At 41.1% G+C, this 72089-nt stretch overlaps 6 non-coding genes across 6 annotated transcripts; 2 read left to right on the top strand and 4 right to left on the bottom strand.

Moving 5' to 3' along the window:
* Window positions 1–3918: 3918 nt before the first annotated feature.
* On the bottom strand, window positions 3919–3990 carry Trnad-guc (transfer RNA aspartic acid (anticodon GUC)). The gene has a single exon. It is a non-coding gene; the product is annotated as a tRNA-Asp (tRNA).
* A 6990-nt stretch (window positions 3991–10980) lies between these two features.
* Trnad-guc (transfer RNA aspartic acid (anticodon GUC)) lies at window positions 10981–11052 on the top strand. Its single transcript has one exon. It is a non-coding gene; the product is annotated as a tRNA-Asp (tRNA).
* Window positions 11053–24280: 13228 nt separating this feature from the next.
* On the bottom strand, window positions 24281–24354 carry Trnai-aau (transfer RNA isoleucine (anticodon AAU)). Its single transcript has one exon. It is a non-coding gene; the product is annotated as a tRNA-Ile (tRNA).
* A 21668-nt stretch (window positions 24355–46022) lies between these two features.
* Trnaf-gaa (transfer RNA phenylalanine (anticodon GAA)) lies at window positions 46023–46095 on the top strand. The gene has a single exon. It is a non-coding gene; the product is annotated as a tRNA-Phe (tRNA).
* A 1351-nt stretch (window positions 46096–47446) lies between these two features.
* On the bottom strand, window positions 47447–47518 carry Trnad-guc (transfer RNA aspartic acid (anticodon GUC)). The gene has a single exon. It is a non-coding gene; the product is annotated as a tRNA-Asp (tRNA).
* Window positions 47519–50779: 3261 nt separating this feature from the next.
* On the bottom strand, window positions 50780–50853 carry Trnai-aau (transfer RNA isoleucine (anticodon AAU)). Its single transcript has one exon. It is a non-coding gene; the product is annotated as a tRNA-Ile (tRNA).
* Window positions 50854–72089: the final 21236 nt, after the last annotated feature.

Below are 72089 nucleotides of genomic sequence, written 5' to 3' on the forward strand. Positions count from 1 at the left end.
ACGTGTGGTGATCGAAAGGTGGAAGCAGCACTACGAGGAACATCTGAATGGCGCGGAGAGTACAGGCAGTGAAAGTCAAGGCAACGGAGGAGATGACTACGTCGGTTCAGCGGACGATGGAAGCCAACCAGCCCCCACCTTGAGGGAAGTTAAGGATGCCATTTAACAGCTAAAGACCAATGAAGCAGCTGGTAGGGATGGTATCGGAGCTGAGCTCATCAAAAATGCCGTGAATACCAGGTCCCAACGCACCATCTGTTCGTTGATTTCAAGGCGGCATACGACAGTATAGACCGCGTAGAAATATGGAAAATTATGGACGAGAACAGCTTCCCTGGGAAGCTTACCAGACTGATCAAAGCAACGGTGGATGGTGTGCAAAACTGTGTGAAGATTTCGGGCGAACACTCCAGTTCGTTCGAATCGCGCCGGGGACTAAGAGAAGGTGATGGACTTTCGTGCCTGTTGTTCAACATTGCGCTAGAAGGTGTCATGCGAAGAGCCGGGTGTTACAGCCGGGGTACGATTTTCAACAGATCCAGTCAAATTATTTGCTTCGCAGATGACATGGACATTGTCGGCCGAACATTTGCAAAGGTGGCAGAACTGTACACCCGCCTGAAACGTGAAGCAACAAAAGTTGGACTGGTGGTGAATGCGTCAATGACAAAGTACATGCTTGTGGGCGGAACCGAGCGTGACAGGGCCCGCCTGGGAAGCAGTGTTACGATAGACGGGGATACCTTCGAGGTGGTCGAGGAATTCGTCTACCTCGGATCCTTGCTAACGACTGATAACAATGTCAGTCGTGAAATATGAAGGCGCATCATCTGTGGAAGTCGGGCCTACTACGGGCTCCAGAAGAAACTGCGGTCGAAAAAGATTCGCCACCGCACCAAATGTGTCATGTGCAAGACGCTTATAAGACCGGTTGTCCTCTACGGACATGAAACATGGACAATGCTCGAGGAGGACTTGCAAGCACTCGGAGTATTCGAGAGACGGGTGCCTAGGACCATCTTTGGCGGTGTGCAAGAAGACGGTGTGTGGCGGCGAAGAATGAACCATGAGCTCGCCCAACTCTACGGCGAACCCAGTATCCAGGAGGTAGCTAAAGCCGGAAGGGTACGATGGGCAGGACATGTTGCAAGAATGCTGGACAGCAACCCTGCAAAGATGGTGTTCGCTTCCGATCCGGCAGGTACGAGACGGCGTGGAGCGCAGCGAGCGAGTTGGCAGACCAGGTGCAAAACGACTTGGCGAGCGTGGGGCGTATCCGAGGAAGGAGAGATGCGGCCTCGAACCGTACATTGTGGCGTCAAATTGTTGATTCCGTGTTATCTGTTTAGATGTTAACTAAATAAATGAATGAATTGTTACCTTAGATGGATTAAAGCAGGGTGATGCACTTTCAAATCTTCTGTTCAATATAGCGCTCGAGGGAGCGATTAGGAGAGTTGGTGTGCAAAGAAGCGGTACCATTATCACAAGATCGCATATGCTCCTGGGATTTGCGGACGATATCGATGTTATCGGGATTGATCGCCGTGCCGTGGAAGAGGCTTTTGTGCCTTTTAAGAGGGAGACAGCGAGGATTGGATCAATACCAGCATAACGAAGGACATGGTCGCTGACAATCAACGTGGATTCATTAGTGGTGGTGGTAGCGAAATGGTGCTGGATGGTGAAAAATTTGAAGTGGTAGAAGAATTTGTGTATCTTGGAACATTAGTGACGTGCGATAATGATGTTACCCGCGAGGTGAAAAGGCGTATTGCAGCTGCAAATATGGCTTATTACGGACTTCGTAACCAGCTTAAGTCCCGTAGTCTGCAAACGAAAACAAAACTCGCGCTGCATACTACTCTGATTCTTCCGGTGGCTTTATACGACCATGAGACATGGACGCTAAAGGAGGCTGATCGAAAAGCTTTCGGAGTGTTTGAGCGTAAGGTGCTGCGGACAATACTTGGCGGTAAACAGGAGAATGGTATCTGGCGGCGTCGCATGAATCACGAATTGTACCAGGTGTATAAAGGGGTGGATATTATTAAGCTTATACAACACGGCAGATTACGGTGGGCTGGTCACGTTGTTCGTATGCCGGAAGAACGTCAAGCGAAGATAATATTTAGTAGAGAACTCGGAAGAGGCCGCAGGATTCGTGGAAGGCCGCGTACACGATGGCTTTTTTGCAGTTGAAGAGGACCTGAGGGCGCTCAATGTTCAGGGCGACTGGAAGCAATTGGCCCAGGATCGACCCGGAGTTCCTCCGGAAGTTCCTCCAGGAATTCCTCCGGAAGTTCCTCCAGAAATTCTTCCGGAAGTTCCTCCAGAAGTTCCTCTAGGAATTCCTCCGGAAGTTCCTCCAGGAATTCCTCCGGAAGTTCCTCCGGGAATTCCTCCGGAAGTTCCTCCAGGAATTCCTCCGGAAGTTCCTCCAGGAATTCCTCCGGAAGTTCCTCCATGAATTCCTCCGGAAGTTCCTCCGAGAATTCCTCCGGAAGTTCCTCCGGGAATTCCTCCGGAAGTTCCTCCATGAATTCCTCCGGAAGTTCCTCCAGGAATTCCTCCGGAAGTTCCTCCAGGAATTCCTCCGGAAGTTCCTCCAGGAATTTCTCCGGAAGTTCCTTCAGGAATTCCTCCGGAAGTTTCTTCAGGAATTCCTCCGGAAGTTCCTTCAGGAATTCCTCCGGAAGTTCCTTCAGGAATTCCTCCGGAAGTTCCTTCAGGAATTCCTCCGGAAGTTCCTTCAGGAATTCCTCCGGATGCTCCTCCAGGAATTCCTCCGGAAGTTCCTCCAGGAATTCCTCCGGAAGTTCCTCCAGGAATTCCTCCGGAAGTTCCTCCAGGAATTCCTCCGGAAGTTCCTCCAGGAATTCCTCCGGAAGTTCCTCCAGGAATTCCTCCGGAAGTTCCTCCAGGAATTCCTCCAGAAGTTCCTCCAGGAATTCCTCCGGAAGTTCCTCCAGGAATTCCTCCGTAAGTTCCTCCAGGAATTCCTCCGGAAGTTCCTCCAGGAATTCCTCCGGAAGTTCCTCCAGGAATTCCTCCGGAAGTTCTTCCAGGAATTCCTCCGGGAGTTCCTCCAGGAATTCCTCCGGAAGTCCTCCAGGAATTCCTCCGGAAGTCCTCCTAGGAATCCTCCATCCTCCAGGAAGTTTGCTCATGAAATCCTCGAGAAGTCCTCTAACTTCTTGAATAATTTGCCTTAGAATTTCTCTTGAAATTCTCTCTGACTCCACTTTAGCATCTTATGTGACATAATTTACGAGCTTGTGTTGACTGGGAAAATACTTCGCAAACTCTACAGAAATTACCAGGACTTTTTACCAGGACATTCGGCCGAACAAACCACTAGGCCGAAACCCTTCTGGCCGAAAGTCATTTGGCCGAACGAATCATACGACCGAATAGGTCATTTGGCGGAATATGATATTTGACGTCTCACTTCTCACACTACCCAATCATCATTTCTCACTTCTCGCAGCTAAGGTGAGACGTCTCACTTCTCACCCCTCACTGTGAAAAGTGAGTACACGTTTCACTTCTTATTTCGCTTCGCACTACTCACTTACCACAGTGAAAAGTGAGAAATGAGAAATGATTTGTGAGAAGTAAGTAGTGAGACGTCTCACTACTCACTACTCGTCCGGTTTAGTCCTCACGTCGCAATTTTGGATATACAAATCTCAATAAATAGACACAACTGATAACTACTGCAAAAACAGAACATTGGTTATCACGATAATAAAGAATAAAAAAAGAATATTGGATCCGATTCGAATTGATTTTTTTTTAATTAAAATGTGTGCTTCTGAAGTTGTGCGGTTAGTTGGCACTGGATTCGGTTGGGGTTCACCTAAAAAACTATCATAAATCATTATTTTGGATGCTATAAACTGCTAAAAAATGGAACTCCCCGACGGGGAATTGAACCCCGGTCTCCCGCGTGACAGGCGGGGATACTGACCACTATACTATCGAGGATTGATAAATGGCTCAATATAAATTCTGAATTTGTTTTTCGGTATCTTCGGTTCATATTTGTCCGATTTTCTGCTATGATGCAAAAACCACTGATAAATCCACCTAGCGGTATTAGCGCCATTCTTGTGCGATAAAAAAGGTAAATTTCATATAAGAAAAGTCCGAAACAGCACTATTAAGTGGACAGGCCCATCGTTCACATTCAGTTAAAATCATCTCATTGAGCACCGTCTAGCGCAACTAATTTGCTAGCAAATCGGATGAGAGAGTTATGATTATTAGGTACTACACGTTCAAAAATAGTATTTCGGCCATAGCTTCCGATCTCATAGTCCGATCAGACTATCTCAATAGGAAATACAGTCGACTCTCTACATCTCGATGTTCTATATCTCGACACCACTTCCTATGTCGATGGTTTTCTCTGTCCCTTCAAACCACATACATTTATGGTTTCTGCTTCTCTATAACCTTCCTACCTCGAAGTGTTTTCTGGTCAAATTTTGTTCAGGATTCACTCGCACTATATCGATATATGCTAAATTTAAGGTTACTAGATCATCTTGAACACATCAAAAACAAGAAATGTCATCTATTTTGTTGTCATTTTCCATAGCAACGAGCCTTCTTCGATCTAGTGCCCATGTTAAGTTTTCTACCGTGCCTAGATCTCTCCCTATTTCAATGTTCCATTCAATATCAAAATATGCAGAGTCGACTGTAAAAGAACAGAATACAACTTGTTGCGAGTGACTGAAAAATTGGCGAGACTTTTCAACAGCGTAGTAAAAAATATGTTTGGTCATAACTTTCCATTCCATAGTCTGATTAGGGCGAAAGTCATTAGGCCGAACAGGTCATTCGGCCGATAAGTCATTTGGCCGAACAAGTCTTTTGGCCGAACAGGTCTTTTGGCTGAACAGATCTTTTGGGCAAATTGGTCATTTGGCCGAACATGTCGAATAGGTCGTTCGACCGAATACATACCATTTGGCCAAATAGGTTATTTGACGTCTCACTCCTCTCTTCTCAATCATCAATTCTCAATTCTCACTGCGAAGAGAGAAGTCTCTCTTCTTTTTTCGCTTTTCCTACTTTACACAATGAGAAGGGATAAGTGAAAAATTAGGAGTGAGAAGTGAGAAATGAGAAATGAGACGTCTCACTTCTCACTTTCCAGTAATGATTTATCACTACTCATTGTGAAAAGCGAGTAATGCGAAGTGAGACGTCACTGTCACTACTCACTTCGCACTTCGAGATGTAGAGAGTCGACTGTACTTCCTATTGAAATAGTCTGATCGGACTATGAGATCGGAAGTTATGGCCGGATTACTAATTTTGAGCTTGTAGCAGGGATGCCAGTGAATATTTTCAAATGTCTTCACAGTCGTTTAAATATGTCTTCAAATGTCTTCAATATAAAAATTTTGATTATTAGCGAGAAATTTTAAAATCCAATAGGTTTGTAAATTCAATCATGTCCTTGTTTTAAAGATGTGGAATAATGTTTATTTTTTTAAACATTCAAATTGATAGAATTCAAAAGAATATTCTATAAAATTTTCACGAGATAGTGTATAACGAGTTTTCCCTGGATTTTGTACTGAGTCTGGTTAAAATTCCACCGGATTTTTTAACTGAACTTCCAGGTGGAATTCTTCCAAATTTATTTTTAAAGAATACCCTGTAAGGTTTCAAAATTTACCGTGAAATACTTGAAAAACATCCAGACGAAATTTCCCGAAGAATTCCTGTTGGAACAAGAAGATTTACTGAAGAAACTTCTGGAGAAATTTTTGAAGGAACTTCCGGAGGAATTGCTGGAGGATTTTCAAAAGGAATTCTTGGAGAATCTTAAGAAGGAATTCCTTTAGGAACTTCGGGATGAATTCCGGAGGGAGTTTTTGGAGAAATTTCTGAACGATATTCCTGAGGAATTACTGAAGGAATATCCGATGGAATTCCTGAAGAAATTTCTAGAGAAACATCCGGAGGAATTCTTGGAAGTAGTTATGGATGAATTCTTGGAGGAGCTTCTTGAGAAATAGCTGCAGAAACTTCCGAAAGAAACCCTGGAGGGAAGACCAGAGAAATTCCATAGTATACTTCTGGAGAATCTTTCGGCATCACTCTTGGAGAATCTTCCAGACGAATTCCTGGAGAAACTTCCAAAGGAATTTCTGGGGAAACTTCCGGAGGGATCAGTGGAGGAGCTTAGGCGGGAATTTTTGAAAATTCTGGAAGAACTTTCGGAAGAATTTCTGGAAGAACTTCCGGAGGAATTCCTGAAAGAACTGCTAGAGGAATTCGTGGAGGAACTACCGGAGTAGTTAAGGAGGATCTTCCGGAGGAATTCTTGGATGTTCTTTCGCTGGAATCGGACGACCTTACGGAGGAGCTCCTAGAAGAAATTCCAAAGGTATTCCTGGAGGATTTTTCGGAGAAATTCCTGAATCTTCCGGACAAATTCGTGTAGAAAATTTGGGAGGAATTTCAGAAACAACACTAGAATGATTTTTTTGGAGAAATTTATAAAGGAATTCTCAGAGAAAATACTGGAAGAATGTCCAAAGATATTTCTTGAAGAATTACCAAAGGAATTAAAGGAAGAATTTAGCGAAGGTGTTTAATAAGTTTTCTCCGGATTTCTTTTACGAACATTTTCCTGTAGTAATTTACCATGGAAGATCTGAGAAATATCTATTTAACACCAAAACAATTTCAATTTCTTGTCGACATTCGCAATAATTTTCTATGAGAATTAATTGAGGCAAATTTCTTGTGGAAATTAAAAGGGATTTTTTGTGGGAGCTCAGTAAAACTTGTGGAAATTAAGAAGAATTTCCCGTTTAATATTTGGAGTATTTCCTTTATTTCTTTTTAACGGAAATTATTTCAAATTTGCACGATAATTTTAACTGAATCTTCAATTTCAATTCTCTTAACTTTAGAAAAGAAATTCTTTCACCTTGGATTTCTTTCACCAGCGCACAGCTCAAAGCTAAGTGTGTATAAGGTCTTAAATGCGTTGCAGTTATCAACCGGCTAGTGTGAATGTATTTTATGTTTGAGATTCTAAGCTCGAGACAAAGACTATTATAACTATTGTAATATTCATATACCTAGTTTACATAGAGGTCGCAGATTTTATAAGCTTATAAGTAAGTAATGAAATTGTATTTTCTATTCGCTGGCTTATTGATTGTCTTCAAGTGTCTTCCAATAAGTAGATAAGTCTTCAAATATTTTGAAAAGTCTTCAAAATGTCTTCAAGAAATAAATGTCTTCACAGAGATTCAAATGTCTTCAAATTGACGACATGTCTTCAAATCTGGCATCTCTGGCTTAATACAGGCCGGACTCGATTATCCGGGGCTCGATTAACCGGAGAAAATGGCACGATTATCCGGAGTAATTTTTTTACCCATCTTACAAAAATGGAAATATTATCTTTGTTTATCCGTAACGTATCCAATATGTGCAAGTCATGATAGTGACTTTCTCGCTTTGCTAAGGGAACATCCATAAATTACGTAACGCTCAAAGGGGTGGGAATTTTCCGAAGTATGATAATTCATACAAAAATTTGCAATGATTCATACAAAAAGTGTGACATAGGGGGAGGGGGTTGGAAATGGCCAATTTTTGCGTTACGTAATTAATAGATCTTCCCTAAGAGACAAATTACGAACGCTTAAGGGGAAATTTGGAAGTCAGACCAAGCGTTACGATCCGTACAAAAAAACTTTCCATAAGTTACGAGAGGGAGGGTGGGGTATCAAAATTATCAAATTCAACGTCACGGATTTTGTGGAAGAACCTTAAGGGAACGGAAATCAAGAAATTCATAATAGGCCATTTTATGAATTTCAATTCAAAGCACCGATATTTTTTAAGCATTCGTATTCAAATTCTGAGTACAGCATTAACATTGTGATTCATGCCACCAAATGGTCCTTCGGAATATCCGGAATGGATTCATTCACAAATAACGTATCGCTAAATACGTTACGCTCCCTCGTAACGCTTTTTATATGGAAGGTTTTTTAAGTTTTATTAAGGTTTGTATGAATCGTAACGCACGGACTGACCTCTCCCTTTCCCTCCAGCAGCGTTACGTAATTTGTAAACAGCCTCAATATTTAAATGAAAAAATAATTATTTCACCAACGGTGGTCCATTTATGGATTAAAACACCAGTTCTACAACAAATAGCGCTGAAAAATCCTTGTGTTTAGGGAATATTCGTAAATTACGTATCACTTAGAGGGGGGAGGGGTTTCCTGAAGTGTGACAATCCATACAAATTATTAGATACTTAGATATATACAAAAAGTGTGACATAGTGGGGAGAGTGGATTAAATATGGCCATTTTTGTATTACGTAATTATAATGGATTTTACCTAATGATGAAATGAATATTTTCATTTTCAAAAAATCACTCGGTGGCCAAGGTGACCCATACACAATGTCATGCTCAGAATGTCGGGCAATAACCCGGTGAAAATGGTTCCTGATAGGGATCCGCAGGGGACAAAAAGGCGAGGTGCGCAGAGAGCAAGATGAATCGATTCGAGGTCCCTCCATGGACTACAAAGTTGGCGACGTGCAACTACAGACAGAGCTGAATGTAGATTAATTTTATGTATTGCAGAGGCATTAGTTTGAATGAATGAAACGAATGAAATAAATTCCGATGTTAGAATGTCAAATGGTGCTATGTGATGGAATTCTTTATTTTTTGTTTTATTTCAAGGTTGTTCCGGAATTTTCGGGAGGCCACGACATGTATAAGTCACAACATCAAGTGCATCCGAAAAATTTGGGAGCTTAACGATAAAATTTAGAAGTTTTCTTTTTTTGGAATCATCCACACGGTGGTTAGAAGTGTGCGCCGTCGCTGCCGACAGTTTATGGCAATCCAGTTGAAACTCTTGAGGATTTCTCGTGAAAAAAGCTATTTTTCTTGAAAATTCCATACAATTTTTCGTTGAAAAATCGAAAAAGCTTTTCGTAAAACTAAGAAATTTCATTGAAAATTCTGAAGAATTTCCTTCGATATCTTGAAAATACTACCGTTGAAATTCTAAGTAAATTTCCTTAAAAATTTGGAAGATCTTTTTGTAGAATTTAAAAGAAAGGAAGACAGGATCACCGTCTTTGACCAGAGGTCGCACAGATTGAATACCTAGCATAAGATAACGGATAGGACATTCACACAGTACTCAGTGAACCAGCGGAACGTTTTCCGCTCACGAAATGTTTTCTCCTTACTAGGGCGGGAAGCAAACTCACACTCTATGGCTTGCAAATACGCTAAGACGACTGACGCCATTAACCACACGGCCACGAAGCCCACCAGGTGAAAATTCCAGAAATTTCCCGGGCAAATTATAAAGAATTTCCTGTGGGAATCCCAAACAATTACTTGCGGAAGTTTCCAAGGATTTCCTGTTGAAATCCACAGAATTTCACGTTGAAATCAAATGTTTTGACGGAGAAGGGCCGTTTGTTGTTTGGCCGAATGTATCATTAATCTGAAACTCGGCTGGCATTTGGCCGAAATAGACATATGGCCGATAATGTCTTTTGGCTGAACAGGTCATTTGGCTGAAAAGTTGTCTAATCGAATAGGTCATTTAGCCAAAAAGGCCTAGATGGTCGTTTGGCATAAAAGGGCCTTTTAGTCGAAATGAACATATGGCCGAAAGTGTTGTTTGCCCGATCTGCTGAAAAAATCGTTTGACCGAAAATGTTGCTTGGTCCGGTTTGGTCAAAAATGTCATCTGGCTGAAAGCGACGTACGGGTGAAGATCATGCGGCCGAACTTATAATTTGGTCGAAAAAGACGTTTACTCCGACAGCTCATTTGTTCAAAAATGGAGTTTGGCCGAACAGGTCGACGTTTTCGCCATATAATCCGATCAGCCGAATAAAATTTTCGGCCCTTCCTGCTAAACTACCGTTTCGGTCAAATGGAATTTTCGATGACAAGGCCTATTCGACCAAACGACATGTTAGAGCATATGGCTTTTTCAGCCAAATGACTAATTTGGTCGTACCGTCAAACCGTTTTCCACATAATAACCGTATCGAAAAAATGGAATTCGGCTTGATAGCTTTCGGCTTAACGTATTATTCGCCCAAGTGGTATTCGGTCAAATGACTTTCCACCGAATGATTTCCAACCAAACGACCCTTCGTCTTTTGAAAAATTTCTCGTAGAAATTCCGAAGAATTACTAATGAACAACATAAAAAAAATTCACTTGGAAAACAATAGAAATTCCGAAAAAAAAATCCAGTTGAAATTCAGTTGGAAACAGTTTTTTATGAAACTTTAAAAAAATCACAAGGAAATTCTGTTTAGTTGAAACTCCGGAAAATTCTCGACGAAAAAAATCAAAGCGTGCATGCTCGGTGGCATAGGCAAACTTCTAAACAATTTCCCGTGAAAATTTCAAAGAAATTCCGGTGAAAACTTTAGAGCATTTCCTGTTGAAAATTCGAAAAACTTTGAGCAGTTCATTAGATTTTCCCGACGAAATAACAAGATTCTCCCGTTAATGTCTTAAAAATATCCTGGAAAAGAAAACTTTACGTTACGAACGAAATAAATAAATGTCCAAGCCTTCCCCATCATAAATTATGACAAACGTAGCCGCCGCCGATTTTCGGATCGGCGCTGACCTCTAATCTGGCAATTATTCTCATCCAGTTTGCTAGCAAATAAGTTTCGTTTGACGGTGCTTGTTGAGATGATTTCAACTAAATGTGAATGATGGGCCTGTCCACCTAATAGTGCTGTTTTGGACTATTCTTATATGCAATTTCCTTTTTTATAGCACAAGAAAGGCGCTAACTCCGCTAGGTGGATTCGTCAGTGTTTTTTTTTTGCCATTTGGTGCGATTTAGTAGAACCTTGGACAAATATGAACCGTAGATGAGAAAAAACTAAACCAAAGTTCATAATAAATCATTTATCAATCCTCGATAGTATAGTGGTCAGTATCCCCGCCTGTCACGCGGGAGACCGGGGTTCAATTCCCCGTCGGGGAGTTCAAATTTTTCAACATTTAGCATCCAAGATAATAATTTATGAAAATGATAAGTGCAGAGATTTTTTAAGGTGAGTGAAACCCGACCAGAATCCAACAAAGAAAATCAGATCACATCGGAAACTATGTTTTGTCTTTGTTGCGTTGTAGCATGCGTGAAAAAGTGATTTTCAGCTGTGTCTATTTATTGAGATTTTAACATCCAAAATTGCGAGGTGAGGACTGAACAATGGCAATTTCAAGGACCTACCTACAATAATAACGTATTAAATATATGCTATAGCAAAATATTTTCCATATTTGTATAAAAATGGATCGGTATGCATTTTATCACTTTGTCCTTCATTATTATCTATTGCTCTGCGACTAAGTTATTGTTGGAATGTAAGCTGAGTATTTATGAAAGCAATATCAATTAAGTTAGAGCAGATATTATATGAGGTACACATAATGAAAAAAGTTGCTGTAGCTAGAAGTCGTTTTGATAGTTTCGAGGGCGATATAAATGCTATCCAGATTATGGTTTGTATTTCCGTGAATCGCAACAAGGAACCTCTGTTGTTTGAATTGTTTGCTTGTTCCGGGTAATAACCTAGGATTTCCAAGTAATAATTTCGTAGAACTTTAAATCCTGTGATGAATTCATTTAAACACACTCTTGATTCCCTGTATATTTATATAGGGACTTCCATCAAGCCATATCTCTATTTATTTATCATCAGACTAAGGCCTGAGTGGCCTGTGCTGCACATAAAAGACTTCTCCATTCAGCTCGGTTCATGGCTGCACTTCGCCAACCACGCAGTCTGCGGAGGGTCCGCAAGTCGTCCTCCACCTGATCGATCCACCTTGCCCGCTGTGCACCTCGCCTTCTTGTTCCCGTCGGATCGTTGTCGAGAACCATTTTCACCGGATTACTGTCCGACATTCTGGCTACGTGCCCGGCCCACCGCAGTCTTCCGATTTTCGCGGTGTGAACGATGGATGGTTCTCCCAACAGCTGATGCAACTCGTGGTTCATTCGCCTCCTCCACGTACCGTCCGCCATCTGCAACCCACCATAGATGGTACGCAACACTTTCTTTTCGAAAACTCCCAGTGCGCGTTGGTCCTCCACGAGCATCGTCCAGGTCTCGTGTCCGTAGAGTACTACCGGTCTTATAAGCGTTTTGTAGATAGTCAGTTTGGTACGGTGGCGAACTCTATTCGATCGGAGCGTCTTGCGGAGTCCAAAGTACGTACGATTTCCAGCCACTATGCGTCTCCGAATTTCTCTGCTGGTATCGTTATCGGCGGTCACCAGTGAGCCCAAGTACACGAATTCTTCAACCACCTCGATTTCGTCACCACCGATACAAACTCGTGGTGGGTGGCTCACATTGACCTCTCTTGAGCCTCTTCCTAGCATGTACTTCGTCTTCGACGTGTTGATGACTAGTCCAATCCGTTTAGCTTCGCTTTTCAGTCTGATGTAGGCTTCCTCCATCCTCTCAAAGTTACGTGCCATGATATCAATGTCGTCGGCGAAACCAAATAACTGGACGGACTTCGTGAAAATCGTACCACTCGTGTCAATCCCTGCCCTTCGTATTACTCCCTCCAAAGCGATGTTGAATAGCAGACACGAAAGACCATCACCTTGCCGTAACCCTCTACGGGTTTCGAAGGGACTCGAGAATGGCCCTGAAACTCGAACTACGCACATCACCCGATCCATCGTCGCCTTGATCAACCGTATCAGTTTATTCGGAAATCCGTTTTCGTGCATTAGCTGCCATAGCTGGTCCCGATCGATTGTATCATATGCGGCTTTGAAGTCGATAAATAGATGATGTGTGGGCACGTTGTATTCGCGGCATTTCTGCAATACCTGACGTATGGCGAACACCTGGTCTGTGGTAGAGCGTTCACCCATAAATCCCGCCTGGTACTGCCCCACGAACTCTCTTGCAATTGGTGTTAGTCGACGGCATAAAATTTGGGAGAGTACCTTGTAGGCGGCGTTCAGCAATGTGATTGCGCGGTAGTTGCTACAATCCAGCTTATCGCCCTTTTTGTAGATGGGACACACGACACCTTCCATCCACTCCTGCGGCAGAACCTCATCCTCCCAAACCTTGGTAATCACCCAGTGCAGCGCTCTAGCCAGTGTTTCACCACCGTGTTTAAACAGCTCTCCTGGTAGTTGGTCAACTCCAGGGGCTTTGTTGTTTTTCAGCCGACCGATCTCCTCCTGGATTTCCTGGAGATTCGGAGTCGGAAGTCGCATGTCCTGCGCGCGTGCTCCTAGGTTCATTACCATACCGTCACCGTTGTCTGCCATATCGCCATTCAGGTGCTCTTCGTAGTGCTGCCGCCACCTTTGGATCACCTCACGCTCGTTCGTAAGAAGGTTCCCGTTTATGTCCTTACACATATCGGGCTGTGGCACGTGGCCCTTACGTGAACGGTTCAACTTCTCATAGAACTTTCGTGCGTTATTAGCGCGGTACAGTTCCTCCGTCTCTTCACGGTCTCGATCTTCCTGCTGGTGCTTTTTCCTCCGGAGAATCGAGTTTTGTCTGTTCCGCGCCCGTTTGTATCGTGCCTCGTTCGCCCTCGTGCGGTGTTGCAGCAATCTCGCCCATGCTGCATTCTTCTCCTCAACTAACTGCTCACATTCGCCGTCATACCAGTCGTTTCTCTGATCCGGAGCCACCGTGCCTAGTGCAGCGGTTGCGGTGCTTCCAATGGCGGATCGAATATCTCTCCAGCCATCTTCAAGAGATGCTGCGCCTAGCTGCTCTTCCGTTGGGAGTGCCACTTCCAGCTGCTGCGCGTAGTCTTGGACTAGTCTACCGTCTTGTAGCCGCCCAATGTTAAGCCGCGGCGGACGACTCCGACGCGTGTTGATCACCGTCGAGAGTTTTGAGCGCAGACATACTGCGACGAGGTAGTGGTCGGATTCAATATTCGCACTGCGGTAAGTGCGTACGTTCGTGATGTCGGAGAAGAATTTACCGTCGATTAGAACGTGGTCGATTTGGTTTTCCGTTACTTGATTAGGTGATTTCCATGTGGCCTTGTGGATATTCTTCGGACTACCATTCCGCGGGAGGCTGCAAAGTTTATGCATCGTTGGCCGTTGTCGTTCGATACGGTATGCAGACTATCCGGTCCGATGACCGGTCTATACATTTCCTCCCTTCCTACCTGAGCGTTCATGTCACCGATGACGATTTTGACGTCCCGCAGTGGGCATCCATCGTATGTCTGCTCCAGCTGCACATAGAACGCTTCTTTCTCGTCGTCGGATCTCCCTTCGTGTGGGCAGTGCACGTTGATGATGCTATAGTTGAAGAAACGGCCTTTTATCCTCAGCTTGCACATCCTTGCGTTGATTGGCTGCCACCCTATCACGCGTTGGCGCATCTTTCCCAGCACTATGAAGCCGGTTCCCAGCTCGTTGGTGGTGCCACAGCTTTGGTAGAAGGTAGCCGCTCGATGCCCGCTTTTCCACACTTTCTGTCCTGTCCAGCAGATTTCCTGCAGCGCTACGACATCGAAGTTGCGGGGATGTAATTCATCGTAGATTATCCTGTCGCAACCTGCGAAGCCTAGCGACTTGCAGTTCCATGTTCCAAGCTTCCAATCGTGATCCTTTATTCGTCGCCTAGGTCGTTGCCGATTGTATCGAGTCGTATTATCTTCTATGTCGTTCGTAATAGTTGTTTTTAAAGGCGGCTTATTGGGCCTGCGCAAACCTCCTGTCTCGTCGGAGGGCCGTCGTGTCAGGGCTGTTTAGCGTCCCACCTAACACCAGGACTTGGGCTTGTGCGCTTTGAGCGGCACACGGTCGCTTTGGCGGAGCCTACTTGCGGATACATGCAGCTTTTTATAGAGGTTTAACAGGGCCCACTGTCAAACCCCACCACATCCTAGGCAGGCGCCACAACTCGCAGATGACGTGGGGAGGGATCGTCAAGTCCTTGGACATAGTCCCTGCTGCCCCAAGCCATATCTCACGCTTAGTATTACAACGGCGTAACTATATTGATGTCAATATGCAGCAAAATGCAGTTTTATGGTTTGGTGTGATCAATCACAATCACGATTGCAACTTTTGTATTCAATTCAAAATTTTCAGATGAAAGTTAGGATGTACGTACATTTATATTGAATGCAGTTATTGTGCATGCTAATAATTTATATGAAAGGCAAAATTCAATCGATATAAGTGTTCTAACTTCTAAATCAAAATGAATTTAATCTGCGCTTGCTTGTAAAATTGAATCAAATTCAATTGAACACGAATGTTTATCCCGAGTAGATGAAAATAGCTCAATGTTATCAAATGTTGATTAGATAGCAAAATGAGATATGGACTATTGTGATTCAAATTTTGACTTTTTTGCTCCCCGATGCTTAAACGATTGCATTTGCCTTTTTATTAACCCACCTTTAGCTAATTTGAATGTAAATTGAGTGAGCACACGCGGTTTGAAGTTTGTATGAAAATTGCCATGAAAACAGTAACTTTCATGGAAAACCGTTCCCCAACGCTTCCCTTCAAGCTCTAACAACATATAAGTACATCGGCAACATGAGAAATTTTACAAGGAAACAGGCCGTCTTTGTTGCGAAACGATTTGATGCTCACAAGAAAAGTTATTAAGAAAATACTGAATCGTGTGAAATTCAATTTAACACGTAAAAGAATAACATCAATATCAATAATGACCTTTTTTGTTTTCTTCATAACTTTGCTTCCAAACAAGAAATCGCTTCGCAACAACAACTGCCTTTCAGCTTGAGAAGTATTCTGTGTTGATTTTATTTAAATAGTTCATGGGCCACCTCACGGAACGGTCTTCCACACAAGGGTCAATTTTCACAGTAATTTCCATGCAAACTTCGAATGACGTGTGCACAGTCAAATTACATCCTAAATTGCTAAAAATTTAGGAGGATTATTAAAATGGCAAATGCAATCGTTCAAGCATCGGGGGGCAAAAAAGTCAAAATTTGAATCACTCTATTGGACATGATTGATATAGGAGATAAAATATCAGACGACAATATCAATATTTTGTACTGAAATATCATGAGGAGATAAAGTTATGCTATTTGTAAGAAGTGATTTATATCATGTGCCAATAATTTGATCTTATCCATAGCATATCTTGATATTGAAATGATATTTTGGTGCGAATTTTTGATATTGTTGCCTGTTCTTTTATCTCTTATATCAATCATGTCCATATCATGTTTTGTTATTCTGTTCATGACATCTGCCCGGGATTCGTTTGTTGGGATCAGCTGCAATTTTACACGCCGTTTAAACACATGTTTGTTACCAAATCTAAAAGTCGTTGGTTGGGTGTATACAGTCGCCTCTCCACATCCCGATATTTATGGGACCATCGAGATAAGGAGAGATCGAGGAATGGAAGGAAAATTTAAGTGGATACTAGATCAGAAAAAACTCGTTGCTTTAAAAAACGGCAACAAAACAAATGTCACCCCTTATAATGTGTTTGTTATTGTTCAAAGATGGTCTAGTAGCCTAGAAATTTTAATATATCAACATAGGGAGAAACAAAATATTACCAGAACACATCGAGATAGAGAGATATCGAGATAGGGAGGTTATCGAGATGTAGAAAGCCCAAATGTATGGAGATCGAAGGGACCGAGAAAACCATCGACATAGGGAGATATATCGACATATAGAACATCGAGATGTAGAGAGTCGACTGTATTTTGCACCTCATGATTTGATTCAATTCAGATGCATTCACAACCATCCATATTTAACGGGTCGCCAGGCTTTTGGTTTAGAATATTCGGAGTGAATCTACTACCTATGCAGTGAACTAACGAGCTTACCCAACTATCATGTCGTGGGATTCAATAGATGTGATAAACAAATAGATTTAGTATCACCAAGCTATACAATTTTTTTTCGGAGTACTGCAAAACCTCTTTTTGCGCCCAAAACGGGGGAGCGTAAATGGAATCAGAGCGTAAAAAGAGGGAGCGTTATTTCGAATTTAGGGCGTAAAAAGAGGGACCGTTATTTGGAATTTTGAGCGTAAAAAGAGGGAGCGCTATTTGGAATTTGGAGCGTAAAAAAAGTTTGCAATCTTTTAGGTAAGCAAAATTTGATATTTACCTCACTTTTAGTCTTAAGATGTGTCTTTTACCAATTTTGGTATTAGGGTCGTCCAAATTGTTTCCGTTGTCATGGTCGTCCAATTGTTTGAATGCTGAGGCCTTAAGATGTTCTTGGTACGCCAAAAAATCAACAAGTCATGAGTGGTGCAGATCCTTGATAACGCACAGTAAGACGTTCATCACCGTTTTCACGTATTTAAAGTTTTACAAGAACCTCCTGGAGCTTGGACTTGTGTTTTGTGACACATTGGATAGAACGCAACCATTGCATAGGTTCACGGCCATCCAAGAAAACCCTGGAATAGGCCTTAAGATCTACACGCGTAACCAGAAATCTTTCGCCTTGTTTCAAAAATGGTACAACCCCTTTGTGGTACATAGAATAGAATGCGTCCATTGCATAGGTTCACGGTCATCCAAGAAAACCCTGGAATAGGCCTTAAGATCTACACGCGTAACCAAAAATCTTTCGCCTTGTTTCAAAAATAGTACAACCCCTTTGTGGTACATAGAATAGAATGCGTCCATTGCATAGGTTCACGGTCATCCAAGAAAACCCTGGAATAGGCCTTAAGATCTACACGCGTAACCAAAAATCTTTCGCCTTGTTTCAAAAATGGTACAACCCCTTTGTGGTACATAGAATAGAATGCGTCCATTGCATAGGTTCACGGTCATCCAAGAAAACCCTGGAATAGGCCTTAAGATCTACACGCGTAACCAGAAATCTTTCGCCTTGTTTCAAAAATGGTACAACCCTTTGTGGTACATAGAATAGAATGCGTCCATAGCCTAGGTTCACGGTCATCCAAGAAAACCCTGGAATAGGCCTTAAAATCTACACGCGTAACCAGAAATCTTTCGCCTTGTTTCAAAAATGGTACAACCCCTATGTGGTACATAGAATAGAATGCGTCCATAGCCTAGGTTCACGGTCATCCAAGAAAACCCTGGAATAGGCCTTAAGATCTACACGCGTAACCAAAAATCTTTCGCCTTGTTTCAAAAATGGTACAACCCCTTTGTGGTACATAGAATAGAATGCGTCCATAGCCTAGGTTCACGGTCATCCAAGAAAACCCTGGAAAAGGCCTTAAGATCTACACGCGTAACCAAAAATCTTTCGCCTTGTTTCAAAAATGGTACAACCCCTTTGTGGTACATAGAATAGAATGCGTCCATTGCATAGGTTCACGGTCATCCAAGAAAACCCTGGAATAGGCCTTATGATCTACACGCGTAACCAAAAATCTTTCGCCTTGTTTCAAAAATGGTACAACCCCTTTGTGGTACATAGAATAGAATGCGTCCATAGCCTAGGTTCACGGTCATCCAAGAAAACCCTGGAATAGGACTTAAGATCTACACGCGTAAACAGAAATCTTTCGCCTTGTTTCAAAAATGGTACAACCTCTTTGCGGTACATAGAATAGAATGCGTCAATTACATAGGTTCACGGTCATCCAAGAAACCGTGGAATAGGCCTTAAGATCTACACGCGTAAACTGAAATCTTTCGCCTTGTTTCAAAAATGGTACAACTTCTTTGCCGTACATAGAATAGAATGCGTCCATAGCCTAGGTTCACGGTCATCCAAGAAAACCCTGGAATAGGCCTTAAGATCTACACGCGTAAACAGAAATCTTTCGCCTTGTTTCAAAAATGGTACAACCTCTTTGTGGTACATAGAATAGAATGCGTCAATTACATAGGTTCACGGTCATCCAAGAAACCGTGGAATAGGCCTTAAGATCTACACGCGTAAACTGAAATCTTTCGCCTTGTTTCAAAAATGGTACAACCCCTTTATGGTACATAGAATAGAATGCGTCCATTGCATAGGTTCACGGTCATCCAAGAAAATCGTGGAATAGGCTTTAAGATCTCCACATGTAAACAGAAATCTTTCGCCTTGTTCCAAAAATGGTTCAACCCCTATGTGGTACATAGAATAGAATGCGTCTATTGCATGAGTTCACGGCCATCCAAGAAAACCCTGGAATAGGCCTTAAAATCTACACGCGTAACCAGAAATCTTTCGCCTTGTTTCAAAAACGGTACAACCTCTATGTGGTACATAGAATAGAATGCGTCCATAGCCTGAGTTCACGGTCATCCAAGAAAACCCTGGAATAGGCCTTAAGATCTACACGCGTAAACTGAAAAATATTTCGGCTTGTTTCGAAAGTGGTATAACCCCTTTGTGGTACATATAATAGAATGCGTCCATTGCATAGTTTCGTGGTCATCCAAGAAAACCCTGGATAAGGGCCTTAAGATCTACACGTGTTATTTAAAATCTTTCGGTTTGTTTCAAAAGTGGTACAACCCCTTAGAAAAAAGCCTTAAAATCTACACGCTTAACCAAAAATCTTTCGCCTTGTTTCAAAAGTGGTACAAGCTCGTTGTGGTACATAAAATATAATGCGTCCATTGCATAGGTTCATGGTCATCCAAAAAAACTCTTGAAATGGCCTTAAGATCTACACGCGTAACCAAAAATCTTTCGCCTTGTTTCAAAAATGGTACAACCCCTTTGTGGTACATAGAATAAAATGTGTTCATGGCATATGCTAATGGCCATCCTAGATATTTATGGAGTAATACTTCTAGGCTTACACCAATAACAGTTGGTCTTTAACCTGATATAAATGCGGTACATGGTCTATGCAATATTAGCCCGTTTTTTTCCTTGCGTTTCCGGCGTGAAATTGTCTCGTTCCAATTTATTCACATTTTGCATTTCCAAGGAGTAAACAGTTACGTACGTGATATGAATGAATTTTGTATACTACCTGGAACCCATGACAACAAGAACTACTTGGGATGCACACATTCCAACAGATGAAGATGCGCAACTTGTTATTTTTTCAATTAATGGTTCCATAATGGAGGGTAACCAGTAGACCTTGACTCTACGGAGTTCGTAGATTACTTCGAACTCATGACAATAACAAGCAGTACATGGAATGCAAATATATAAAGTACATTTTCATTTATTTAGACTACATCTAAACAGATAACACTGAATCAACAATTTGACGCCACAATACACGGTTCGAGGCCGCATCTCTCCATCCTCGGATACGCCCCACGCTCGCCAAGTCGTTTTGCACCTGGTCTGCCCATCTCGCTCGCTGCGCTCCACACCGTCTCGTACCTGCCGGATCGAAAGCGAACACCATCTTTGCAGGGTTGCTGTCCGACATTCTTGCAATATGTCCTGCCCATCGTACCCTTCCGACTTTAGCTACCTTCTGGATACTGGGTTCGCCGTAGAGTTGGGCGAGCTCGTGGTTCATTCTTCGCCGCCACACACCGTTTTCTTGCACACCGCCAAAGATGGTCCTAAGCACCCGTATCTTGAATACTCCGAGTGCTTGTAAGTCCTCTTCGAGCATTGTCCATGTTTCATGTCTGTAAGGACAACCGGTCTTATTAGCGTCTTGTACATGACACATTTGGTGCGGTGGCGATTTGGCGAATCTTTTTTGACCGCAGTTTCTTCTGGAGCCCGTAGTAAGCCCGACTTCCACAAATGATGCGCCTTCGTATTTCACGACTAAAATTGTTATCAGCCGTAAGCAAGGATCCGAGGAAGACGAATTGCTCGACCACCTCGAAGGTTTCCTCGTCTATCGTAACACTAATATACAGTATTGACCCGATTTTGTCACTCTCCGATATTGTCATCTCTGATTTTGTCGACCTCGCATTTTTGTCGTTTTTATTATTTTCAAATAATAACGCAAACTACAATGATTTTCGTGAAATAACGTTCATCGCCTGTGGTTTATTCTGAATTAATTCAAAGAACCTGTCAAGAATTTTGTAAGCCTCTTCGACAAGAAATTACGGATTCCGTTCACGTATTTTGCCTTTCCAAGGCATAAACTGATTCGTATTGGCGAAACAAACAAAAAAAATTAAAATAAAAATTGTTCCAATTTTGTCACATTTTCTATTTCATCACCCAGAATTCACTAGGAATGATAAAATCGGGATATTACTGTACCAAGAAGAGGCCACAAAAACACAAAAAGTGTTCAACGTTCAATAACTGCATCCATTACGGAGCACACGACCACAAAAAGAATTACTTTAAAAACAAACATAGACCAAGAAGGGGTTACACAACTTGTTTATTTTCAAATAACTGCCCCCATTAAGGAGGTTGACTCTATGTTCGTAGACTACCAGGAACTCACGACAACAACAAGAACTACTTTAAATACACACATATATAAGGAAGGGGTCACATAACTTGTTTATTCTTCAATAACTGCCTCCATTACGGAGGTTGATCCACAGACCTTGACTCTATGGAGTTCGTAGACTACCTGGCGTCAATGACAACATCAAGATCTACTTGAAATACAAATATATATCTAGAAGGGGTCGCACAACTTATTTATTCTTCAATAATTGCCTCCATTACGGAGGTTGATCCACAGACCTTGACTCTATGGAGTTCGTAGACTACCTGGCATCAATGACAACATCAAGATCTACTTGAAATACAAATATATACCTAGAAGGGGTCGCACAACTTGTTTATTCTTCAATAACTGCCTCCATTACGGAGGTTGATCCACAGACCTTGACTCTGTGGAGTTCGTAGACTACCTGGAGCCTACGACAACAACAAGAATTACTTGAAATACAAACATATACCAAGAAGGGGTTACACAACTTGTTTGTTCTCCAATAACTGTCTCCGTTACGGAGGTTGATCCACAGACCTTGACTCTATGGAGTTGGTAAACTTCCTGGAGCCCACGACAACAACAAGAACTACAAGGAATACAAAGAAGGGGTCACACAACTTGTTTATTCTTCAATAACTGCCTCCATTACGGAGGTTGATCCACAGACCTTGACTCTATGGAGTTCGTAGACTACCTGGCATGAATGACAACATCAAGATCTACTTAAAATACAAATATATACCTAGAAGGGGTCGCACAACTTGTTTATTCTTCAATAACTGCCTCCATTACGGAGGATGATCCACAGACCTTGACTCTATGGAGTTCGTAGACTACCTGGCATCAATGACAACATCAAGATCTACTTGAAATACAAATATATACCTAGAAGGGGTCGCACAACTTGTTTATTCTTCAATAACTGCCTCCATTACGGAGGTTGATCCACAGACCTTGACTCTGTGGAGTTCGTAGACTACCTGGAGCCTACGACAACAACAAGAACTACTTGAAATACAAATATATTCCAAGAAGGGGTTACACAACTTGTTTGTTTTCCAATAGATGTCTCCGTTACGGAGGTTGATCCACAGACCTTGACTCTATGGAGTTGGTAAACTTCCTGGAGCCCACGACAACAACAAGAACTACAAGGAATATAAACATATACCCAGAAGGGGCCACACAACTTGTTTATTCTTCAATAATTGCCTCCAATAATTGATCCACAGACCTTGACTCTATGGAGTTCGTAGACTACCTGGCATCAATGGCAACATCAAGATCTACTTGAAATACAAATATATACCTAGAAGGGGTCGCACAACTTGTTTATTCTTCAATAACTGCCTCCATTACGGAGGTTGATCCGCGGACCTTGACTCTGTGGAGTTCGTAGACTACCTGGAGCCTACGACAACAACAAGAACTACTTGGAATACAAACAAATACCAAGAAGGGGTTACACAACTTGTTTGTTCTCCAATAACTGTCTCCGTTACGGAGGTTGATCCACAGACCTTGACTCTATAAAGTTGGTAAACTTCCTGGAACCCACGACAACAACAAGAATTACAAGGAATACAAACATATACCCAGAAGGGGTCACACAACTTGTTTATTCTTCAATAACTGCCTCCATTACGGAGGTTGATCCACAGACCTTGACTCTGTGGAGTTCGTAGACTACCTGGAGCCTACGACAACAACAAGAACTACTTGAAATACAAATATATTCCAAGAGGGGGTTACACAACTAGTTTGTTCTCCAATAGCTGTCTCCGTTACGGAGGTTCATCCACAGACCTTGACTCAATGGAGTTGGTAAACTTCCTGGAGCTCACGACAACAACAAGAACTACAAGGAATACAAACATATACCCAGAAGGGGTCACACAACTTGTTTATTCTTCAATAACTGCCTCCATTACGGAGGTTGATCCAAAGACCTTGACTCTATGGAGTTCGTAGACTACCTGGCATCAATGACAACATCAAGATCTACTTGAAATACAAATATATACCTAGAAGGGGTCGCACAACTTGTTTATTCTTCAATAACTGCCTCCATTACGGAGGTTGATCCGCGGACCTTGACTCTATAAAGTTGGTAAACTTCCTGGAACCCACGACAACAACAAGAACTACAAGGAATACAAACATATACCCAGAAGGGGTCAAACAACTTGTTTATTCTTCAATAACTGCCTCCATTACGGAGGTTGATCCACAGAACTTGACTCTGTGGAGTTTGTAGACTTCCTGGAGCCCACGACAACAACAAGAACTACTTGGAATTAAATCAATTACCAAGAAGGGGTCACACAACTTGTTTATTCTTCAATAACTGTCTCCATTACGAAGGTTGATCAACAGATCTTGACTGTGTGGAGTTCGTAGATCATGACAACCGCTAATACCACTTCGCATGCAAGCCTATATTCTATTTCTAGAACATCCGTAGTACTTAGATCATCTAAAAACAACCTCCGAAACTAATCCAAATTTGCCTCATATAAATGCTTGAAACTTTTTTTACGCTCCTATAGGGCGTAAAAAGAGGGAGCGTTATTTCGAATTTAGAGCGTAAAAAGAGGGAGCGTTATTTGGAATTTTGAGCGTAAAAAGAGGGAGCGTAAAAGGAGGGAGCGTAAAAGGAGGGAGCGTAAAAAGAGGTTTTACAGTAGCAGTATTTGCTATTAATTACGTGTCTGTGAATATAAAGCAAATGAACCGTTGGTTTGAGAAACTGCATATGTGACATTTTTGACCAAAATGAGTTTTTTGAACATTCTGAATCCTCATACAAAAATACATATTCCAACAAAAAACGGACGGACTTTATATTTTGTTTTATAAAATAAATGGCTCCAGAGAGGATCGAACTCACGACCTTCGCGTTATTAGCACGACGCTCTAACCAACTGAGCTATGGAGCCAGTTGTGGTACTACGTCGACTAATAAAAATTGTTAAATCGAAAACCATAAACATGTCAAATTAATACTCCGCCAGAATTGCCTTGTTTAAAAATTCAAACAAAGCCCTACCAGATAAGATTAGGCCAGCAGCAATTTGTGTATGCGATAGTGAAACAACGCATGGCGATGACCAAGCCAAACAAACACAACCAGCATAGACGTACCCAAATAAAAATTCCCAAATCTCTTTCTCCCCATTTCAAAAACAAACGAATGGCTACGAAGAGGATACGAGACTTTGCTCTTTAAGTTGAATAAAGATATTCCATCAGAGGCAATTCTGCCTACATCGTCTATACTCGGTATGTCCCGCACCAGCTAACAAACGAACGTCCACGTGGTTGGCGACGACGACGTTGCTTTGCGTTGGGTTGGTTGTTTCGTAATTTTGGCACGTCTCCGGTGTGAAGAACCATTCACACAGAGGCCAAGCCAGGAGAACGTGCTCTCCGACCGTAAGCCACAGGAGAATTCCTTTCGGACTGCTGCTGCTGCTGTGACAGCACCGGAGGTGGAAGCAGAGAGGGAAACGGAAATGAGCAACACAGCTTCCTCCGCACTCCCGGTCTTTTCTTAACTCGAAGGCGCACCCGGTTCAGTCCTGACTTGAATGAAAGTCTTTGCAAAATTCTATCTTCTTTTTGTTAACGCAAGCAACAGTTGGGATCACCTCTTGAGGCCGCTCGATGCTGACGGGTGGGTGGGAACTGGGGAGAGCGTACATAAAGGGAATAAGCCAGCGTCAAATTTAAAGGGTGGTGAATGAAATGCTAAAAATATGTGATTTGACTGGTGTCGAAACAGACGCTTCCGAAAAAAAAATCGGATGTTGCCGTCTGAGCTAAAGTTGTTGATATGATAATTTAATCCGTCGCTTGCTTTTGTGCGGTAAGATGTTAGATGTTCGAGGGATGTTCAAGATTGCTTATCGTCTGACATGCACTACACAGTTTCATGCTTAGATAGATCTGCCGTTACACCCATTCCTGTCCTATGTACATAAGAATCCCGGCGAACATGAGACAAATATGCCCATGGCGGCAGCGAAGACCTTGAATGCAAAGTACTGCATAAACCTAGACATTTTTTAAATCGAACCAGATGAGGGCCATGGGCCTTTGAAAACAAACATGAATTGATCATCAGACAGTTTTATGCAATACCTCAATGGTCCGATTTAAAATTTCTTTACTTGTTAGAGTTATTCCATTCACTGCCGTCAGTTTTCAGATACGTATAGGCTGAAATACGTACTGCTCATAAACATAATTGTCCCATATTTGCTTGAAGTTATGTTTTTATGGACTGCGTATCTGTAACACAAGATGTTGAAAATAAATGGAATGTACGACGTCTGGTCGAAGAAGGTGCCCCTGTCTTTTCACTACCCTTTATTTATGACAAGTGAAGACTTTCACTCTTAGTGAAGACTCTTAGCACATTTTTATGCTCAAAAATCTGATTATTGGAGATCCTTTGGAAAGAAAATAATCATACATGAAACAGGAAGTAGTGGGCGAAATATAAAGAATAGAATAATAATAGAATAGAATAAGAAATAGGGGAACAGACGGCTTTGGCAGGTTTTGTTCTATTATTGTCAGGGGTTTTTTTTCGACCAAATTTTATGAAATTTGGCCACAATATTCTTTGATATGCAAAGAATGTTTAGGCCAAATTTGAGCATAATTAGTCATAAAAAACCCCTCTGACAATAATAGAACAAAACCTGCCAAAGCCGTCATTCCCCCTAATAAAAGAATATACTTTGATGCTCACACTAATACTATGTTAAAATTTGTATAATACATACACTAACGCGGTTAATGCTTGAACTGTCATTTAAGGTTTCGCTAAAAATTGATTTTTGCATTCATAAAATCAATTCTTATTTGCACCAATTATCCCTTTTTTCAGTGAATTTATATCACAGGTGACCATTTTAATACAATTAAACTAACCCCATTCAATTTGTAGTGGTTTGTACCATGAGAGCAAATAATTTAAAGATTTTACACTTACCCCTGGTATCAAACACTGCGGGGGAAGTAGATAATGTTCTGACCACGCAAATTTCTTCTTCCCTTCGGGGTTTATTCCGATAGCTGTGAATCTTAATATGTTTCTTCTTTGTTCTTTGTTTGTTTGATTTCAGTGGTGATTGGACTAATATACATAAGAAAAAGCCTGATTAATTCACCTATCGGTAATTATGCCTTTGACATGTTTGACATATAAAAACAAAAATGTATAGGAAAGATAAAAATAGCACTGATAGGTAATAATATTTTTATAATTCACATTCATTTATATTCATATTAAGTTTTGCCGTTGATTGCAATTTTGTTTGCGAACGAATTGGTTAAGGACAAGTGCTTAAAAATAGGTGATAGCTTTGCACGTGTTTTGCGCACATACACAACACGCACACACATACATCATCTCAATTCATTAATTAAACTAAATAAATTAGTTTATAACCCTGTAAGGCCCATTTGTCCCATAAAAAGTTGATCTTTGGGCGAACATACGGAATAGATTTTACGACAATGGAGTGACAAAAATTTCTTAGCATGGTCACTCCCAACGTCTGTTTAAACGCATTATATCATTTGCTTATGATGATATTCCTAAACTATATTCCCTACCAACCATCCAACTCCTTGACATCTATGAGGGCGTCGGTGAGTCGCTGGCCTCTCGTTAAGTAGATGTCATATCATCATTTCCTTCCCTTCCTTAGTAACAGAGAAGATGGGCGTGGCCGGCAATGGTAGCTTTCATGATTTATCATTTTTGACCCCCAATTGGGTTGCTATTAAATCCCAAATAGTAATCCATAAGCAGTTGGAGTAAGAAAGTTAAAGAAAATACATGACAGCTATCAGTATGCAATCTACGAAATACTCTGTTACAACGCAACGCAACGCAACATACGGAATAGATTTTACGTACATTTATTGTCCGAGGAGGCAAAACCAGCCCTCTACTAGCTCTTACGAGAATTCTTTGGAGACTTATTCCGTTAAGCTAAAGACATTATTCAACAAAAGATACTCAGAGCAATTATTGTTTTGATTTCAGTTATATGTAACTACTCATCACAATTGAAGGTCAAGGTAACTTGGGTTTTCCACTTACCCCATTCCACTAGGGTAAGTGGAAAAACAACTCCTAATTTTCAAATCTATTTCCATAAATTTCAAACGATCGAAATGGTATGAATTACCGCACAGTTGGTGCAAAATTGATTGTTTTTGATAGCCCATTTTGATTGAATTCATTAAGATCATTTAAACTGGTTTTACACTAATTGAAACATGCACAATTAATTTTTCTTTCTCCACTTCCCCCAGTGTATCTTATTCTTTGAGATTTTTTTTAAGGTTTCGCTATAGAAATTTTTGAAAGAAGGAGGATTCCAAAAGGAGTTTCCAAAAGCATTTTCATTTTAAAATTTTTTTTTTTGAAATGGTTCCTAAAGGAATTTCTGGAGGTTTTTCTAGATTTATTTGCGGAGGATTTATGAAGAAATTTATTATTTAGTATTTTTTGTATTATTAGTATGTATTACTTAGAGAAATTTAAGATGGAATTCCTGGATGACTAACCGAATTAATTCATGTGATTATTTTTTACGAAAAAAAAAAGAGCAATGGGTAATGTTTTAAACATAACCGCGAGAAGACCCCAACAAACAACGACAAGCTATAAATAAGCATCTAAGTTGAATTATTGTTTATTTGTGATCTTCATAACTGAATAAAATGGATGCTGAATAATTCGCTAAACAGATTTCATTTCAGCATTTGATCCGACTAATATTCGATTTGGCATATTTATTTGTTTACCACCTTTATTTGAGGTCGAACTAAAGTTTTAGTTTTATCGCATTTCAGCACATTGGGGAAGTTTATCAATGTGCTGATCAAATGATTTTCAAAATTCTCTGATCGACTATTATGTGATGCTCTAAAAGGGTGGTCGAATTCAGTTTGAATAGTAGATTAATAAGCAAGCATTAGACATCCTTCTTAACCTTTGTCCTTCTTTACCATTGGATTTTACCTTTACCGGATCTATCGCACAGTGGAAGAAAATATTATAGTTTATGCTTTTTTTTCGTTTGGAATAAAATCGCGATGGCTTGAATTGATGATACTTGGGTAGGGAAATAATAATTTATTTTCAAGACATTGTTGGATTGATTGTCTTTTTATATTCGTGGGGCAACACATAATTATATCATGATACATAATTAACTCCTGATCTTTAAAGCTGTTGGAGATTATAACGAACAAAATTGCTGGAGGAATGAAGAAAATTCATGCAGTCTTTTTAAAGATGTGCGGAAAGGAACACAAAAAAAATCGACCATATTGGATGTCTGTTACAGATTTCATATGTATTAGTTGTTTTATATATGTAAATAAATGTCGATATGTGAAGTTATTTACTGGCTGCATGTGTAGTATTAATGGCACAATCATATCGCAACGTATTATTCAGAGATTCCGAGCAAGGACGAACATAAATTCATTAAATTTTCATAAACCCCATCATTGGAGACGGATTTTATTTTATAGTTTGGACATTATTTGGATATATTTTTCCCAGTGTTCAATGGTTATGACTGGCTGAACAATGGTTAAATTAAAAATCTTGTACAGTTATTAACAAACTGTAGTTTGACAGATTGACTTGTTGAATAAGAGTCCAATTATGACTCATATTCAGCCATACGATTATTTATGTTATGCATTGAGTAAGCCATAACTTACAAATCCAGGATGACGCGGATGACAACGTTACCGACGGATGATCAGATATCAGCAGTTCGAGACCCGATTTAGGAAAGTTTTAAATGATTATATGCAAATAGCAATTGCTTCAACAATACGTTTATCGTTATTATTTTCGAAGAATTTACATATAGCTGAATTAAGGCTAAGTAAAATGCTTTTTAAAGGTTTAACGAGTCAGGAAATAAAGTTGTTTTTCAAAATGAGATGTTGTAGCTGTATAACTTCTCCAAAATTGTGTGAACAAAGCCTGAACAGAAGTTGCGATAAGAAATAGTACAAACATAATTCAACACAGTGCTGAATTGGATCATCACACTGATGTTAGTTGAACTAGTCAATGTTTGTTGGGGTAGGACTTGTATAAATGTAACGTATTTAGATTTAACTTTAGAATCTATGGGGTTTGATTATAGGTATTGATATTGGAAATGACAACTTCCATGCTGTGTAGAATTATTAACAATTTGTTTATTCAAAACTTTTGGAAATAAAACTAATTATTAAATACATAATCAGAATTGCTTTGTATCTAACTATTCAGCCCTAATTTACTTTAGCGAATGTAGGGCATTTCTAGATTTCTTATTGATGATAGTATTTAAAGTTTAAAATTTCAAAATGTGCTTTTTTATCGGAACTGTCTCGTTTTCCATCTCATTGAACATATATTTATCTTATCGCCAAACAAAGAAATACAGCACCAATTTCGTTGCTTCGTTTTTACTGGGGAATCAGAACTGTTATAGTACAACCCTGTTTGAATGTACGTGTAGTTTAGTACCAACCACAACTTAACATATGGTCAGTCATATGTCATGACTCGTTCCCATCCCGGGATGATGTGGATTATGAAACCAATCACTTTCCCTGGATGAACAGACCAAATATCTCTGGGCTAATTTTATTCTTCTTCATCCACCACCGCTGCCATCGCAGCCTCAGCCATCATCGGCCTTTAGCCGTGAACTCCGAGCGATGCGATAGGCGATTGCATCGATCGCAATCGACACCACTGCATCCGACCATCATCAAGCAAAAAATGACAAAAAAAACGTCCTCTTCTTTTATGCATACTCGCAGACCCACCGGCAGCTCTCCCAACGGCGACTTCATGCTGTGTACGTAAGCACGCAAAAGAACGAGAAAAATATGTGCAAGCAAAAAGCACGTCCCTACGCGCTGCTGTCTGTCACAAACTGAAATGACTAGCACACGGGGGGGCACAGCTTCTTTTATACACAAAGAAAATCTTCCGGTGGATCCGAAGGCACGTGGCAATGCATTCTGATGTCCGTGTTAGGAATGCACGAGATTGATTATATATGAAATTTTTATTGGCCTTGACAAGAATTGAAATTTTCAATAGCTTATCGTTAAAAATATTAAGTTTCAATGAAGTTGGCAAATTTCTGGAAAGTATCCGAGTCGATTGATATATAAATCTTAAATATCCATCGACAGATAAAGGCGCTAGTAACGTTCGAAATCTTCCCTCTCAGCGTTACGCTCTCGATTTCCAAAAATCTAAATGACACCCAGTATAGTAAAGAAAGACGTAAGTCCTACGTCAAAATGTATGGAGGACTTTCCGAACGAGCTTTTGGATAAATTCAAGAAATATCACCTAGATGAATACTGGAGAAATTTCCGAAGCCACTCCGAAGTGAATTCCTAAGGGATTCTTGAGAATATCGCTTATCACTCCTCATCTCTAACTTCTCACTGATGGATCGAATGCAATCCCGATATTTTTGAGTTTTTCTCATTTATAATGAAATCTTATTTCCAGATTCAAAGCAGTCTTTTATCTTACTAGTGTCTGGATTTTCAAAGGAATTTGTTAGAAGAATTCCTAAAAGGATTCCTTCAGATATTTCTGAAGGAATTTTTGCAGGAGTTTTTTTTTAAGTAATTTTCGAATGAATTCCTGTAGAAATCCAAAAATTTATATGAAAATTCCAATAGGTATTTGCTTTGAAATTCGACTTGAAATTTTGTCGTGGAATCCTATAATAATTCTTCAGGAATTTTTTTCAACAATTCCTTCAGAAATTCTTTAAGGAATTCTTTGGAAATTCCTTCGTCATAGTCTCGAAAACCAATAAAAGAGACGCTTTTTTGTAAAACTCAGACGTACCAAATCGTAAGCTCAGGAGAAACGTTCTGCTATAGTGGAGTTCTAGCAAATGTACGTTGCTTTCGTTGGTTTTAGCCCCTACGACGATGGACGGAAATACCTGCCGTGTCCCTATGAGGAATATCCAATTTATTTCCCGAATTCCAATTTTTTCAATTTGTTTTCGAAAATAGCTTTCAGCATATTCTCGAAAATTCCCTCCGAAATTCCTTCGAATTTTTTTTCTAGGAATTCATTTGAATTTTAGAATTTTACAAATTCTTTTAGAAATGCATTCGCATTTTTTTTGCAAATGCCATTGGAAATTTGTGTATAATTCCAGCAGAAAACCTTGCAAGAGAATTCCTTTTATTATTTCCTCTGAAAATTACTCTTTCAATTTTTTTAAAGGAATTGCATCAGCAAATGTTTCAGGATTTTGTCAAACATTTTCTTTTACTAATTTCTAAAGAAATCTCTTCCATAACTCTATAGGAAGAAATTCTGGGAAATTCTTTGAAATTTCACCTCATTCAGAAATTTATTCAGAACCTTCGGACATGCCTCCGTACCGTTAATTAGAAACTCCGGATATTTATCGGATATATGTTTAGAAATTCTCTCGGTAATCTCTTCAGAAACTTAATAGTAAAATCTATTTTCAATCATTTAGCTCCTCGTTCCTCGAAAAATCCATCTGCAAATACCTTTAATATTTCCGTTAAAAATCGTTCCGAAAATTCATTCAGGATAATAAATTTCAAGGAAAAATATCAACAAAATTTCCGTATTAATCCCTGCATGAGTTTTACTTAAAAAAGGAGTGCCGAAACAACTTATGGATGAATTAACGATGGTCTTTCCATAGGGTTTTTCCGAAAAAGTCCCTGGAAGAAACTGGGAGGAAATTCATGTCATGGAAAACAATTTTGAAGATATTTTTTTAAAAAATCCTCTACAAATTTCAGAATGAATTCTCGAAGAAATTTCCAAAGGAAAGCCTGAAAGATTTTCGGATAGATTTGGCAAAGGAATTCTTACATGAATTTACGATGGAATTTTAAATAGAATTTCCGGAGAAATACCGATTAGATTTCGCAAAGAAAATTCTAGAATTTCTTCTAAATTCTTTCGATAATAACTTCAAAAATAACTTCGGAAGTTTCTCCAGGATTAATCGAAATTCTAAGAATTTTTTTTTTCTCGGGAATTAGAAATGTTCGATTTGGTGGATCACGTGCCTCATCGTGCCCCAGTTTAACTCCACCAGTGTGTACGATAATGATAAAAACATATTAGAGTGGTCAAAATGTCACTAAGAGATTTCACAATCCTATTTTTTCCACAATTCCACCTTTTTTTAACAGAGTTCATTTGTATTTCCAAATGGAATCATGTTGCGATTCCGAACGGAATCATTCAGCGATATTGAATAGAATTAATCTGTGGCCCCCAATATCCGTTTGAATCCATTTGAAATTCTAAACGGAATTCCTCTGCGATTTCGAGCGTGCTTTTGTAGTTATGCACGCAGTCATTCAACGATTTCAAATGAAATCCTTCTGAAGCTTCCAGCGGAATCCTTCCTTGATTCCGATGGAATGATTCCGTGATTCTGAACTCCGCAATATGGAATGGAATTATTCTACAATTTCGATTCAAACCAGAACCTTTCTGCAATTTCGGACGAAGTCCAAACAAAATTCTTCTTCAATTCCAAATGGAATCTGTTGCGATTCCTTTCTGCGATTTCGCACGTACCGTTTTGACACAAATCCCGAACATGACTCATATTCTGAACATTGGCGTTTTAGCGCTCTTAGACTAATTCCATCGGTTTTCAGTTCTGAGGGTCAAGATTACAAATGAATTCAAGATCCAATGGAAAGAATTAGGTACATGAATAAATCCAAAATGGCCATATAAAAGCGTGCGTTTGGAATATGAGTTATGTTCTAAATTTGAGACAAAACGGAACGTCGAACGAAATCATTATTCTGTGCTTCAGACCGCATCGTGCTGTGCGGTTCTTTCTCTCTTTGCGGAAGGAAGTTTTTAATACTACCCGAAGCTATTTTAATTTCAACGGTGCTTCTTAGCGCTATTTGTACCCACTGATCCCGTTACGATCTTTGCAAGGACCCGTGCCTTCGTTTTACGTTGGACCCGTTTGCGGAAGTAAAATTCCGACAAGCGGTGGTAATCCTGCAGGGACACCGTTCTGGGAAAAAACCTCTTAGAAGGTCACGTCTCCACGCTCAGCAATGAGTATTAAAAAACAAGAGGAAGGGGAGTCTCTGAATTCTCCACTTCCTTCAAAGAAACAAGGTTTCAAGACCGTCCTGCCCAAGCGCGGAAAAAATAGAAGGAAGCTGGAGAATTCAGATATTCCTTCTAACTCTAATATCGGAAATAATTCTTCTCCAATCGAACTGAGCAATCAGTTCGATTTGATTAATGATGAAATTGAGCAAATCGAATCTACCTCTAGCCCAGGTGATTCGATTCATGCGAAAAAGCAAAGGATTCCGCCAATTGTGGTATCTGTTGCCGAGTTTTCTGGCTTCCGGAATGAGATTTTGAGTAACCTTCAGGGGATCAAGGTTTCATTTCAGATTGCTAGGAAGGGTGACTGCCGCGTTTTGCCGGGATCCTTTGACGATCGCAAACGTCTTCTTCACTATTTAACTGAGAAACGCCATAAATTCTTCACATACGACGACAAAACTGAGCGATTGTTCAAAGTCGTCTTGAAAGGTCTCCCCAGTGATGACAAATCACTGGATGAGATTAAAATTGAAATTTCTCAATTACTTGGATTTTCACCAGTCCAAGTAATTAAGATGAAAAAGAAATCCCATTCTGGTACTTCCCAGAGGGGCATTTCTCAAGAATTTTATTTACTTCATTTTAACAAAAGTGAACTAAATCATATGAAAAGTTTGGAAAAGGCCTGTATTATGTCCCATGTCCGTGTTACATGGGAACATTTCCGCAGGCCTGGGGGAAATTTCCAAAACCCTACCCAGTGCCGTAAGTGCCAAAAGTGGGGTCATGGAACCAAACATTGTCACATGGATGCTAAATGCATGATTTGTGGTGGAACCTCTCACGCCAAGGACGCATGTCCTGTGAGAGAAGATTCCAATAAATTTAAGTGCGCAAACTGTGGGGCAATCATAAATCCAATTTCTGGGAATGCCCTTCACGCAAAAAGTTTTGAATTCCCGTGCAAAATTGATGACGGAAATTCCAATCGGATCCCAGATTCGACGGGTAGAAATTTTTCAAACGCTCAAATTTCGAAACCGGTTACCGGTCGAGCAATTCATACCCACCACAATTCACAAACAAATTTTGCCGCTCGTCAACGGGTAGCAAGCACTTCAGTAAATTCCAATTTTTCCAATGTACCTACGTATGCAAACATCGCTGCTGGTAGACAAAATTTCTCTTCTCAAAATGAGGTTTATACCCATGTCCCAACGGAAAATAACGGTCATGTTGCCGCTTCAGGTAGCATGACTGCTTCCGATTTTGATTTTTTAACTGAACAATTGCATCACATGATTGATGCAATGTTCAAAGCAAATACCATTCCTGAAGCTGTTCAGGTTGGTATAAAGTACACACAAAAAATTGTTATCGGACTCCGTTTCAATGGATCCAAATAATTGTGTGAAAGTTCTAAATTGGAATGCCCGCTCTCTAAAGGGTAAGGAAGATGAATTATTCAACTTCCTTTCAGTTCATAATGTGCATATTGCCATTATAACTGAAACGTATTTAAAACCAGGACTCTCCATTAAAAGAGATCCAAACTATTTTATCTACAGAAATGATCGTCTTGACAGCGCCTGTGGTGGGGTCGCCATTGTCATTAATAGACGTATCAAACATAAATTATTTTCTTCGTTTGAAACCAAAGTTTTGAAACCTTGGGAGTTTCTGTTGAAACAAATTTTGGACAATTTTCCTTCATTGCAGCCTACTTGCCTTTTCAATGCAATGGACAGCAAAAGAATTTGTTGAAAGCTGATCTTCAAATTCTGACTCGCAACAAATCAAAATTCTTCGTAATTGGTGACTTCAATGCCAAACACCGTTCATGGAATAATGCTCAAAGCAATCCCAATGGTAAAATTTTATTTGAAGATTGTTCTGCGGGATATTATACTATTCAATATCCCAATGGACCAACTTGTTTTTCTTCCAATCGAAATCCTTCTACAATTGATTTAGTTTTAACGGATTCAAGTCAGCTGTGTGGCCAATTGGTAACTCATGCTGACTTTGACTCTGATCACCTTCCTGTGACATTTGAAATCTCACAAGAAGCCATTTATAATCCAATCAGCTCTAATTTTAATTATCATAGAGCTGATTGGGATTCTCTCAAAACGTATATCGATAGGAATTTTGATGTTGATATTCCTCTCGATACCAAAAGTGATATTGATAATGCTCTCGTATCTTTGACAAATTTAATTGTCGAAGCCAGAGGCATTGCAATTCCGAAATGTGAAGTTAAATTCAACTCCATTATTATTGACGACGATCTTCAGCTACTGATCCGTCTTAAAAATGTGAGAAGAAGGCAATACCAAAGAACTCGCGATCCCGCGTTGAAAGTTATTTGGCGAGATTTGCAAAATGAAATTAAACGTTTCGCTATTCTGAGAAATACCAACTTTGAGAATAATGTCTCCAAGTTGGATCCCAGTTCGAAACCCTTTTGGAAATTAACGAAAATTCTTAAAAAACCTCAAAAGCCAATTCCAGCGCTTAAAGAGGGAAATAAAATTTTATTAACAAATGGCGAAAAGGCTCAAAAACTTGCTCAGCAGTTCGAGAGTGCCCATAATTTTAGTCTAGGTCTCACTAGTCCAATTGAGGATCAGGTTACACGAAGTTTCGAAGACATTCTCAACCAAGATAATGTTTTTGACCCTTCGTTAGGAACTAATTTGGATGAAGTGAGATCTATTACTAGAAAATTTAAAAATATGAAAGCCCCGGGTGATGATGGTATTTTCTACATACTTATCAAAAAACTTCCTGAGAGCTCTTTATCCTTTTTGGTTAATTTATTTAACAAATGTTTTCAATTGGCATACTTCCCAGATAAATGGAAAAACGCCAAAGTTGTTCCAATTTTGAAGCCGGACAAAAATCCAGCTGAGGCTTCTAGTTATCGCCCAATCAGTTTGCTTTCTTCAATAAGCAAACTGTTTGAAAAGATTATTTTAAATAGAATGATGGTTCATATTAATGACAATTCTATTTTTGCTGATGAGCAATTTGGTTTTCGCCATGGGCATTCAACCACTCATCAGTTATTAAGAGTTACGAACTTAATTCGGCTCAACAAATCTGAAGGATATTCGACTGGAGTTGCTCTTCTTGATATAGAGAAAGCATTTGACAGTGTTTGGCATGAAGGTTTGATTGTAAAATTGATGAATTTTAATTTTCCTCTGTACATCATTAAACTGATCCAAAATTATTTATCAGATCGCTCGCTGCAGGTAAACTATCAGAATACTAAATCTGATAGATTACCTGTAAGGGCTGGTGTCCCCCAAGGCAGCATACTGGGGCCCATATTGTATAACATTTTTACTTCTGACTTACCTGATTTACCACCAGGGTGTCAAAAATCTCTGTTTGCAGATGACACTGGCCTTTCCGCCAAAGGGCGAAGCCTTCGTGTCATTGGTAGTAGATTGCAAAAAAGTTTGGATATTTTTTCCACTTACTTACAAAAATGAAAAGTTTTCACGAATGCCTCCAAAACTCAGCTTATAATTTTCCAACATAAGCCGAGAAGTTCTTATTTGAATCCTAGCAGATAATTAATTGGTCTAGCGAAGGTAAATATTTATGACTTCTGCTAGATCAAAAAAAAACTTTCGAAAATCACATTGAAGGCAATCAAGCCAAATGTAACAAATATATTAAGTGCCTATATCCACTTATAAACAGAAAATCAAAACTTTGTCTTAAGAACAAACTTTTGATTTACAAACAAATGTTTAGACCTGCCATGTTGTATGCTGTGCCAATATGGGCTAGTTGCTGCAATACCAGAAAGAAGGCACTCCAGAGGATTCAAAATAAAATTTTGAAAATGATTCTGAAGTTGCCTCCGTGGTATAGTACCAATGAACTTCATAGAATTTCTAATATTGAGACATTGCAACAAATGTCCAACAAAATAATTTCCAATTCTAGACAAAAATCGTTGCAATCTTCTATTGCAACGATTAACTCCTTGTACCCTTAGTATAAAATAGGTTAAGTTTAAATTTAGTTTAAGTTGAAAACATTGTAATTCCTACATGGTTCAATTCAACCAGAGGAAAAATTCTAACTGCCAGAGGCAATTGAAATGTATTAATAATAACTAAAAGCGTAACATAGCAAATAAGGATGATAGTGTTAAGAATCACACGGAACACCTAGTCTACGAGATGAATGCATGTATTAGATAATTAGCAAATAAAATTAGTTAAAAAAAAAAAAAAAAAAAAAAAAAAAAAAATTATTCTGTGCTTTTGAACGAAGTTTATCTGCATTACAATATTGGTGGTGTCGGAAATAATCTTTCTACAATTCCGAATGTAGTCCTATTCTGATTCCTTTTGCGATTCTGTATGGAATTCTTTTGAGACTCCGAACAAAATCACTCTGCGGTTCATAACGAAATCCTCCTGCGATTCCGAGCGTAATCATTCTGCGATTTCGATCGGCATTATAATGCGATTCCGAACGGAATTCATCTGCGATTTCGAGCATCATTCTTTTGTGATTCTGAACAGAATCCTACTGCGATGCCGAATAAAATCCTTCTTCGATTCTGGAAGGAACCCTTCCGTTATTTAGACGGAGTCAATCTGTGATTCCGATCATTTTTCCGCGGTATAGAAAAAAAAGAAAAAATTTCCAATTTCAAACCGAATCCGCGTATTTGAACGGTGTTTTTTTTTTAACTTCATCATAGTGATTTTTTGTTGGAAAGTTCATCACTTGTAACGGTATTTTTTGTGTATTTCCAAACGTAGTCATGTTTCGATACCGAACAGAATTGAACGGAATTTGCGTTTGCAAGCAAATCAGTTAAGGTCACTCCTGACAGAATCCAAGTTTTAAAGTGCTCGCGTTTTCGGGGGCACACCACTCGATACGGGGGCGACGGACAACTGTCATTTTTGTTGATTCAGCTTTGCTTCGTCGCAGCATGTGTGAAAAAATAAAAATGGAAGTTGTGCGTTGCTTCCGTATCGAGTGGTGTGCCCCCGAAAACGCGAGCACTTTGAACTGAGATTCTGTCAGGAGTGACCTTAAAGGTAAGCTACTGGAAAATTGCTTTTATCGCGTGTTTTCGTGCCATCGCATAGTCTGATCCGCCAATTTTTAAAAGAAAATATTGAAGCTCCTTGTCGAATCTAACTTCTTCTTCTTCTCATTCAATGACTCTACATTCCAACTGCGACTTGGCCTGCTTTTCAACTTAGTATTCTATTAGCATTTTCTCAGTTATTAATTGAAAGCTTTTCTATGCCCGTCAATGCATGAGTATTAGGGTGGTTCAAAAAATCTATTTTGCTCCACAGTGCTCATCTGATTCTTTAGCATGTTCTGAGTGTCCTCTGAAAATTTGAGCTCATTTGAATTAAAACTGATTTAGCACAAGCCGTTTCAAGTTTGCATGCAAATTAGTATGGAAGAATTTATTTTTTCATTATACTGTTATTGACGTTTCCCCATTAAGCGCAGGTTAAAAGTAAACCTACATAGCTAAAAGGAATACAAACCTACATAGCTAAAAGGAATATAAGGAACTTAGACTAAATGATAACAAAATTCCAATCATTTAGTTTAAGCTACTGCGACTAGAGCTATAACTCCGTTACTAGTGGAATTCAAACAACGAACCATTTGGCAAAGTTGTAGAAAAACCTTAGCACTAGAAGTCCACCATACCAGTGCTGTAGTTGCGGGGGGTCGGGGTTAGTCGGCGACTAACAAGCTTTATATTTTGCTTCGAGTTAATTTTTATTTTCAAAATTATAATTTAAATTTTTAAAAAATGCTAGAGCAGTGTAACATGTATATTATAACATTAGGTTACTTAATTTATGCAAGACGATGTGAAGCACTTTCCGTTGCCGGATATGATGTGATCCACAAAGAGGAATATTAAAATTTTAGATGATTCCAAATGAACGAATTGTTTACATACAGAATTTGATGAAAAAATCATATTTGAATACCAATCTGCGCATCAAAAAAGCGTTCATAGTGCACATTTGACCTCGAACATAACCTGTCGAGGCGTTTATACAAGTATTTATCAATCAGCACGAAGGCGCCTGCAGTGAAAATATGAGTCCAAACGTGACCTGTCGAGGCGTTCATATTGGATCAAGTACTTATCAAACAGCATTGATGCGTCTGAAGTGCAAATTGGAGTCCAAACGTGACCAGCATGGAGGCGCCTGTAGTAAAAATTTGAGTTCAAACATGACCTGACGCGATGAGAAAAATTCTTTGAATCTCCGACGCAGCGTCTGATAAAGCAAGTTGAAGTCGAAGATTGTTGATACCGTAATAAATAACCGCTGTAATCCTTCAATACTACCGTTCATACTGTAGTTAGTCCGACGAAATGGCCTTCTTAGCATAGCGTTATTTGGAAGTGCCCTCGGCTGTACGTTGATATATTTTGCTCCAAAATATCGCTACAACTATTCGGCCTTGCGAAACAACTGTAACAAGTACGGCCCAAGCAATGTTCCGGCGATTCCTTAGCAGCTCCAGATCGATAAGCCGATAGCAGATATTATAACTTGACTGGCGTAATGGACCTCTCCACGGTAGTCTACGCAGAGCAAATCGTAGGAAACGTCGTTGCACGGACTCAATTTGTTCTGCACCGTTCATTGGGATTCCGAACGGGGCGCAGCAATAGTCCAGTATAGACCGCACCAGTGAGCAAAACAGATGCTTCAGACAGTAAATGTCAGAAAATTCTTTGGCCAAAGAAAGATAAAGCCCAGGGTTTTGGAAGCCTTGCCCACAACGTACGAGATGTGCAACTTGTACGTTAGTTGGAAATCCAAAATTACGCCCAAGTCTTTGACATGAGTTAGTCGTTCTATTCTAGTATTCGGGTGCGTGTAGGCCAAAATGGTGGCTCCAGGGCCTTATGGAGTTCCGAACACCCTTCTCAAGGCAGGAATCATTGCGAACATCTATGCAGAGATGTCTCCATGACTGTAGTAGTTTTCCCGATAGATGGAAAAGGCAGAAGTTGGTTCTGTTACCGAAAGCCGGGAAACCGTCTAATTAACATGACGGGCAAGTTGCTGGAGAGGATCATCCTCAAAAGGCTGACCCCGTACTCAGAGGGTACGGGCGGCCTCGCAAGCAATCAGTTCGGGTTTCGTAAGGATAAGTCCACGTTTGACGTTGACAGCGTGATAAAGGCCGCTGAGATAGCGATCCAATGTAAAAGGTGAGGTATTCTATATATTCTAAGCTATTTTCAGAACCGTATACTATTATACGACATCGATGCCAGTCAGAGAAGTGTTCCAATTAATGCAGTAGTACCGCAAGGCTCATTATTGGACCCGGTATTATGGAATATTATGTACGGCGGACTTCTGAAACTACAGTTCCCTTCTGATGTCAAGATCGTCGGCTTCGCCTATGACCTTAGAAGTCTACGGGGATTCAATTCTTGTGGCAGCATACGCGATCAACACACTGGCGGATTGAAAACTTTTCTAGTATTTTGTCCCCATCCAAAACCTCAGATTGGTCCTTGGCCGCCGGAGATGTTCCGGGTTTTTCGAGGGTATGTTAATGCATTTTTTCTTTTGTTTGTCATTTTAAGTGACGTTTACTTCCATCATGTTTTATCCTTTCCCCAGAAACTAGAACTAGTATGATGACCAATGCTGGCTGATCGAAAATCCGTAAGGTATACGCAGAAATATTGCTATTTCCAAACGGTCTGGGATTGGCCCTGAACAGATGTAACTTTGCAGATCACCCAGAAACTATTACAAATTGGCCAATGAGTCTTAGGGCTGATTTCTTCCCCTCCGCTTAGTGCTTAAACCAGGTTTAAGCGTATGGGTAAGCACCGTTGATCTTGGCCATCACGACACCCTCAGCGGAAGAATGTACCACCTCTTGGAGCAGATACCGTCCCGTTGTGCAAATAGCCGCCATCCTAGATCCGTTCGTCACCTAATTGACGACAGGAACGTTGTACGGGTCGAACAGGAGGACGACTGCCACAGCAGCTGAACAGATGTACAGTGGTTAAAATTCAATTGTGTTACTAGCACGGCTTCTTCTTGTTTGTCTCTCCGATAGGACACGAAGGTCCACCCAAAACGTGGTTACAGGCTTGCTTTTTGTTGGCGCAGATGAGGCACTTTGGTGCCTTATCGCATTCCTGCGCCTTGTGCTCTTCCTCACCACAACGCACGATGACACAGCTTATTACGGTCTAGGTCCATACAGTCGTAGGACTGGTGCCCCGACTCTAAGCACGAATAGCACTTGTTCACTGATGGCGACTGGGCATACTGACCAGCTGATCTTCAACTTCCATTCTCTATGACTTTTTTTGACTTCCGTGAGTGATCTAAGGTAGGCTACTTGCGTGTCAAAGGTACCGCCTCTTAGGCGTATAGAGGTTTTCTCAACATCTGTGCCGCACTGCTCTCTGATGGCAGAGATGACGTCATCCGCGTTCGTAACCTCGTCCAGTTACTTGAACTGGAGGGTCACTTCCGCCCCCAACGACCTCACATTGACGTCGTCACCCAAGATCTCTTGGGCCAACTTCCTATAGTCCGTCCCACTAGCTTGCGCTCCGCGTTTCAGAATCAAGATCATTTCACCGATCTTGGTGCGTCTGACGCTTCGCACGTCCTGACCTAGCACCGAAAGCTTTTCTGCCGCCCGCATCGATTTAAGGACTTCGGTGTACTTTTCCCAGAGGAGCGACATCCAATTTTTTACTATGGATTTTGACAGGTTTGCTTGTTCGTTCTTTTTTGGGGGATAAATTTATCCCCCAGTATCAAATTACACCAATACTGATTTATTTTGCAATAGTATGTGAGTGAATTTTGAATGTTCACGTTTTTACAGGAGAATATGATGCAAAACGCCCATACCACTCAATAATGCAACATGATACAATCATAAGAAAATAGAAAAAAAAATTAACGAATTATCAATTAAAACAATTTTACACTCGATTCCATGCTTCAAACTTAAGAATGTTCAACTTATTTGTTCAATTATTTGGAATACTAGTTGCTTAAGGTACTGTTTATGCATTTGTTCGTTTTATATCATTTTCACCCTCGCAATTGTTTATGTTGCATTCACAGTGCACTCGTATTGGTGATTCAGAAAAGATGTGACAAATGTGGCGTAGCTTGTCATCCCCGTGACTTTTCCTTATCTGTTCTCACCAACAAGGCCTCGTCTTTATCCTTTGCTTTCTTGCAGGTCGAGATACGCTCGACTTTCGCTTTGCCCTACTGACCAGCTGCCATGGATTTTCGCTCTCTTGTGCCGATGGCACCGGCCGGCTGGTACCCTCTTCTGGCCCGGTGACTTGCGTCTGATAGGCGCCTTTCGCCATTTTGGGCCGGAAGTCGCCTTCTTGGGTCGATACCCTATGTATCCCAATCTGTTCCGTGCAGACAACGTTTTGCCTTTATGGTCGCCCGTCGTTTGGCTTTGCTCTGAGCGCCTTCGCCGGATTGCTGCCCTTGCTGTTTCGGGCCGGCCAATGAGGCCGTCAGGGCGAAATCAATCGCCTTTTGGGCCATAGTCGCTCTTCCTAGGAAGCAGAAAGCATAGGTTTGATCATCTTTGTCGGCCTTCTCTCTTCCCACCACCCTGATAAACGCGTCCTGTTCTTGTCTTGCAACTCGGGCGAAGCATCCGAAGGTTCTGTTGCATTCCCTTACTGGTGTTCTGCCTTGCACTCGCGATGATATTATCGAAATGCTCGGCGACCACCCGCATCCCGTAGTCACTTGCGGAACGTGCCGGGAAACTCTGGGGCTATTAATTAATTATTAATTTTTGAATAACTCATTATCGTTAGGTAGAATTAATTTTTGAATCACTCATTATTGTTAGGCCCCCATGTGGCTGTCGTCGAATCCTACTGGAGTAGTCGCCCTCAAAGATCCCATGGTTATCTTTGCATACCTATCGGTATGCAAGGTATTCATGCATTGGTTTACACTTACATGTTCAGATCCAGATCAGCGCAAGTTTGGAAACGGCATCTGAGCCTACTCCCACCCCGCAGGAAAAGCTTGGTGCCAGGATTAGACAGCGTGCTACAAGGCTTGCCACGGACGGGCGGAAGATACGCTAGTCATTAGCCCACGATTCAAGTCAGGGTCACCCGGCTCTACTAAAAGAGTAGAATGTCCGACTGCCAGCCTTCGCTTTCACAATATTACAAATTCCAATTACTATTACTGCGATATCTTGTCGTTAACTCACGGCCAGAATGCCATAATCAGGACTTCGCTGGTATTGATACTGATGTGCCAATTGACACTCCATGGGCCCCTGCACCTAGGAGTATGGCAACTACAAAACATCCCCAACCCACCCTCTGATGTATTGCTCAGTCTTTCAGTACCTGGGTCTTTATTTATAATTTGTGGTTGTAGATTTCATTTTGGTCATGGAAGGCGCTTTATGACGTTCTCACTTTCTGCGGAGTCCGAAAACCATTTTCAATTTTTCCTGTATTGGAGTTATTTTTTAGTGTGCTCCCCCTTTATTGCCTATGTGTGGTAACGCCCCTAATTTTTGCCGACTAACTAGCTTTTAGTTCACAACTACAGCACTGCACCATACAATACATTTTGATATTCAGCTTCTATTGACAAACTACTAAATGATCGAACGCAAATTACTAAATGATCGATAACATCCTTGATTGAGACTATTAATCAACATGTGGTTTTCGTTGGGTGAAAGCTGTTGAGTATCCCTTTTAGCTATGTAGGTTTTCTTTTAACCTGCGCTTAATGGGGAAACGTCAATAACAGTATAAAGAAAAAATAATTTTCCCCATACTAATTTGCATGCAAACTTGGCTTGTGCTAAATCAGTTTTAATCCAAATGAGCTCAAATTTTCAGATGACACTCAGAACATGCTAAAGTATCAGATGAGCACTGTGGAGCAAAATCGATTTTTCGAACCACCCTAATGAGTATGTATCTTGTGTGGCAAGTACAATGGATTCACTATGCCCAGGGTATCGAAAATGTTTCCAACCCGAAAACATCCTAGACCGGACCGAGAATCGAGTTCGCCATCTCCGGATTGGCAAACCTAGGCTTTTGATCACAAGGCTAATAGAGACCCCCAGTTTAACTTGTTGCGAGCAAATCGGTTGAGAATAAGTGCCCAAACATGGGCAACTTTTTTTCATTTCTGACGTGAAAAAATGTATTTTTACCATAACTTCTGCGCCATGCGGTTGGGGGTAAGTGCCTGAAAAATGTTCGATCTCAGTGTTCGATCCAGTCAACTTTTTTTTTGTCTTTATTAGCGAGACTTTCAAGTCAACTTTTTCAAAAATGCATTTTTGTCATGATTTTCGATCCCATAGTTCGATCCGGCCAATTTCCAATAGGAAACAATGGGACAGGATTCCCCGTTTAATGCAACTTATTGCGGTTAAGGCTAAGTACCAAAAAAGGGCGTAAACTTTTGCACATACACACATACACAGCCATCACCTCAATTCGTCGAGCTGGATCGATCGGTGTATACCACTATGGGTCTCCGAGCCTCCTATAAAAAGTTTGTTTTTGGAGCGAACATGTAGCCTTTACATATACTTAATATACGAGAAAGGCAAAAAGTCGCACAGAAAGGGCTAAAGTGTGACGACAAGACTACCCACCCACACGCATGGATGCCGCCGTAACATACGACGACAGTAGAAATCAATAATAGTCACCCTTCTTCGCAATCCGACGGGATCCGCCCGACATTCCAGTTATGATGGGGAACTTCTTGCTTGCGTGAGCAAAGTTGGTGCCAATATTACCCCTCACTTCCGAACCGCACCATCCAATTCCAATTTGTAAAAACTTTATTGGATTTATTTAGGTAAAGCAGATACATGACAGGCTGAGTAGGGAAAAATCAACGTGCGAAATATGATGCATGTGACATGAGGCATTACCTGAATGGATTTGTTGTTGATTCGCGGAAAATATGTTAATGCACATGTTAGTATAAATTCGTACTTCAATAATCGTGGCCTTCTAAAAATAATCTTCCGCTTCGCCCATAAACTAAAACTACCAACAGTTGGTACACTATTCCAAGAGTGGTGGTACATTTTCTTATTAGCGTTCCCTTAATTGCTAGCTCCAACGTCTTAGGAACCTGCCACTAAAGGATCATTATCAAAACTGTTAGTACAAATCTGGGTAAATATATTTTAATGATGTCTGTTTTGTATAGAATGAAGTAAAAAGTCCATATCTTTTTATGAATTCTCCATCATCTCCGTAGTATAATTGCAAACTATCGTAGAGAAACTTTGAAGCATCTCTAGGCTTACCGGAACATGAACATGCCAGTGCTGATTCCATAATGCTGCACTTTACATCATGCAGCCGAAATAGCTCAGTTGGGAGAGCGTTAGACTGAAGATCTAAAGGTCCCCGGTTCAATCCCGGGTTTCGGCAGAGACACTTTTTTTCGATCGTCATTTCGCCACCATTCAACAATAAAGACTTGGTCATTAAATTCGCGTGGTGCGATGCGTTGGTAGCGATTGTCGTCACCGTTCGTTGTTTTTGTTCGTCCAGCTGAACGGTTAGTAAACAACCGGCGATAACTTATCGCGCACGTGATAACCCGTCATTAGGAAGCATTATTGTTCCCACCCAGAATATTCAATGGTGGAAGCAAAACAAGGGCTTTCAGTTTGTAATTCGGTGATTCAAATTTACCACCTTGATTACCAAACCAACCAGTCTTCCGTCACTTGTGCATGGCGTTTACATACTGCGATGCGATGTAAGTTGTTTGCGAAAGGGTTCGCTTGGCAAAACAACTACAAGACCAACAGCACCGCCATGCATGTACGCGAATAAGAGGAGGCAAAAATGGAAACATAATACAAACTGGGCGTGTCCTCAAATATGTTATTCATTTTGAAAATTAATGGCTTCGCCAAAAAAATGTTTCACTGTAAATGAAACGACGGCCCGAACTAAGCTCAAGCGCTCTGGAAGCTGGTGTTCGCAATTATTAATTGTGTCAATCTGAGTACAATATTATGTGATAATTGGTTTATGGTTAAGAGCTTCGTCTGTCCTAGGATTTAATATGGGCTGTCAACTTCGAGCATTCTGTAAGTTTTCTTTTCAAAAATTCCCCTCTAAAAATGTTGATACCTGAAATTTAGCTACAGAAGTTAGCCATAGTCTAATAGGTTTCAGAGGTATAAAATAATAATTACATTACAATATTTTTCATGAACTTGAAAGGGCCAAATTTAGGCTCAATAGATTTAAATAGGTCACATGTTATTAAACAAAAGAAGATAAATAGTCGGATTTTTCCTTATATAAAACTTAAATTAAATCACCTAGTAGTGGTACCACCGTCGGGGGTGACAATGGGTCATCGCTCTTACCGCAGCCTGGAGGTAGGATAACAAAATCGTTCAAAAAGGTCTCACCCCCCCTGACGGTACTGCCTTTCTCGCATTTAGCATTTCTTTATAACTTTTGAATGTAATGACCGATCGTTATCAAAATCAAAAGCGATCAAAAAAACTTTATATCACGTTTCGAATGCAACTTGTTGTGAGAAAATCGGTTAAGGATTACTATGTGAAAAGTTGGTTACCATTTTTTGTGCACAAACGCATGGACAGACAGACATTTGCTCAGTTCGTCGAGCTGAGTCAATTAATATATGACACTATAGGTCTACGAGCCTTCTATAAAAATTGCTTTCGGAGTGAAATGATAGCCTTTTGATACAACTTTGAGGTACGCAAAAGGCAAAAAGAAGTCTATAGACTCTCTCCCCGACGGGGAATTGAACCCCGGTCTCCCGCGTGACAGGCGGGGATACTGACCACTATACTATCGAGGATTTCACTGTAATGTAAAGTTCAGGTTTGGTACAAGCTGTAACAAGGTATATGTAATTATTCTTGATCATGTTCGAATACGTTTTCGAACGAAAACGTGTGCATATTAAATTTCACGACGTTCGTCCGATGAAAGTTAAAGTAGTAGATGAAAGTTAAAGTATGATTTTTTTTCTCTCTTGTAAGCAAATTACGCGTTTTTGGACTTGGTGTACAAGGTGTACCGAAAGGCTATATGTTTACTCAAAAATGTTCCCGAAATTATTGAAAGAATTTATCCAAAATTTCACCAAGTGTTCAAAACAGGATTTTTTTTCGCAACTTTTACTGGGGCTTCTTTAATATCTCGTTCAGAATTTCTGTTCGAGGTTTCCTCCAGGAAGCCAATTGAGAAATCCACCCAAAAGTACATTGATAATTCGTAAAAGAATTTATCCAAACATTTCTCGAGGAATTCAAATTGGTAACTCCTTTGAGAATACATTCACAAATTTCTCTACACCCAACCGGCGGTTGTTAGATTTTCTAACAATTCTGTATAAGAATCTACCAACACCTGTATAAGAATTGGGCATATGCAAAATTACTAGATTCTTATACAAATATTGTATAAGAATCTAACAATTTTGTAAGCTTTTCTTACATTTTTTGTATAAGAATCTAACAATTTCGCAAATGCCCAATTTTTATACAGGTGTTGGTAGATTCTTATACAGAATTGTTAGAAAATCTAACAACCGCCGGTTGGCTGTAACAAATCCTTAACGAACTGTTTCATGAAATCTTCCAAAAATTCCTTGAGATACTCACATTTCTGGGGTATTCTTAAACGACGTAACTTCCGGAGGAATCCTCGAAGGATCTTCCGGAGGAATTCCTGGAAAAAAATTCGGGGGAACTTGTAAAGGAACTTTCGAAGGAATTCCCGGAGGAACTTTCGGATGTATTCTCCAGAGAACTTCCGTAGGGATTCACGGAGGAACTTCCGGAGGAATTCCCGGAGAAACTTCCGGAGGAATTCCCGGAGGAACTTCCGGAGGAATTCCCGGAGGAATTCCCTGAGGAACTTCCGGAGGAATTCACGGAGGAACTTCCGGAGGAATTCCCGGAGGAACTTCCGGAGGAATTCCCGGAGGAACTTCCGGAGGAATTCCCGGAGGAACTTCCGGAGGAATTCCCGGAGGAACTTCCGGAGGAATTCCCGAAGGACCTTCCGGAGGAATTCCCGAAGGAACTTCCGGAGGAATTCCCGAAGGAACTTCCGGAGGAATTCCCGAAGGAACTTCCGGAGGAATTCCCGAAGGAACTTCCGGAGGAATTCCCGAAGAAACTTCCGGAGGAATTCCCGAAGGAACTTCCGGAGGAATTCCCGAAGGAACTTCCGGAGGAATTCCCGAAGGAACTTCCGGAGGAATTCCCGAAGGAACTTCCGGAGGAATTCCCGAAGGAACTTCCGGAGGAATTCCCAGAGGAACTTCCGGAGGAGTTCCCGGATGATCATTCGGCGGAATTTCTGGAGAAACTTCCGGAGGAATTCCGGAGGAACTTCCGGAGGAATTCCTGGAGGAATTTCCGGAGGAATTCCGGAGGAACTTTCGTAGGAATTCCCGGAGGAACTTCGGAGGAATTCGGAGGAACTTCCGGAGGAATTCCGGAGGAACTTCGGAGGAATTCGGAGGAACTTCGAAGGAATTCAGGAGGAACTTCCGAAGGAATTCCGGAGGAACTTCGGAGGAATTTCGGAGGAATTCCGGAGGAACTTCGGAGGAATTCCCGGAGGAACTTCCGGAGGAATTCCCGGAGGAACTTCCGGAGGAATTCCGGAGGAACTTCGGAGGAATTCCCGGAGGAACTTCCGGAGGAATTCCGGAGGAACTTCCGGAGGAATTCCGGAGGAACTTCCGGAGGAATTCAGGAGGAACTTCCGGAGGAATTCCGGAGGAACTTCGGAGGAATTCCCGGAGGAACTTCGGAGGAATTCGGAGGAACTTCCGGAGGAATTACCGGAGGAACTTCCTGGAGGAATTCCCGAAGGAATTCTCGGAGGAACTTCCGAAGGAATTCCTGGAGGAACTTCCAGAGGAATTCCCGGAGGAATTCCCGGAGGAACTTCCGGAGCAATTCCCGGAGGAACTTTCGGAGGAATTCCCGGAGGAACTTCCGTAGGAACTTTCGGAGGAACTTCCGGAGGAATTACCGGAGGATCTTCCGGAGGAATTCCCGGAAGAACTTCCGGAGGAATTCCCGGAGGAACTTCCGGAGGAATTCCCGGAGGAACTTCTCGGAGGAATTCCCGGAGGAATTCCCGGAGGAATTTCCAAAGGAATTCCCGGAGGAACTTCCGGAAGAACTTCCGGAGAAACTTCGGAGGAATTCCGGAGGAACTTCCGGAGGAATTCCGGAGGAACTTCCGGAGGAATTCCGGAGGAACTTCCGGAGGAATTCCCGGAGGAACTTCGGAGGAATTCCCGGAGGAACTTCGGAGGAATTCCCGGAGGAACTTCCGGAGGAATTCCGGAGGAACTTCGGAGGAATTCCCGGAGGAACTTCCGGAGGAATTCGGAGGAACTTCCGGAGGAATTCCCGGAGGAACTTCCGGAGGAATTCCCGGAGGAACTTCCGGAGGAATTCCCGGAGGAACTTCCGGAGGAATTCCCGGAGGAACTTCCGGAGGAATTCCCGGAGGAACTTCCGGAGGAACTTCCGGAGGAATTCCCGGAGGAACTTCCGGAGGAATTCCCGGAGGAACTTCCGGAGGAATTCCCGGAGGAACTTCCTGAGGAATTCCCGGAGGAACTTCCTGAGGAATTCCCGGAGGAACTTCTGGAGGAATTCTCAGAGGAACTTCCGGAGGAATTCTCAGGGGAACTTCCGGAGGAATTCCTGGAGGAACTTCCGGAGGAACTTCCGGAGGAGTTCCCAGAGGAACTTCCGGAGTAATTTCCAGAGAAACTTCACGGAGGAACTCCAGGAGGAATCGCCGCAGTCGCCATCTTTTTGCTAAAATGCGTGCTCACTGTTGAAGAAAATAAGAAACAAAAGTTCATCTTCATTGCAACATCGGAACTATGAGATGAAGCCCATAACTATGAACTGAAGCAGTAACCCTATATTGCGACAGGAATGATGTTTTTAAAGCTTTATTCATGTCGCTGCAGTTACGCTTCCGTACAATCCATACCACGAGATATGTAAGTTGTCCTAGAAATTTGGGGAACTGGTTAATGAAAGTTATTTTAGTAAAAAATGGATATAAAAAGAAATGGCTCCAGAGAGGATCGAACTCACGACCTTCGCGTTATTAGCACGACGCTCTAACCAACTGAGCTATGGAGCCAGATGTTTTCCACGGAGTTTGCTCAGAATGTCACGGATTCCTCTATCATCTATGGGCCAATGGTTTCTATTGTATCAATTAGGGTTACGACTTTAGTTCTTCCTTATCTCATATATAGGTACATAGCATATTCGTTAGACTGGCCCAAGATGAATACACTACTAGGTGCTCCAATCTGCCAAGTTTGTGGAAGAGAAAAATGCGGGGGTGAAAAATTCATTTTCAGTGCAAAACAAAAACAAACCGGCCGGCCCTCCCATACTAAAATCCGAGATGGCTGAATCGTGAATTTGGCAAATTGGAACACCTAGTGGTTTATTCATCTTGGACTGGCCTAACCTTGTATGGGAAGAAAAATAGTTGACGAACTCTACACCAAACGATTATGCCTATAGGTGAAAAAATCATTCTCGGAAATTTTCAACTCAATCCTTTGTTGCAGATGCTGGCGCATTTAATTTGCAGTTTGTATAGGGAAAGTGTACTGGTTTTGACCACTTTAGTGCCTAATTTGGCCAACCCTGAAAAATGCATATTTTCCAAAAAATGTTGATCAACAGCGAAAAAAGATAAGGGGTATGTCTCCTATTAGATCAAATAAAGCCCTAGAAAATTGATTTACTTTTGGTGTTATGCGAGACATTGGCCAAATTAGGAGCATGGCTAAAACTGGTACCGATACCCTTGGGGTTTCAGCCAAAATACGCAGGAAAAAACACTTCCGTCACTCTTTCATTTTAAAAATTGGTTCGCTATGCTTGATTGAGCCCAGAATTGCAACAAAGTCAGATGATATGCTGAAGATCAATTACACAGAACATTATTTGATGATTTAATAAACTTTTATTCAGTTTTAGGTTGATTTATTGGAAGAGGAGTTGTGTAATTTGGAATTTAATGATTGTCATGAAAATAGTGGTGATTGTTTTTTGTTTGTGCAAACATTCATATCCAAATGTTAATTGTTATAAACTAAAATGAGATTTAATGATCAGTCAATCGCTTTCAATCATATGCCACGTGGTATTTGTAGTTTGAAATCCGAATGTACATATTAAAATTGTTATAAATCAGTTTATGAGTAGGTTCGTTTGTTAATAGCTTACTTATTCTTTAAGACAATATCAGCACATACTTTTCAAAATCATCAATTTATATTCATTTTATCGTTTTCAAACGTGTTCCATACTTGTTCTAGCTGTTTTTCAACGTTGCTACATCTTAATCTCTTGTTTCTTCTGGAAAATGTGCAAATATTTCTGCACCAGAAGGAAATAATAGGATTTATTCTCTGGCATCCGATGTCTTTGGTCCACCCCCCACATCATCAAAAAGTTCGATAACGTCTCCCAGCCGGAGCTCGTTCACTGGATCGAAGATGGGCTGTAATTACCGGAGAAATCTGGGCGCAACAAACCAGTAAGATCTGTCCTCCTTGGAAATTCAAAGTGACAGTCCACGATGATGCTGTCTCGGGTCGAACGGCCGGAGAGAGTGTGGTGGATGAAAGGCGGGGGTGCAGGAAGATGATTATGATTATGGCCGATGGCAGGCAGGCAGTAATAGCAGCAGCCGAGAACAACGAAGAATCCTTATGTTTATGCAATTTACAAATTAACAGGATTATTATTACTATCGGTCTTGGGTGGTTTGCGTGCGGTGAAGGATGGGAAGCGACGACGATCCGACCAAAGATGATGGCAATTTTATTCCAAGACATTGCAGTTCGAGATCTTCGGAACAAGAGGCAAGACAAATGTATCGTTTTCCTTGCGTTTGCTTCCTTAATAGAGGGTGTAATGAGATTAAAATTAGTGCGAGGACATTTTCGATTGGAGAGGGTCATTTTCTTATTTCTTCGGAATAAGCGGAGGGAAATCTCGAAGAGGGACCACATACTACACGCTCAGTAGAAAAGCTGGTTGATTGAAAGGGTGAGTGGGTCGTGCTTAGCAAGCAATAAAACATCAAAGAAACTACCGTTCGATGCCCCCGAGAACACCTTCCACAATAAACTGCTTTTCCCGGTGCACCTTTTCAGGGTTAATTAAATTCCCTTCATTTCACGCATCCCAAGCAGAAAAGCAAATATTCCGTTCCCAAAAGGTAAGAGCTTCAAGAATATCTTTCCAATGCCAATCATTTTACTCTCCATAGCGATGCGAGAATAACAACCTGAAGAACGGGATTTTCCGTACTTGCAGCATAGCGCGCAGTTCTGCAGTGGTTCTCAATGGTATTACCCTTGAAGGTGTTCTTGTCGAGTTTCATGATTTTAATAATTCTAACCTTTTTCTACTAATAGAGCAATCTCTTAGGAAACCATTATTGTGACTTCACAGGCTAGCATAAATAAATGCTTGGCATTTGCCTGTGGGGTTATGTTCAAAATACGTAAAATCTGAGAAAAGATTGTGACTTGGGATTGGGAGTTATCATTCTATACCATCTTTACAAAATAAAATAAATTTGTCTAATGGTGGGTAGAGACAAGAAAAGAATTGTTTTTATTTTTAGTGAATACAGTTGTTGCATTTTTTAAGTAGTCAGTTACTCATCTATTAATGTCCATCTACATACTGTGTGTAGATTTTATTTGTTCCGATTAACAAATCGGAAACAGAGAAACTTTGATTTCATTGTAAAACATGTTTTTGCTTGAGAATCACTACATCAGCAATTGCCATTTCCTCGAAGATAACGTTCTTCGAAACATACCACATAGCAACTACCGGCAAAGGAACGCCATGCCGCCGAAGGGATTCCAATTGATCCATTTATCATAATCGTACATAACCAACCGGAAGAGCTAAGCATCTTGGGTATAAGAATTTCGTTCGCTCAACCCTTTTCCGATATTCAAACCAAAGGCAGACGGCATGCATCTTGGAAGGTATTCTACCCAGTCAGTGCACCAATATTTGTATTGTTTGATTCGTGCGTAAGAGCCATTTCGCCCCCACGAAGTCGAGGACGACGACGACGAGCAGCAGAAGTACAATCTTGCAAAGCGCTTTTCCATCTCGTCGAAGTGGTTCTACTTCCATGGTACGTGCCGTCTCTGCTCGTTCTGAGCCAGCGACTTCGGTAATAGTCTGACTGGAATCCTTTTCCCGGGAAAACTTCTTTAACGATTTATACAAATCCTCAGGAGAGTACTTCTGCTCGGTGGTTCTCTGGCAACACAACGGCTTACGTCTGTTTTCCGAACGCAAAACAGGAAACGCCACGCCGCTATACACACATATATTGCTTTCGGTTACGTCGGGAGCGATACAACAAATTGCGCTCCTGATGGCTTTTTCGGAAGAGGATTCCAAATTTCCTGAAGTGGGAATATTGCGATCGGAAGACGATGTACGTATGCGTGATAAAGAAAGGGTGCTGAACGAAAGAAAAGAACAATCAAATTTTATTGCCCAAAACACAATTTATCAATTAGAAAGGGTATGGAAAGGGTGTTTTGTGTTTTCTCGGTTTATTTGTCCGAATAAGAAGAGGTCTTTGCTATAAAAGCCAACTTTACAAATCAGGATCATATTAAACGAAGTCAAATCTCAAGGATTGTTTGCAGATTGTAAATTTGAAAAGTTATTTTTTTGAATATTTAGAGACAAAAGAAATTTACAACAGAACTAGTGAACAGAACAGAATTAAAATTAAAGACGGCACTGGAAACCAAATTGAATAAAAGATAATATTTTTAAAAACTTGATGATTTTATTAATGTTTATTTGTGTCTTTATTAGAGAGGCTTTCAGTTTAAGGCTGGCTCACCTAAAAAAGTTTAGGTTGATTTTCATCACCCACGTTTTGAAAGTGGGAAACAATATTCTAATTTTGTCGCTATCACCATCTTGATGACGTAGTATCATTAATTTTATTTCTGCCATTTCTAACAAATATGAGTCGGATTCGACGCAATTTTAAGTAGGACAGGCACAGCATGTATAAGCCACTTGTAGCCAGATCCGTTTTTGTCGTTATAGCCCGAATAGAAATCAATCACTCAAAGAATGGGTAAAATTATTCAGTTTTTATTCATGGAATGCGCGTTTATGATTATAATGATACAGATGAAAAATGTCAAATGATTCATTATCACATTTTGATCATAAACCAAACGATTATTATTCGAAGAATCCCTAAATGCATGTGATTGTAACCTTAACGACAATTTTTTTTAAAAGAATGTTGAATATTGTATTCGCTATTCTTTCTTCTGACATTTGCACTAAGGAACCAGCCCACAGAAGTCTGGCGTATTTTATACGATTCACAATATTTTCTTCTTTGTATACTTGATACAGCTCATGATTCATGCGTCTGCGCCTGTAAAGCCCCAAACGCAATACAACGGAACGGCGACGGAAACGGCAAATTTGACATAAAATATATGGGCTAACTGTCAAATTTTCCGTTTCCGTCGCCGTTCCGTTGTATTGCGTTTGGGGCTTAACGGTCACAATTTTGTAAATAATAAATGTGTTTCTGTATATATGTGAATGGGCGAAAATGCCATTCAAAATGTTTAAATGTTTAACTGTCCCTTAGCATAGGCAACAAGCCATAAATTTTTGCCCAATCTTTCCTTGGGCGAGTTTATTTGTCGCCTCGAAAGGTTGTAAAGGGACGACAGCAGGTGCAGCGCACCGAGTTATTCGGAATTGTGCAATCACGAATGTGCACGAAGAAATTTCGGGAAATAGCGAATCTCAGGATTGTCCGATTCCTTAATCTGAGGAAACATAGATTCTGCCATTTCGTCTGTGAACAGTCAGTGTATAGGAAGTGTGCGCGTTTGTTAGTTTATTCGTTTTGTCTAACAAGTATGTTAAATAGAGTGACGTTAAGTGCATAAGATTAATTAAATATTTGTTCGTCCTTAGATTAGTAGTAAAGTGTGCGTAGTCAGGATTTGTGTGCGATAGTTAAAATAGAGAGAGAAAGAAAATAGAAAAAGAAGAAGAAAAAGAATAAGTTAAAATAGAGCCAACGATATAAGGTAATGTGCTCGATATGTGCTGTACTGTGCTTGTGCTTAAGTGTTCTGTTTAGCCATTTGGCTATTTAATTCGCAGCAACCTCACTCGCACCCAAGCGTGCGAATTCCTTCCCCTCCACGAACGAAAGCCTTCCCAGCAACCATCAACCCGCTGGAAACCGGACGATCCGTCAACAAATCGTCCGAGCGAGGCCTGAAGGACCTCATCGTGGACAGGGTCCATGAATCGGTCCGTTTCATCGTACCGCCAACCGCCATCAAAAGCTGCCACCGCGTGTCGCCATCGCTGCATCGCCGCTGCTAGAGCGGGCAAGCCAACCGCCATCGACCAAGCAGGCGCTTGACGTCATCGTCGCCGCTCGAGACGGGCACATTGACCTGTCCGTAGGTCAACGACTGGGTCGGTAAGCCATCAAAACCCGGTGAGTCCATCCAGTGAAAGCTTTCTTTTTTGTGTAGTGGGGCGTCCGCTGAGGACGCCTCGGAGTTGTTTTTTGTTGTCCAGTCAAAAGACTGAAGGAATGCACCCTTAAAAAGCCATTCAGAAGAATTTGGTGACCGTGAAAGCGTGCGTGACGAATTGCCGCCGCTAAACTTTTGTTGTCACCAGGAGCGCAGACTAGCCCACCGATGCGCTGCTAGGAAAGTGACGTCACACCAAGAACATTTGAAGCACATGAGCACAAGATAGTCAGGGAGAGAAATCGCACACAAGACAGGGACAGAATAGAGACGACGAACACAAAATGAAAACGTAGTTATCAATGACACCGTAGAGCCAAATACATGTAAACAAAAATCGAATATGTCTCTCTTATAATAAATGTAGTTCTGTTCCAATTCCCTGCTGTTTAATTGTTTTTATGTGTTTTACGTCACTTCGCGTTTGTTTGTTTCGAGTCCCGTCCTCCACCATATGGGAGTGTGACGTAAGGGGCAGTCAGTCCACTTTCTATGTGTTGTTTGTTGCGCAACGATCGGTGGATCTCCGATGATGAGATGTTGCGAGCAGCATAGCCTGTTGCATCGCATTTGAGTATGGGTGGATCTCTTACCGGATTCTCTGAGTGCCTTCTGGTTGAATGAGGACGTTGCGATAATTAGGGTAAACCCGTTCGGTCGTTGTTTCGCTAGCTAGCTGAAACGATCCGTAAAATTCCTTTCGAGGAGTTTAAATGGACTCGCCCTAAGGAGAGTCTCGTCCGGGCAATAAATCTGCACACGTGGTCTCCCCCGTGGAGTGGCGCTTAAGCCACGTGTTTAAGGGCGGATCGGCCCTGCTAGCTACACGCTACACACCATTTTCTAGTTTCCCTCCGAGTATTATACGCAGCGAAAGCTCTCCGGTCCGCCTCTTTTAACGTCCATGCTTTATGTCCATAAGGGCCACTGGTAGAATCAGAGTTTTGTATAGAGCAAATTTCGTTTCCGTCTGCATGTTATGGGACCTTAGCTGGTTACGTAATCCGTAAAAGGCCATATTCGCAGCAGCAATACGTCTTTTCACTTCACGGGAAACGTCATTGTCACATGTCACAAGCTTTCCAAGGTAAACAAATTCTTCAACAACTTCAAACACATGTCGATGGTCGATGTCGTCCGCAATGCCCAGGAGCATATGCGACCGTGTGATGAAAGTGCCGTTCCTCTGCAAGCCAAATCTGCTAATAGCGCCTTCGAGTGCAATGTTGAACAATTAATTCGAAAGTGCATCACCCTGCTTCAATCCGTCTAAGGTCACAGACGAGGTTGACACTTCGTCTGCAATCCGAATACTTGATTTCGAGCCATACAGCGTTGCACGTATCAGTCTAATCAGTTTCGCCGGAAAACCATGTTCGGACATTATCAGCCACAGCTCATTTCCCTTCACTGAATTGTACGCTGCTTTGAAATCAATGAACAGATGGTGAGTCTGCAAGATGTACTCCCGGAATTTAACAAGGATCATCCGCAGGCTAAACATCTGATCCGTCGTTGATCGGCCCTGACGAAAAGCTGCCTGTTATTCGCTGACGAAAGACTCCTCAAGCGGTCTCAGTTTTTTAAACAGGATACGCGACAGGATTTTGTACGCCGAGTTCAGAAGGGTGATCCCTCTGTAATTGGCACACTCTAGTCTGTGCCCTTTCTTATAGATTGGGCATATGTGGCCATCATGTTCATTTCTTAATCATCCCATTTTTTCTGGGTAATGTGGTGGATTGATTGATGCAGCTGCTCACTTCCGTGTTTGAGAAGCTCGACCGGAATCTCGTCCTTCCCAGCAGCTTTCTGTTTTTCAACACGTTTAGAGCCATCTTAACCTCGTCCAGCGTTGTTGGTTGCACAGCTTGACCGTCGCCGACTATGTCTATCCTGCTCCTTAATACACCTGCATTTTCACCATTCAACAAATCTTCGAAGTGCTCCTTCCACCTGGCTGCCACCATAGTCTTGTCTGTCAGCAAATTCCTCTCTCGATCATTGCACATGGCGGGCACTGGCGCAGTCTTATGCCGCGCGCCATTGACAGTTGCGTAAAACCTCCGCATATCCTTTCTATCCATGTTATCCTGCGCTTCAGCTATCACACTCTCTTTTCTCGGATGTTGCCAGGTGTGTTTGCGGATATTCTTACGTGCGAAGTAGGTACTGCTTATTGCCATCCCTCTAGCAGCAGCGAAGGTTACAAGTCGCAGACCATTGTCGTTGGTACCGGAATGAAGGCTTTCCGTTCCAACGACAGAGCGAAAGAAATTTTCTCTTCCGATCTGCGCATTTGCATCTCCGATGACAATCTTTACATCGTGTGTTGGACACTCTCCGTAGGTCTTATCAAGGCTCTCATAGAACTCATCCTTCACATCATCAGGCTTATCGCTCGTTGGGGCATAGATGCTGATCAGGCTATAGTTGAGGTGTTCGCGATGGGATCCACCGCCCGGAATTCACGTTCTCTAGTTCTGGGCCACCGAATTTCCTAGAATGATGCCACACTCACGCCGACCTTCTGCAGCCCACGAGTCAGAAACCCAACATATGAGGGTTGATTCAAAGTTCTCACGTTCCAAAATCCGACTTTCCAATCGTTGTCCTTTATTCGTTGCCGGGTCTGTTGCCGTTGAATCAATCCGTTTGCTCTACTTTTGCCTTTCTTGGGAGCTGTAGAATCTTTGGTAGGCTACCTTACCGGGTTGCGCTACCACATCACGTTGAAGGGGCTGCCTTCTCGATGCTGACACGATGCAACATGATGTGTTTAGAGTCCCTCGCTGGCACTCGGACGATGATCAGCCGCTCCTAACAAAGAGAACAGACGCTCGATCAGATTTGCACCTCCGGATAGGCGCAAACCCCCCTTCCCTGTCAGCATACGACCATAGTTCCCACCGGGGTTAGTTACCCGATCTTCCCTAAAGTTGCTCGTATCCCGGCCAGCGCCACGAGGAGGTATGGATAGGAGTTGCTGGGTAAGACGGTAAGGACCGCAAAATAGGGTCTATTTTATTTCTTCAGGTACGCGAAGTACCAATGGTACGTTTCACCCAGCATTTGCCGTGCCAATTGGCCACATAGCTGACTTGAATCCGTTAAAACTAAATCAATTGTCTAGGGATTTCGACTGGAAGAAAAACAAAGCCGCCTTGCGAATCAACCGAGGGCTTCGCCGATTGAATACAACTTAGAACAAACACTTCAAAACTTGTTTGGAGGTTTCAATAATAAAATAAACTATGCAAAACACGAAAGGACGATGAAAGTGGATGGTGACGGAGTTTTGAACTGAAGTTGATGAGTTGTACCTATGAAAGCTCCTCTTGTGGTCCAGATGGCGTTGTCCCAGTAGTCTTACTCCTACTGTTCCACTAAAGGTGTTGTTTCGTCTGCTATTCTACTGGTTTCAATGTGCGCGTCTTTTTGGAAGACCAAGTCATTCCAAAGACCTGTGGAGCCCTTGATTTTCCTTTGGAAAATTTCGTTCCTGGATCTCTCAGCAAGCAGGATAGAGCGGGTGTAGGGTAGTCCTGGTTTCCAGGCGAAGCAGGTGTACGCGGATTCCTTGGATCCACGGTTGTTTTGGGTGTGGTTTTGTAGAGCGGTGACAACATTAGCTGAGTCTGTGAGGATCGCTATTGGCCTATTTGCTGGAAGAGTAGCTGCGACGAAAATGGCTGCAGCCTGGGCGGAAAAAAGCTACATTGAGGAAATAGGGTCTCGGATTTGACAAGGTTGGTTCCGGAAACGCCGAAGCCTACCCGTAGACTAGAGACAGAACTATCCGTGTACCTGATGAGATGGGTCCGGAAGTGAGTAGCGATGAGCTCCATGACCGACCTTCTCAGGTCCTCGGAGTTATCGCCTCTCCGGAAGCGTATGGGGACGGATTTTTCGACTTTGACGGGAGGCTACAGGTGTACGATTTTTCGGTTTGGTATAAGATTCATTACCGAACTTGATGGATGGACCTCCGATTTGATGGCGACCACAGCAGACGTGGCCCCGGATACACTTAACCGCGCTTATGAGGAAACCGATGGAGGCATTCCAGCGGTAACTCGCGCCAACCGCTGCCTGCGCTTTTATCATGGTAAATCCGGGAGTTCTACAAAGGAGAATGTCGTCAGCGTAAACGAAGATATGGGCGTTAACCGGTAGGGTGCCGAAGACCCCGTTCATTAGAATAAAAAAAACCCTGATTAATCCACCTAGCGGTGATAGTGCCTTTCTCGTGCATTATAAAAATAGTATTTTGGCCATTCCTCTTGATCCCGTAGTCCGATCTGGCTAATTTTCAATAGGAAACAATGGGAGAGTATTCTGCGTCGAATGCAACTTATTGCGAGTAAATCCGTTAAGGATAAATGCCTGAAAAATAAGCGACACTTTTTTTTTGGGTGGGTGCGCACACACACACACACACAGACATCATCTCAATTCGTCGAGCTGAGTCGATTGGTATATAACACTATGGGTCTCCGGGCCTTCTATAAAAAGTTTGAGTTTGGAGCGATCATATAGCCTTTACGCATACTTAGTATACGAGAAAGGCAAAACGGTGACTGCAAGGACCGACCCTTGAGAACGCCTGTTGCTCTGCGAATTCTCCGGATGCAGTGCCGCTAATTAGAACCATGAAAGTCAGTCCGGTAACAAACATTTTACAGGCAAGCATGTTGCCTGTTTTACAGGCAAGCCATTCCTGCAGTTTCTTGAGGACCAGGGGTGTCCAGGTCCTCCTAAAAGCTTTGGTGATGTCTAAAGAAATCAAGTCAACATGTTTGCCTTCGTTGAACGTGCTCCGGAGCGAAGTAGGTGCTAGTGACATACCCTGGGCGGAAAGTGTGCTGTTGGAAGCCAAATCTCACGAAGCCGACGGTTTACCATTCTTCCATGGCCTTGGACACACGAAGTGAGGGAGATTGGCCTGTATTTGGTATTTGAATCCCGACCTTTTGAAAGGCAAATTGTGTGAATGATAACTGTTATTTCTTGTTGACAAGGATGTTATCGATCATTTAGTAATTTGAGTTTGATCATTTAGCAGTTTGTCAATAACTCATTCTTAAAGCTGAAATTCAAAATGTGTTGTATGGCTAGTTCGAAGGTTTTTCTACAACTCTGCTTGATGGTTTGTTGTTAGAATAATTCAAGCGACAAGGGAACATCCATAAATTACGTAACGCTTAGAGAAGGGGTTGAGTGAAGTTTGATAGTCCACACAAAATGTTTTGATGATTCATACAAAAAGTGTAACATAGGTGGGAGGGGGTTTGAAAATGGTCGATTTTTGCGCAACGTAATTAATGGAACTTCCCTAACGGAGTTATAGCGCTAGTTGCAGTAGCTTAAACTGAATGATTGAAATTGTGTAACTAATTTCTTGTTCAATATAAAAAAATTCGAGGTAAAAAATAATTCTTACAATATTTACATAACTGACATTTTTCCTTTTTGGCTTCGTAGATACAAATATTTTTTAAAACTATATCTTCTAAATTTCATCAGTTCCAATCAATTCTTCAACAAATGCGATAGGTATTTTAATTTTTTTCATCTTACCATGTTGTTCATTTATTTACCCCCTGACTAATCCTTACGGGCTATTTTTATGTATTCAATTAAAATAAAAGATCGAAAATCATGTCCTTGGAAAACATCTGTATATGAGAGCATGCATTTTTCGGTCCAATTCCGATAAAAACATTTGCCCAACTCTGCCCCTTCGCATAAACGACTGTGAGTAGTGTACTTTGCTATTATCCATCGTTTTGAATTATATTTGACAGTAAAAGCAACCTCTCAGATAAAACCACACCTAAAAACGCTTTTTGGGTGATTTGACGTTTGGATAATTTTTGCGGATATCATTAAAAGATGTGACTAATGACTATTGATTAAAATCAAATATTTGTTATATATTAAGATATTATTGACAAAATATCGGCCGTAATGTATGTTAAAACTTCGCTGATGGTACGTACGGCTATTTCTTCATTCCAATGGCTGAGAGGACTATTCCATGTTTGGAGAAGGGCTGCCTCATTATTGTGCGCTGATGGAATGATAAAGTTCGTAGGGACGAAAATTGTTGACGTCTATCCTTCGTGTACGGTTACTACGATCTCTGCATTATGTAAAAATGACCATGTCTACCATCTGCTGGCTGGATGTGCTTTACTTTTTATCAATACACAATCAAAAAAATCGCAATATTCTGTAACATGTATAAGGAAATTTCATGAAGTTCTAAACAGCATAACCGTTTGATATAAAATTCAACAGAGGTTAGATAGTTCTGGCAGTTAAATAATGGAAAAGTTCAAAGAAAATTAATGACACAAACTGTTTATTGTAAATCTATTGTGTCAAACTCTCACAAACTGCACTGTGTTATTGATTATTATCATTAACTTTATTTTTGAGATTTTCAGCCTTTGGCTGGTTCATATCGGAGAAACTGCTGCTCTGTATTTATGATGTTATAAACTTTATGTTCTGCTTTTATAATTTCAGGTTTGTAACCACTGTGCTATAAATGATCTTACCATTAACCCACGTAAGTATTGAAGATTTTTTGAAAATTCGTAGCTTGCCTGAAGAATTTGAGAAAATTGTGAAAACGGTAAAACATAATATTTTCGGCATAACTTTTGAGTCCATGGTCGGATCTGGCTCATTTTCAATAAGAAACAATGGAATACAGCTTCCTGGCAAATGCAACATGTAGCCAGAAGTTCGGTAAAGGGTCACGGGTAAAAATCCGTTCCCAGAAATGAGAAAATAATTCATGATTCCGTGAATCCGTCGTGTTTTCATGCTATGAAAATACACCATGAATATAAATCATGATTTCATGATTTATTTTCGCGTAACGCAACCAATGCGTTACAATTTGGTTGTTAAGATCGACAGAATAAAAAAAACCCAGATTAATCCACCTAGCGGTGATGGTGCCTTTCTCGACCTTCGTAAAATGTGTGTGCTTGAAAAAAGATGAGCTAGTGGCTAGGAGTAAAAAAGACAAATTTCTTTGTCCGTTCTATGAAAATCAGATTATTTATGGCAAAGATATTGTAGATCCAGTTGAAAACCGAAAATCATATTTTGTCCCATTTCCGGATGTCGCAACTGAATCGCGAGTGGTGCCCGACTATGGCACAGTTGCGCACTACTCGCGATGCAGTTGCAACATCCGGAAATGCGAGAAAATGCGATTTCGCGGGACCTCGGTTCGGTTTTCAGCTTGATCTACAATATGCTAATAAGAATTTCGACATTTTTGTTTCCTTTTCCAATCTCTTTGACGTACATAACCCTGTTTTATTTCACCCAGTCATATATTTTAAGGATATCACTTTTGGATGTTAGTTGAACTGAAGCTCCGACTACACAAAAAGAAAACGAAAATGTCATTCCCATCACGCGAGCGGAGGGCAATATTTGTTATGATATAAATCTCATGTCCGTCTTTCTGCCAAACTCCCGTATGAAGTGGGAGAGACAGAGACATCATCTCAGTTCGTCGAGCTGAATCGATTGGTATATAACACTATGGGTCTCCAGGCCTTCTGTAAAAGTTTGGTTTTTGGAGCGAACATACAGCCTTTTCGTATAAAAAGGCTAAAATGGTGTTTCAGCCATAACTTCCGATCCCATAGTTCGATCTAGCCAATTTTCAATAGGAAACAATGGGACAGGATTCTGCGTCGAATGCAACTTGTTTCGTGTGAATCGATTAAGGTTAGGTGTCCGAAAAATAGGTGACATTTTTTGTGATTTTTATGAAAAAAGGTATTTTGGTCATAACTTCCAATCCCATAGTCCGACCTGTCGAATTTTCAATAGGAAACAATGGGAAAGGATGTTGCGTCGAATGCAATTTGTTGCGAGCAAATCGGTTGAGAATAAGTGCCTGAAAAATGAGTGACATTTCTTACGCAATATTTTCGTATGAATTTGTATTTTGGCCATAACTCTCGATCCCATAGTCTGATCTGGCCAATTTCAAATAGGAAATAATGGGACAGGATTCTGCGTCGAATGCAACTTGTTGCGAGCAAATCGGTTGAGGATAAGTGTCCGAAAATGAGTGACATTTTTTACGCGATTTTTTTGTATGAATTTGTATTTTGGCCATAACTTTCGATCCCATAGTCCGATCTGGCCAATTTCAAATAGGAAACAATGGGACAGGATTCTGCGTCGAATGCAACTTGTTGCGAGCAAATCGGTTGAGGATAAGTGCCCGAAAAATGAGTGACATTTTTTACGCGATTTTTTCGTATGATTTTGTGTTTTGACCATAACTTTTGATCCCATAGTGCGATCGGGCCAATTTCAAATAGGAAATAATGGGACAGGATTCTGCGTCGAATGCAACTTGTTGCGAGCAAATCGGTTGAGGATAAGTGCCCGAAAAATGAGTGACATTTTTTACACGATTTTTTCGTATGATTTTGTGTTTTGGCCATAACTTTTGATCCCATAGTCCGATCTGGCCAATTTCAAATAGGAAACAATGGGACAGGATTCTGCGTCGAATGCAACTTGTTGCGAGCAAATCGGTTGAGGATAAGTGCCCGAAAAATGAGTGACAGTTTTTACGCGACTTTTTCGTATGATTTTGTATTTTGGACCTAACTTTCGATCCCATAGTCCGATCTGGCCAATTCAAAATAGGAAACAATGGGACAGGATTCTGCGTCGACTGCATTATGTTGCGGGCAAATCGGTTGAGGATAAGTGCCCGAAAAATGAGTGACATTTTTTACGCGATTTTTCAAATGAATTTGTATTTTGGCCATAACTCTCGATCCCATAGTCCGATCGGGCCAATTTCAAATAGGGAAACAATGGGTTAGGATTCTGCGTCGAATGCAACTTGTTGCGAGCAAATCGGTTGAGGATAAGTGCCCGAAAAATGAGTGACATTTTTTGAGTAGTTTTGCGCACACACACACACACACATACACACACATACACACACACACACACACAGACATCACCTCGATTCGTCGAACTGAGTCGATTGGTATATAACACTATGGGTCTCCGGGCCTTCTATAAAAAGTTTGTTTTTGGAGCGATCATATAGCCTTTACCGTATACTTAGTATACGAGAAAGGCAAAAAGTTCAACAGGGGATTTGATGTCGAGTACACTGAGCGAGAGTCCGGCGTGCTACCTCTCAGCCGTTTTTATTTCTTGGGAATGGAGTGTTCGAAGTATAACCGGTTATGCATACTGTCGACTGATGAGGATTGCCTAGTACCATGAATAATGTTCCTGCAATCATGAATTATAATCATGGTTTCATGAACTGACCTGATTCATGATTTCATGATTTTTTATTCATGCCTGTGGGTATGCATTTGTTTCCGTGGTGCAAAAAAGTGAGCTGTTTCCTATTGAACAATTTTTTTACGCGTTTTTGATGTCAAAAAGATGCATTTTGGCCATGACTTTTGAGCCCATATTCTGATCCGACCAATCAAGAAAAAAATATCATAGTGGGTTGCGCGCGACGGATGTAAATTTTTTTCGGCGCTCGATTTTTTTTCGTTTTGGATGATGTCTAGAAACTATTTAAAAATAAAGGCCAAATTGTAAACGCTTTATGTTTTCCAATAGTCGTGGTGTACTGTTTATGTGAAAAAAAAGAAACCCATCCATGCACTTCGGCTGATGATTGCTGCATGTTCGTCATAATGCGTTGCATTTGAATTCAAGATTCGCAGGCGCAACACGGATCGAGAGTGCACAGTTCTACGCAAATTTGGTGAGATTGTTTCATAATGGTTCTACTTCTTTTTCATTTTAACAAATGAAAAGTGTTAATATTATATTTCTCAACTAATTACCGCTGGATTAGAGAATCCGGAAGTTTGTTTATGGTTCCATTATCCAATTGATACTGGTAGCATAAACAGGCGGGGCTTTTAGTGTGCAAAAGCGACCTCGGACTGGTCATGAAATACCAGGCAGTCCGAAACGGGTCACTGAAGCTGCAATAGAACTGGCACTTTCCATCTCCCGGATTAAATCTGACTGTTGAATCATGTAATACAGACACCTTTCGTCCATAACATCACTACCAGACAGTGGGGTTTAGATTGGACACACTGTTACCGCACTATGACCTGCAACAATGAATGCGGTTTCATTCTATAAATAGAATTAGCCATGAACTTTTTATAAGATCAGCTATAATTAAAACCTACGGTAGGTTGGCTCATGATCATAATTGCTAAACTTATATTTTTTGAATTGTATAAATTACCACTAACACTACTAATGATTAGGACCAAAAATAAATATAAATTTCTTAAGAGATTTCAAAAGCAGTCAACAAATTTTTGTACAACTTAAACTAATTATACTAACCTAATCGAAACTGTTCACATCTCGACATCGATGACCACCTGTGCGTCTACCTAGTTCCGGGCATGGGAGAGTAGAGGGAGAGTAAGAACCGGCAACAGGGGAGCACGACCAAAAATAGGGAAGACGGGATCAAGTAGTGAGGATTAAACGATCGACGAGAACGCACGTATCCACGCAGCTCGTCAAACAGTACGACCAACTTTTCCACGCGATAAAGTGTAACACGCCGGTTTAAGTGCTAAACCCTAAACGTGGATCGACATCGAAGTCCTAAATCCAATCGCCGGACGTTTTTCCCCGTGCATCGGAGTTGTTTATTCGAGCGAGTGAGCGAGTGCATATTGCGCCAACCTAGGCACAGGTTTGGTTCCTTCAGGCCAAGGGACTGTGTTCTCCCCTCGTGTGTCTCGGAAGTGTTGCCCCTCACCAAGTGAAGCCTCGTGTACCTCGGAGGTGTTACCCCTCACCAAGTGAACTCTCGTGAACCGCCACTCCGAGCAGTGCCTACGACGATCCACGCCGAAAAGGAAAGCCGCTTATCGAAAAGGGACACGAACACGTGGGTGGTGGCGAGTCCTTGTGCTGGTGGCCGGTGAGCCCCCAAGTCATTACCGCGCCACACGTGGCGAGAGAGTGGCAGCCACAGTTTTGGAGGTGAGGGCTCTTGTGAGGTCTGGCGGGACTACCTCCGCTCACAGGCTGGCCCAAAATCCGATGCGCTGCCACCCCGCTCACGAGCCAAGGAACGTCATCGGAAAAAGCGCTATACCCACCCAGCGAAGCTACGGACTCAGAAGGTCCACATTTCGACGACCGAGCAACTCGCAAGGAAGCTAGGAAGGCCAGCACGATCCCTTACCGAGGGTTACCCTGGGAAATCGCTACGACGGCGGTCGGCCCATCCTGAGATCGACGAGACATTCTCAACCACGACCGGTATCGACTACGCCCACCCCCTCTTCAACAGCACGTAAGGTATGTTTCGGTGAAAGCTCTCTCTCCCATGCATGTGAAGGGCCCCACCGTATGCAGCACGGCCGCAACGTTCCCCTTTTACTCCCAACCTACCCACCCCATGCCAATTCCTTCCATAAATAAAAAAAAACAAATAAAAAAACCCAGATTAATCCACCTAGCGGTGATGGTGCCTTTCTCGTTTCTTTCGAGTGAGTAATTTCTACGCACTTTTGGTGAAAAAAAGTATTTTGACCATAACTTCTGAGCCTATAGTCCGATCCGGCCAATTTTCAACAGGAAATAATGGGACCGGATTCTGCATCGAATGCAACTTCTTGCGAGCAAATCCGCTGACGGTACCTATGTGACTAAAATGAGTGAGATTTTGAAAAATGTATTTTGGCCATAACTCCGAATCCCATAGTCCGATTACGCCAATTTTCAATACGAAACAATGGGACAAGATTTCGCGTCGAATGCAACTTGTTGCGAGAAAATCCGTTAAAGATATGTGCCTGAAAAATGAGTGAGAATTTTGTACGTGTTCTTATGTAAAAAAATGAATTTTGGCCATAACTTCGAAACCCATAGTCCGATTGGGCCAATTTTCAATACGAAACAATTGGGCAAGATTCTACGTCGAATGAAACTTGTTCCGAGTAAATCAGCTAAGAGTAAGTGCCTATAAAGTGAGTGAGAATTTTTCTTATAAAAAAATATATTTTGGCCATAATTCCGAAGCCTATAGTCCGATTGGGCCAATTTTCAATACGAAACAATGGGACAAGAATCCGCGTCGAATGCAACTTGTTGCGAGCAAATCGGTTAAGGATAAGTGTCTGAAAAATGAGTGAGATTATTTTGCGCACACACATACACACACATACACACACACATACACACGCACACACAGACATCACCTCAATTCGTCGAGCTGAGTCGATTGGTATATAACACTATGGGTCTCCGGGATTCCTATCAAAAGTTCGTTTTTGGAGCGAACATATAGCCTTTACGTATACTTTGTATACGAGAAAGGCAAAAAGGCAAAAAAATAAACTTTGGCCATATTTGTTTAATATCGATCTGTTTAATTTTCAATACGAAACAATGGAACAAGATTCTGCGTCGAATGCAACTTGTTGCAGGCAAATCGGCTAAAAGTAAGTGCCTAAAAAATGAGTGAGAATTTTTCTTGTCAACAAATGTATTTTGGCCATTACTTCGAATCCCATAGTTCGATTCGACCAATTTTCAATACGAAACAATGGGACAGGATTTCGCGACGAACGAAACTTGTTGCGAGCAGGGGTCTGATGTTTTGGTTGTGTTTTCGTAGTGTAGATGCAGTCTCGTTTCTTCTGCTTGTCGTTTATGGAACTGTCAGGGTGGAACGCACCTATCTCTTTCTTTCCCATGATTCTTCTTATGGCTGTCAGTGCGGAATTTTTTATGTTGGCTACGAAATGAACTGTGGTGGAGGTATACCAGTGTCAGGCCCTTGGTTGCGAGCAAATCGGTTAAGGATAAGTGCCTGAAAAATGAGTGAGAATTTTGTACGTGTTTATCATGTGAAAAAGTGGATTTTGGCCATAACTTCGAAACCCATAGTCCGATCTGTCCAATTTTCAATACGAAACAATGCGTTGAATGAAACTTGTTGCGAGTAAATCAGCTAAGAGTAAGTGTCTAAAAAGTGAGTGAGATTTTTTGTTGTAAAAAAATATATTTTGGCCATAACTCCGAAGCCCATAGTCCGATTTTGCCAATTTTTAATACAAAACAATGGGACAAGATTTCGCGTCGAATGCAACTTGTTGCGAGCAAATCGGTTAAGCATAAGTGCCTAAAAAATGAGTGAGAATTTTGTACGTGTTTCTCATGTGAAAAAGTGGATTTTGGCCATAACTTCGAAACCCATAGTCCGATCTGTCCAATTTTCAATACGAAACAATGGGACATGATTCTGCGTTGAATGAAATAAGCTAAGAGTAAGTGTCAGCTAAGAGTAAATCAGCTAAGAGTAAGTGTCTAAAAAGTGAGTGAGAATTTTTGTTGTAAAAAAATATATTTTGGCCATAACTCCGAAGCCCATAGTCCGATTCGGCCAATTTTCAATACGAAACAATGGGACAATAATCCGCGTCGAATGCAACTTGTTGCGAGCAAATCGGTTAATGATAAGTGCCTGAAAAATGAGTAAGATTATTTTGCGCACACACATACACACACACACACATACACACACATACACACAGACATCACTTCAATTCGTCGAGCTGAGTCGATCGGTATATAACACTATGGGTCTCCGGGACTCCTATAAAAAGTTCGTTTTTGGAGCGAACATATAGCCTTTACGTATACTTTGTATACGAGAAAGGCAAAAAGCTATGAACTGAATTTGTAATTGTACTGTTCTTTTTACACTGAGCCTTAGATGCATGCGTGTTCCGTCCTATTCTGTTGGTTGCTTATGTCCGCTGGTCTAGTTGTGAGTTTCCCGAGAACGTGTGATACCGACCAGAGGTAAGAGTAGCCCTGAGCTAGCCGCAATTACAACACACATATTCTGATCCGACCAATCAAAAGGGAACAACACAATTAAAGCGGTTAAGGTTAAATTCCAAAAAAGAGAGCTGAAATTTTTCGCGCAGAGGCACGCTCACATACACAAATGGATGTTTTCGGTCTTTTTGGAATTTGTGTTTGAAAATTAAGTAGTTTTCTAAATAGCTCATTCCAGAGGCTTCATTATATGGGCGTGTTGTATGGTAGCACAATAGTTTTTCTAGAACTCCACTTATAACGGACTAGGGCTAGTTGCAGTAACCTAAACAATGTTTTTTTTAATTGCATAAATGTATATATCTTAAATTGTAGGATGAAATTGAAAAGTGCTGCGTCCCTCTAAATTCGGCGCGTCTGGTCACATCTAATGTAAACGTTTCGATTGATGTGTAGTTAGAAAAAGGTCCTTGGATGATATACACGCACTTCTGCCATTTAACTGATCATTTAAAGAGATGATCGAGCCGAATAAATTCCTGTGCCAAAAATTGTTACTTTATTAATATCTGAGCCCTATTCCACTAAGTTTGTTAAACAAATTGATAAAGCTTTCGAACTATTTGTTAGGGATATATATCGGGCCAAGTCATATGCATGGCGATTGAAACCACGCGCTCACTTTCATGCACTTACCGACTGAGTAACATTGTACTTTCTTCTTATTTACTTACTTATGGGTCCTGTACACCCCTAGTCGAAGGGCCGACATGAAAGAACTCGATTCTGAACGATGTCCAGCTATTGCTTTCTTTGGGTTTGCAGCGATATCCCGTTGGGTTATCATCTAATGCTTGTTCAAAGATTTCGCTTCCGATCTTACATAAGGTATGGCCGACCCAGCCGCATTTCCAATCCCGAATTTCTGTGCTATTGGCCTCTGGTGACAACGACGATGGAGCTCGTTGTTTGAGTTCCAGTTGTTACCAGGCCCGAATTATGTACCGCAGGCATCTTTTGACGAACACCTTCAGCCGTTGAGTGTTCTCCACTGATACACGCCATGTTTCGCTGGCGTATAGCAGCACAGAGTTCTCGTTGGAATTGAATTCCATGATACCGCAAAGCAATTTCAATCAGTCGGAAATGATGGAATGATGTAAATGAATGTTAGCGATCATGTCGAATTCGAAACGCATATTCAAGAACAACCAAAATGAATCGACACAAAAGTTCGTTTAAAATAATTTATAGTACCGTCAACCGGGGGGAAGGTGATCATTTTTAAGACAAAACATGCAATAACAATGTGTGTTTTCATTTTAAATCGAAACAAATATTTTCAAAACATGTACTGCTATACGTTGCAATAATCAACAACTTTAGTTTTCTGAAATGCGTTCGCATTTATTAGAATAAATTAAATTATCACACATTTTTTGAGTAATCTGGTTCGGGGTGAAGTTGATCAAGACAGCTCTACTAAAATGATTATGACCTAGTAGTCAAAATACACTAGGTTATTTGTATGAATGTTGAATTTACTACGTAAAGAAGTCTACGAAGTCAATATCTGAAACGAAAATATCGTCATTTATGACTATCTCTCTCTTTCTTCCACAAAATACATTTTCATGATTATAATCGAAAAACTCGGATTTCTACCTAGCGGTAACATTACTTGAACGGAGAATATTGTTGACTACCGTTTCATAAAAAAATTTGGCACTTTTGACTGACACATCAAATGATCATCTTCACTTCAATGATCATCTTCCCCCCAGTTGACGGTATTTCATTTATTAAAAACATCGAACGAAAATCACAAAACGCAAGACATCACCTCGATTCGTCGAACTAAATCGATTCAATGGAAACGTAAATCAATGACTCTGTATGC

This window comes from Armigeres subalbatus, chromosome 3 (assembly GCF_024139115.2).
Source record: "Armigeres subalbatus isolate Guangzhou_Male chromosome 3, GZ_Asu_2, whole genome shotgun sequence".
In the NCBI taxonomy this organism is placed as follows: domain Eukaryota; kingdom Metazoa; phylum Arthropoda; class Insecta; order Diptera; family Culicidae; genus Armigeres; species Armigeres subalbatus.